Genomic DNA, 72,089 nt, shown 5'->3' on the forward strand with positions numbered 1-72,089 from the left:
CGGCTTGGGTCACTGTCTGTGCAGAGTCTGCACATCCTCCCCGTGTGTGAGTGGGTTTCCTCTGGGTGCTCCGGTTTCCTCCCACAGTCCAAAGATGTGCGGGTTAGGTGGATTAGCCATGTTAAATTGCCCTTAGTGTCCAAAATTGCCCTTAGTGTTGGGTGGGGTTACTGGGTTATGGGGATAGGGTGGAGGTGTTGACCTTGGGTAGGGTGCTCTTTCCAAGAGCCGGTGCAGACTCGATGGGCCAACTGGCCTCCTGCACTGTAAATTCTATGAAAAAACAAAAAGAGAGAATTTGCATTTATCCGGTGCCTTTCATGGCTTCAGGACATCCCACAGTTTTTTTTTACAGTCAATGAGTTACCGCTTTGAAGTTTTCTCTCTGTGGCAATCATTTGCACAAAGTCCCAGTAACAGCAAGGAGATAACTAAACAGATCATTTCGTTTTGTTGCTGTTGACTGAGGGACAATGATGGCCAGAGTACTGTGAAAATTCCTATGCTCTTTATCTAGTTTGCATTCCATGCAGTGAATAATAAAATTAAGCATTTTCTCTGCTTAGTTTTTAATATTTATTTATATCTTTTGCTCCCTTGACTCATAGAATCATAGAATCATAGAATTTACAGTGCAGAAGGAGGCTATTCGTCCCATCGAGTCTGCACTGGCTTTTGGAAAGAGCACCCTACTTAAGGCCACACCTCCACTCTATTCCTGTAACCCAGCAACCACATTCAACCTAAGGGCAATTTAGCATGGCCAATCCACCTGACCTGCACATCTTTGGACTGTGGGAAGAAACCGGAGCACCCGGAGGAAACCCACGCAGACACGGGGAGAACGTGCAGACGCCGCACAGACAGTAATCCAGTGGGAATCAAACCTGGGACCCTGGCACTATGAAGCCATAATGCTAACCACTATGCTACCGTGCTGCCCGTGACTCAGTGAGCTACAACTTTCTTCAACTGTTCACACTTGAACGGCTAACATCCTGCTTCTGTGACTAAATGCACAGAACCTTCCTAACCCTCACAGCCCACCTCCATGGCAATATTGATGTACTTGGGGGGCGGGATTCCGGCGGGACGGAGTGGCGTGAACCACTCCGGCGGCGGCCTGCCCCAAAAGGTGCAGAATCCTCCGCACCTTCAGGGGCTAGGCCGGCGCCGGAGTGGTTTGCGCCCCGCCAGCCGCCGTGGAAGGCCTTTGGCGCCACGCCAGCCGGGGCCGAAGGGACTCTGCCGGCTGCCGAGAGTCCGTGCATGCGCGGGTGCGTCAGCGGCTGCTGATGTCATCCCCGCACATGCGCAGGCCGGGAGTCACCTACGCGCGGCCATCGCGGAGGCTGACACGGCCGACGCGTAGTAAAAGATTCAATGACACTAAGCCACTTGTTTGGACCCAGGGGAGTTTCTCACCTGTTTAGCCCACGCTAAGAATTGTTTTTTGTACTGGGGAACTGAACTCAAGAGATTGGGTCTCCATTTTGAAAGGGTGCCCTGATCTCTAAGTGAGCTTGTGTGGCCCCCCACCCATGGGCAGTGTCGCCATTCCACACACACATGAGCACTGCCTCACTTACCCCAAGTGAGGATACCCCGCTATGGAATACCTGGGGGGCCTCCCCTTTAAGCTGCCCAAGCCCTCTGCAGCACCCCCTCCCTTCCAGGACTCCCACCCGTTACACTCCAACCTCCTGGAGGCTCTACGTAACTGCCCTGCACACCCCCACACTTCAAACCCCTCCTCCACCCTTCTTTCATGGGCAAGCCCCCCCAGGCCCTGACTCTTGACAGTGCCACTCTGGCACCTGGACACACTTCCACTGCCACCCTGGCACCTGGGCAGTGCTCCATCCATCTTGACAGTGCCAGGAAGGCAGTGTCAATGTGCCAGCCAGGCAGTGCCAAGGTTCCCACATTTCAGGCACTATCCCTGACTATCCAGGTGTCTCCAATAGCCTGGGAGACCTTCTGGGTGCCGTCCTACCTGGTCCACGATCTTGTGGACTAACACTTATCGGTGCCCGGCTGCTGCCTTGCTGAGGAGGCCGGAGAAGCGAGGGAGTCCGGTGTAACCCGGGTGAGTAGGTCTTATGTAGGTTTAAGATCTACTTCTGGGAGCACCATTTGGTCACGACCCTTTTGGACTGAATTCCGAATCCATCGCATGCGGGCCTTGGGTGAATCCCATGAGGTGTGGGGCTGCTGGGAAGCCTGCACGAGGACTGTCCTGGATTCTCCAGCTGCATTGTGCTCTCACCCGAGTGCAACGTGACCAGCAAATTGCACTCTATGTGTGTGATCTTCCGGAAAAATTTCCAAGTGTTGTAGCGAGCGGGAATTACTGTGAGTTTCCCGGCACTCACCCCAACGAAACCGGGAGCACAATTCAACGTTAATTGGTCCATATACGAACGACTGATCGGCTTCTCACTGGAAATGAAGGCTTGCCAGCCAATTCGCCGGGACCGTGCTCGCCAGGCCCCCACTAACAAGGTTGAGCAGCACGTAAACTGCACTTGCTCAAACAACCCCAGGCAGTTCACAATAATAACGCCGAGGAGACCAGCCCCAAGATTCGGGATGCCAACCTGGGGAGGCACCTGGATGCGGTCAAGACCAGGAGGGCTGGCCTGTTCCCACGGGGTTCCCGGTGGGTGAGCCACAAGGCAGCTAGCGCTGCCTGGGACAAGGTGGCGGCAGCCATTAGTTCCAACAGTTGACCAGGAGAACTGGCCAGCAGTGCAGGAAGGCGGTCAACAACACCAATGCCGCACCCAACTTCAATGGAGCATCCCTCCCCCAACTCTTCAAGTGACCCCCAGCCCTCCCTCCCCCTTCTCCCCCCAACCCCGTCTTCACACCTCTTCTACCACCACTCAACCCATGTGTGGCTGACGATAAGTCCTCAGGAAAAGCTCTCCCAAAATTGGCGGGAGAGTGCCCAGGCTGGTGGAGGGGTGCCGTACTTGACAACCCTCACCTACTTTGAGGAGCGGGCCTTGGAGGTGACCGCTGTGGCTGAGGACATAGCGGTCATCGATCCAGAGGCTGGCGTTTGTCGCAGTGGTGAGGAACCACCGGGCTCCACCCAGAAGACCTGTTAAATGTGAGTACTGATCGCCTTACTGACTAACTGACCCATCCCTCCCACTGACTACATGTCCATTCTCCTGCAGGTCTTCCAGCCGTCAGCACCGGCTCATCCCGGGTGGCCCCGTCTCCTGTCTCCGAGGAGAACAGCTCGGAGGAGAGCTCTGAACATGCCACTATAGTAGTCGCAGCACAGCTGTCATCCCCGCCCTCCACCAGCACAGATACACACATCTCGGTCGGACATGTTAGTGGGCAGGCTCCTGGGGCACAATCTGGCGAGCACCACACTGCTGTTGATATCCATCTGGTGGAGGCAGGAACCCCCAGGCAAGACAGCAGTCTGAGGTCTGCTGGATCCCTGGACCCAGCTGGGCCTCAGCCTGATGCTGAGCCTCTGGAACAGGGTTGCCCGGAGCTGATGGGGACGATAGGGAGCAGTAGGGACATTCAGAGGGAGACGTCAGCATCACTCCAGCAGATCCATAGCCGCATGAAGGAGTCCCAGAGACTACGGGCGCAGGAGATGGCGCCAGCAATGAGTGGCACAGAGGCCAACACTGCTAGAGTGGTGACCACAGTGGAGAGCCTAGTGCATGATGTCGGCACCATTAGTGAAGGTGTCCAATGCATTGAGCAGTCGGTGACAGTCATGGCTGAGGGTCTCGGCACAAAGTCTGACTCACTGGGGCATGTCGCCTAGTACCAGGCTGACCTTGAAGAGGTTCTGTGGGGCATGTCCCGCTCTTAGATGGGCATGGCTGAGGCGCTGTGGAACTTGCCCCAGTTACTGAGGAGCATCGATGTGGGTGTCAACACAATGGTGTGGACCATGGGGAGCCGCAAGGGCTGGCAGCGCCAGATGATGCAGGGGCAGCCGGGGCTCAAACCAGCAGCCCCTCCGTCCCAAGGTGAAACCCGGGACTCTATGGGCACCAATCTGGAGGAGGGGGTGCTGTGTGACAAGCCGGACCCATTCCATGGAGTGGCGACAGTGGACACCAACTCCCCTGAGTTCCAACCCACCGATGAGGCCGGGTCTCACAGACAGCACATGGGACAGGGCGGTATGGCTGTGCATGGTGTATGGGACGGGAATGGGGTTGGGATCCAGGGATTTGCATGTGAGCTGTGCTGTGAGCAATTTCTCCCCGGTTGCCCCTCTAGCGCCTCCTCCCCCCACCCTCCCATGGCGGCCCATCCTTGCGGAGGGTTCCCCTCCCCTGCGGACAGTCCCCCATCCCCTGCCGAGCACAGGGGCAGCAAGCCCAGCACACCCGGGCTCTTTGCCTGTGAGCAAAGATGGCTACTCACCCCCTCGAATCCCCACGGATACCCTTCTGCCAGGTTCACGTTTTTCAAAAGGATTACTAATCTGTGCCAACTTGAGACTAGGGAGGCCGATGAATGACGAGAGGCCGTTGGATCTGTGGTCCCTCTCGTTGATTGGATGGAAATGTGGCTTAGGTGGTAATTATTGGTTTCTCGCCTTGCCTATGGCGTGAATCCGATTTTGCCTACCGGAGCGGGCTGGCTGCATCACAATCTGTTTGGCACCCGGCATGGATCTCGTTTTTGGCCTCTCCTACCAACCGATCTTCCGGCCTCGTTAAACTTGCACTCAGGTGTAACGAGGACGGATGATGGTGCCCTATATCTCTGATGGTGTTAACAACACTCTCTCCCAGCTCCCTGATTCCACCAAAGAACTCTCTTGTTTACAAAGGTGTTTTTATCTTCTTGGATCTGGAAACTACATGGATACCTCAAAATTCCTTATTGACATAACTGTAGACCTCCTGTCCCGAACTAAAGCTCAAAGATGTTCAGTGTTTTCATTTTCCTCCTGCTAAAACTAACTTTAGTAAATGAACCCAGGCTACTGTGTGAATTGCACTTAACTCCGAATTGCTTGTCAATTTCTTGGATCAGGGGCAGGATTCTCTGCCCCGACCTGCCGGCGGGATTCTCCGTTATGCCGGCCGGTCAATGGGGTTTCCCATTGTGGGGTAGTCCCACGCTGTCGGGAAACTCCCGGGCGCCGGCAAAACGGAGAATCCAGCCCCAGGCGTTTCCATTTATCTTACATTCAAAACTTTAATTACTAAAATTAAAACTTATCCCTCTAAAATATATGAATCATCAAATTGTATAGCTACAGCACTTACATTTTCTGAGGGGTGGGTTTGGGGCGTTCAGTCAGTTCAGTTGGATTCATTCAGTTGGCTGGTTTGTGATTCAGTAATGCCAACAGCATGGGTTCAATTCCCACACCGGCCTTCTCAAACTTATCCCTCGCCTGAGTTGTGGTGACCCTCAGGTCAAATTACCAGCAGTCTGCTCACAGGCAGAGCAGCCTATAGTACTCTAGGGCTTTGGTGACTCATCATTTTCTGGAACTACAGAAATCCCCATGGTGAAGATACATTCGCAGTGCTGTGATGGGAAGTTACAGGATTCTTCCCTCGAGATGTGACTGCATAATCTTGAATTCATGTGCTGCCATCTAAACCACATAGTTCAGGGAATGACGGGATATGGGGAGTGGGCGGGAAATAGCACTGAAGCCCAAGATCAGCCATGATCTTACTGAATAGCAGAGGAACAGACTTGATTAGCCATATGGTCCACACGTGCTCCTGTTCCTTGTGTTCTTGTGCTACCAGGTGAGGTCAGGGGAGTAAGCCTGTGAACGGATTTGGTCTCTCGAATTCAGTACCACACATTGTCCTCAGGTCAGCGATAACTTATCCTGTGACATTTTAGGTGACATCAATCCCAAAGTACTTTGTGGTATCTCACAATTGTAACAGGTCATAAACAGATGCAAGATTATTTTTTTTAGTTGTGAATCAGACCCTCCCAATTTGCTTTCCACATACGCAGCTCGGGTAACAAACCTCTGTCAGCACCGATTTGTTTGATTGAATTATCATTGCACAAAGCCCTCCTGGTGTCACAGATCTTTCTCCAGAGAATACATATCTTTTCCCATTCTCAATTAACACTCTATTAATTAAGTTTAAAGATTATAAGGCTTTGAAACACAAAGGGGTTATTGTCCCTTTTCACTTTTAGAACAGTGAGGGGGATCTTATAGAATCATAGAAAATTATGAAGGAAATAGAGAGTATAGAAGCAGGGAGGTTGTTTCCATTGGCGGGTGAAACCAGAACCAGAGGGCATAGCCTCAAAATAAGGGGCAGCAGATTTAAGAATGAGTTGTGGAGGAACTTCTTCACCTAAAGAGTCGGGAATCTGCGGAATTCCCTGCCTGGTGAATCGGTTGAGGCTACCTCGTTGAATGTTTTTAAGGGGCAAAGATAGATAGATTTTTGAACAGTAAAGGAATTAAGGGTTATGGTGAGTGGGCGGGTAAGTGGGGCTGAGTCCACAAAAAGGTCAGCCATAACCTTTGAAGTGTTGGCTTGTGTAGGCTTGAGAGATGAACAGACACTTCCAACACTGATGAAGGTTCAACTCAATTTTATTAACTACTTCTAACTAACTAACACACGATGACTGTGGGTCTAAATAATGCTAACTTAAACTAGAGATCTAAACCTTGTCCGAACCAATTGATTCTCTCAGCACGTGTTGTGAGTTCGTACTGGGCTGAATGAGTTCCTGTTACACTCAGAGGCAGCACCCAGAATGAGCGGGAACCGTGGTGCCCTCTGCCTTTATAGTGTGTGTATTCTAACTGGTGATTGGCTGCGGTGTTTGTACATGTTGATTGGTCCCTGTGTGTGTCCATCAGTGTGTGTCTGCACCATGATATATTGGTATTTATTATGACAACCTTATTGAATGGCAGAGCAGACTCGAGAGGCCAGATGGCCTACTCCTGCTCCTAGTTCTTATGTCAACTTGATTTATATAGATGGAAATTCAGCTGGTTTCTATCATGGATGTGTCTAACCAACAATGCCAGTTGAACTTTACCCTGTGACTTCCTACAATGTGACTTTAGTAGCAGCTCTTCAATGGCAGAGATCTGACATTTTCAAATGTTAATGGAATAGACCTGAGGGAATGAGCGGAAGAACCTATTCCGACTCTTTCCCTGGGCACGTTCCCCAGCCCACATCCTGGGGTCAGGAGCATGACAATATTTTGGGCAGGCACTGGCAGCACTTTGTGATTGAAAGAATGGATTTCACTTGTTCCTTGATGTAATGTAAGGGAATAACATGCTGTGAGAATTGATCTTTTTATAAACAAGTGGCATTTCTTGAATTTTGGTTCCCATAATGCATGGCCAAAAACAATCTTTTGAAATTTCCCAAGACTTTTCATAATGTTTGATGCCTGACGTGGTGAGGTTATGACTTGAGTATGAGTAGCTAAAAAGTAATTCACATTGTCCTAATTTGTATATATTCCAGAGAATATTCCAGAAACAGGCCATTTGGCCCAACAGGGCTATGCCAGTGCTTATGCTCCATGTGTACTTCCTCCCACTACACTTCATCTAAGCTTACCAGCCCATAGACGTTCATTCATTTTTCCATCATCTCTGTTTTTGTCTCAACTATTCTCGATAGCTCGACATTTTAATCACTCTCTAGGTAAAGAAGTTTCTCCTGAATTTGATGAGCAGGAAAGGACTCCTCCACAAAAGATGTAGAATCTTTAAAAGGGGAATTTTTCTTGGGCCAAGAAGACAGGTGCCATCCCATGCTTGCCCCAAACCCCCACCCCAATCCCCACTCAGATCAGCGTCCTAGCTGCCATCCTCCAAGCTGTACTTGTCAACCAGCTCAACTTGGGAGCTGGCCAATTTCCTGCGCTCTCTTGGTGAGTAGCAGCAGAACATGTCATGCACACTCATTTTGCAGCTGCAATCCAAAAATGGTCCCCGTCTCCTGACAGCTGTTTCGGGTGGCTGCTCTGTGGCGTTTACTCCTATATTGGGAAGACATTGCTAACAACCCCACCAAAACTCTGGCTCGATCAGTCACCTGCAAATATGGTTGCAGCGATTCAGCCTGCTTGGAAAACGCAACGGAGCATTGTGAATGCTGATGCTCAATGGTTCACACCTCACCCATGGCAGGGCGCCTCACTAGCCTCTTTTGTGATTAATTACCAGATCAAGCAATCTGATTCCCTTTATCACAGAAGAATCTTACGTTGTACGTGGCTGGGGTTCTTCTGAGGAAAGACGAACCTGAACTGATGAAAATCATTCACATTGCACGATATAAAGATCAGCCTGTGAAAGAAGAAATGGTAGATTATAATGTTGTTTTGTGCAGCAAGATAAATATTAACCTCTGTCCCACATTTGTAATATGTTTATTATACAAATAACGAGCATTTTAACTTACTCTAAGAAATGTGGAAATGTTAGCAACCGCAAACAACGTGAGAACATTCTATAAATGGACAAAAAAAGTCGAGCTGTACCAGATGTGCTATGAGGTTTAACACAAGGGAATAAATTACATTTCAAACATGTTGACCATTTCACAAATAACATATGATAAAAGGGAGTATAACCATCTTCTCAGGAAATATTTGTTCAAGAATTAAATGATAACCACATTGAGGGAAAAAAATAAAATGAAATGATTAGGATACAAATGTACCCAACACTGGTAGTTGTTACCTATTCAATGCTTTATTGGCAGCCATAGAACCAAGAAATCCCACAGTGTAGAACAGTGGTTCTCAACCGGGGTCCACATAGACCCTGGGGGTCCATGTAACATTACCGGGCGTCCACACAAAAAAAATACCGAATTGGGGGTCCACGGTGATATTTTAGTGGTCCATAGAGCAATTCTAGGGCAATCAAGTAGAAGAAAAAAACTTTATATTTGACAGTGTCGTAAATTTAAAGTTACCTAGAACAAACGGAGGTGAAAATCACCCATCTTTTCTCAGGTAGCAGGCAGCGACCTTAGATGTTTGTTTTCATGATGAATATTCACCTTTCTCTCTCTCTCTCTCTCTCTCTCGCACTGACAAAGGTCAAAGAGAGATTATAATCTATCTAATTTACCTTGAGGGCTGAAGGGGCTCAGAACCAAAAAGGTGCATTTGTTGTGGCCCTAATTGTCCCACTAATCTCTAAAGTGATGAAATATTGCACGCAAAATTCAAAGATGGGAAGCATAATATATGGAAAACAAATGACACTGCTAAAAAGTACCCACTACTCTGGGATAAAGCACAGCTCTACGTTATAGCTTTTCCATAATCTTACCTTGTTGAATCAGGATTTAGTCGTATTTTTCGCTTATTATCAAAAGCTCGTAATAGACGCGACATTGTGAAAAAGGGTGATCTTCGACTATCATTGACATCGATGGAGCCGAATATAAAAAAACTCGTTGAGCAGCATCAACCACAGGGATCTCATTGAATAAATCTGCATTTTTTTCTTAATTACTCACTATGGGGGTCCACAAAAAAAAATTAAGAGGAAAAGGGGTCCATGGGTTAAAAAAGGTTGAGAACCACTGGTGTAGAAGGAGACCATTCGGGTCTGCACCGACCCCCTGAAAGAGCACCATACCTTGGCCCTCTTCCCTGCCCCATCCCTGGAACCTAACGTGTTCATCCCTGGACACTAAGGACAATAATAATAATAATAATAATAATAATCCCTTATTGTCACAAGTAGGCTTCAATGAAGTTACTGTGAAAAACCCCAGTTGCCACATTTCGGCGCCTGCTCAAGGAGGCTGGTACGAGAATTGAACCTGCGCTGCTGGCATTGCTCTGCATTACAAGCCAGCTGTAGCCAGCCCCTACATGGCCAATTCACCTAACCTGCACATCTTTAGACTGTGGGAGGAAACCGGAGCACCTGGAGGAAACCCACGCAGACAGGGGAAGAACGTACAAACTCCACACAGACATCACCGAAGGCTGGAATTGAACCTGGGTTCCTGGTGTGTGAGGCAGCAGTGCTAAAGACTTACCTGAGTGACTAGTCTAGGCTAATGTGCCACTGAAGCATGGAGGGAATGCCCTGCATAGTTGGAGGTGCCACCTTTTGGATATGTTTTAAAAAAAATTTAGAGTACCCAATTATTTTTTCCAATTAAGGGGCAATGTAGCGTGTTCAATCCACCTATCCTGCACATCTTTTGGTTTGTGGGGGCGAAATCCATGCAGACACAGGGAGAATGTGCAAACTGCACACGAACAGTGACCCAGGGCCAGGATTCGAACCCGGATCCTCAGCACGATAGGCAGCAGTGCTAACCACTGTGCCACCGTGCTGCTCCCACCTTTTGGATATGTTAAAGCGAGACTCTGCGCATTCAGATGGCTGTGTCATGTGGCATTGTTTGAAGCAGAACATGGGTATCTTTCAAATGGCCTGGGTGGTGTTTATCCCCAGGGAACAGCAAAAAGCAGGAAATACTGGAATACTCAGTGTTGGGCAGCAACTGTGGAGCAAGGAACAGAGTTAAAGTTTCAGGTCTGCAATGTGTCATCAGAACTGGGAAAAGTCAAAAATGTTATAAAAGCAGAAAGTGCCAAAAATACGCAGCAGGTCAAGCAGCATCTGTTGAGAGAAAAACAGAGTAAGCGGGCTGAATTTTCCAGGCACTTTGGGGATAGGCTGGAAGGTGGGGTGTCTGGCAAAATAGAGGGAGAAAGCATGAGGATGGGACCCCAATGTCTTCCTGTGGGCTATTGCCAGTCGTACGAAGGATAAAAGTTTGGTTGCCTGCTGATATGCCAACTGACTGAGGTACTTCGGTGGCCAATTCAGGGATATTCACCTCAGCAGGCATTTTGGATGAGGCTAGATGGGAGGAGGCTCAATTTGAGCATAAACGCCAGTATGGAGCAATTGGACTGAATGGCCTGTTTCTGTGCCTTACGTCCAATGTAATCCTCTGTAAAATATTGTTCCACAATGGATGTGTCTGTAAGTGATAGCTAGTATATTATCGCCGTGTGACATCTGGGTCCACTCTATTTAGCATGCATGCTATTAGCATTTCTGAGGGTATTAGATGCGACCAAATCCACTGATGAGGGAGAAATGTCATCTGTAGTCAGCAATCTTCTTTGGTTTGTTTTTGGATATCTGATTTCCTAAGCATCCTGTTCATCCACAGATAAGTTATGCCCTCAGCTAACACTCATAAAAAAAATCCTTTACCCGATAGATGCTATCCTTAAGACTGACAAGCAACTTTTCTTAGGTGTGAAAATGCAAAAGAGAAACTTCAAGCACAGTGATAGATATTGCAATCTAGCTCGTACTACAGTTTGTACAGAAATACAAATTTACACCAATGTCATATTTAATGGTTTAGAAACAATCATTTAGTCAACTTGATAAACCATCTCAGACTGTAGTGAATATAGCTATCTTGCTTATTCAATTTTTATTTTATCAATTCCTGTATTTTTAAAATGTTTTAAATTGTTTATCTGTGCATATTTTAAGGCAAAGATTGTTACCAGGGAGAATAATGACTTGGTGTTGTAGGGGACCTGTTCTACAAATTGTGTAAAGAGTAGGTTAGTTGAGGTGATGAGTACATTTTGTGCTGAAAACACAACAACATCATAACTTTTCCATTCTCCCTGGAAACAAAAAGTATGCTGAAGCTCCTCTTATTGAGCAATTTGCTAATTGCAGCAATTCTTTGCATCCACGTTGTACCCTCAACTAAAACAGTCCATTTTGTATAATTTGTCCTCCTACAAGTCATTTTGTAACATGGAAACAGAAAAGCAGCACTCTAAATGTCATTTTCGTTGCTGCCTCTGAACTACTGACATCATAAATTCAGCCATAATCAGATAAATTGCTTTCAGAGTGTTACATATTCTGCTTCATAAAGACAAGAACGATGTGCCTGGAATACATCTTTTAAAAACTGGTGGATAATATACGACAAACCTGATCCCTTTTAGATAATCCGTGTTTGTCTCTGTTTTTCGATATCCTTGTGGCTGTTATTGATTTTTGCTGAATCATGTGCTGTTAGTTGTGACATTTGCTCATATTTCCCTCGATCACTGTAGAGAGATTAAAATGGCACCTTTAAGGATACTTTGAAACAGATTTTGTTTTCCAAACCTTGAGTCATAGATGTTTACAGCATGGAAACAGGCCGTTGGGCCCAGCGAGTCCATGCTGCCCAGTTTCTATCACTAAGCTAGTCCCACTTGCCTGCATTTGGCCCATATCCCTCTGCACCCACCCTGCCCATGTAACTGCTTTTTAAAGGATAAAATTGCACTCACCTGGTTTAGTATAAGTTTTGCAGCAGAAAATATTTTGTTGGCACTCCTTGATAACAAAGTGAAGACGTTTAAACTATTTTGACAACTTTTTTTGCAGCTCAGCTGTTGAAGTTAAGGGAGGTGTTTGGGAAAACAGCTGTGGAAATTCATCCCCATTACCACATACACTTTCAGGATGGAATAGATTTCTCAGAACGTTATCAGGGATTATAGTCATGAAACGTAAGGAGTGAGAGCTCTCACACCAGAGCTAAGAAGATTTAAAGAGTTTTGCTAAGTTAAATACAGCAGATTATTTCTACTAATTGGTGACATACGGCAATTGTGGGGGCAAATTGCTCCACACCAACCCCCTCCTCAGGAAGAAAAGTTGCTTGAAAACCAAGCAGCTTTAACAGAAGGCTGCACTGCACCAATATCAAGCTGCAGGTGGCTTTAACAAACTTAAACAAACAGGTAGGATGGCAGCCTTTGCAGCCCCAACAGCTCTAGAAGAGAGTGGTGGATGCTGCTGGGACTGCAAGAGCTCTCACAAAAACCCCAAGTAAGTTGGGCCTCTTCGGGCAGGGCAAGATCGAGCATCCTAGAGAGGGGTGCGAGAAAGGAGGGGGTGGGGTGGGTTTTGGGGGCCTGGTGCAGAGGCACATTGTGGAAGCAACATCTGAAGGAGGATCTGCCAATATAAAACACAAGGTGAAAAGCGTTGCCAACACTATTTTCAGAAATATTCAAGAATGGTCATTGTTGATATGTTCCACGCAACATTGCACAAAGAACATACAGTGCAGAGGGAGGCCATTCGGCCCATTGAGTCTGCACTGACCCACTTAATCCCTCACTTCCACCCTATCCCCGTAACCCAATAACCCCTCCTAACCTTTTTGGTCACTAAGGGCAATTTATCATGGGCAATCCACCTAACCTGCACGTCTTTGGACTGTGGGAGGAAACCGGAGCACCCGGAGGAAACCCACGCAGACACGGGGAGAATGTGCAGTCTCCGCACAGACAGTGACCCAGCAGGGAATTGAACTTGGGACCCTGGTGCTGTGAAGCCACAGTGCTTTCCACTTGTGCTACCATGCTGCCCTCAGTGGCAAAGCTTAGATCTGTAGCAGAAGAAAGCGAAAATCTCAGATCGTCCTTGAGGAAGAGGAGGAGGGTGGTAAGGAAAATGAACTCCCAGCTGCTTGCATTGCTTGGAATGCCTTTATTAAACTTCACTTATGTTCCACCAAAAGATTAATTTGGCAAGAAAATGCAACAACCAATCTTCATAACCTCATCCCATTCACCTGCCACTGACACACAAAGCAAGGCTCCATCAACAGACCACTATCTACCCCTTGACTATCCCCCAGGGTCTCCATTGGTTCATGTCTTTCTATCCATCACCAATAAGTTAAAAGGCCACTTAGCAACAAGAAAAGACATGATGGTAAAGCGATGAAAAGGAGAAGCATTCATTTCAACATGTTTTCCCAGTCAATAGTCTGCATACTGTTTGTGCAACCACAAAGCCTTATTTCTCTTTTTCCTGCTATTCCTAGAGGTGCAGTCCCTATGAGTTCAGCTGAGGTAGAAGCAGTCTCTGACTTCTGAGATGCTCTTCACCAATGGGCTTTGAAACCCACGAGGACATTAATAAAGACTTCTACACTCATACCTGTGCCGGGGCTTACACTTGGCCATCTGGAGATGTGACAGCAAGTAGGGTACTACATAGAAACATACATAGAAAATAGAAGCAGGAGGAGACCATTCAGCCCTTTGAGTCTGCTGCACCATTCATTATTGTAATGAATAAAAGCAAATTACTGTGGATGCTGGAGTCTGAAACCAAAATTAAATGCTAGAAAATCTCAGCAGGTCTGGCAGCATCTGTAGGGAGAGAAAATAACTAATGTTTCGAGTCTAGATGACCCTTTGTCAAAGGTCCAGTCATTATTGTAATGACTTAGGCCAGGCCTTTGAGATTGGCCAATTAGAATTTAAGTTCCCTGAATAGTGGCCCAATCAGAGAACCCCTTTCTCTGTATATAACAGGGAGTGTCAGATTCTCTGCACTCCCAGTGTAGACAGCAAGCTGAAAGCACCTGGTTGTTTGGCTGTTAAGGTTATTCCAGGTTAAGCAGCGTTTCACTTGCATCTCTTCCAATTTGATCGACTGCATTCGCTGCTCCCAATGTGGTCTACTCGATATCGGAGAGACCAAACGCAGACTGGGTGATCGCTTTGCTGAGCATCTCCGGTCTGTGCACATTCAGGATCCTGACCTTCCTGTTGCTTGCCATTTTAACAAAAGACCCTGCTACCATGCCCACATATCTTATCCTTGGCCTGCTGCAATGTTTCAGTGCAGCTCAACGCAAACTGGAGGACCAATATCTCATCTTCTGGTTAGGCACGCGACAGCCTTCCGGTCTCAACATCGAATTCAACAACTTCAGATGACCCTACCTCGACCCATTTGTTTTCATCCCATTTCATTTTAACTATCTTTTACCATTTTTTTTTCTTAATATATATTAAACACCACATCCCCCACCGCCACCTTATCCACCTTTCCTTACCCTTTCTCCACTTTGCTTCCCCCTTCCCCTCCCCCCACATCGACATTTGTCAGAGTTTACCCTCTGATGTCAGTGTCTCTGCTGTTTGGCCTTTCACTTCTTTTGTTCTCTCTGGGGACTGTCATTAACACTCTTTCCCCTTGGTTTCTGTGGCCATTAGCACCCGGTTTCCCTGGGTTTCTGTGGCTATGGCTCGTATTTCATTCTCATTTCATAAATATTTCCCACAGAGTCATTGGACACGAAACGTTAGCTCTTTTCTCTCCCTACTGATGCTGCCAGACCTGCTGAGATTTTCCAGCATTTTCTTTTTGGCCTCAACTACTATCTGTGGTAGTGAATTCCACAGATTCACCACTTTCTGGGTGAAGAAATTTCTCCTCACCTCAGTCCAAAACGTTTACCCCTAATCCTTAAACTATGACCACTGGCTGGGATTCTCCCCTACTCGGCCGGGCGGGGGGTCCCAGCATATTGGAGTGGCATCAACCACTCCGGCGTCGGGCCTCCCCAAAGGTGTGGAATTCTCCGCACCATTAGGGGCCAAGCCCTCACATTGAGGGGCTAGGCCCGTGCCGGAGTGGTTGCCGCTCCGCCGACCGGCGCGAATGGCCTTTGGCGCCCTGCCAGCCAGGGCCGAAAGGCCTTCGCCGGCCGGCGGAAGTCAGCGCATGCGCTGGTGCGTCAGCGGCTGCTGATGTCATACCAGCGCACTCGCAGGGGAGGGGGTCTCTTCCACCTCCGCCATGGTGAAGCCCATGGCGGGGCGGAAGAAAAAGAGTGCCCACACGGCACAGGCCCGCCCGCCGATTGGTGGGCCCCGATCGCGGGCCAGGCCACCGTGGGGGCACCCCCCGGGGTCAGATTGCCCCACGCCCCCCCACAGGACCCCGGAGCCCACCCACGCGGCCAATACCGCTGGCACCAGAGGTGTTTTGAATCCCGCCGGCGGGAAAGGCCTGTCAACGGCGGGACTTCGGCCCATCGCGGGCTGGAGAATCGCCGCGGTGGGCCTGCCAACTGGTGCAGCGCGGTTCCCGCCCCTGCTGGGGGCGGAGAATTCGGGACACGGCTGGGGCGGGATTGACGCCGGCCCCGGCGATTCTCCGACTCCCCGGGAGGTCGGAGAATTCCGCCCCGGTTCTGGTCTCCCCACCATCGGTAACATTCTTTCTATATATATCCGGTCGAATCCTGTTAGAATTTTATCAGTTTGTATGAGATCCCACCTCACATTTCAGAACTTCGAATGAATATAATCCTAACCAATTTTTCTCTCCTCATATGATAGTCCTGCCATCTGAGGAATCAGCCTGACAAACTTTTGTTACACTCCCTCAATAGCAAAAATATCCTTCCTCAGATAAGAACACCAAAACTGCACACACTACTCGAGGTGTGGCCTCATCAATGCCCGGTACAATTGAAATAAAACATCCCTATTCCTATACTCAAATCCTCTTGCTATGTGGGCCAACATACCATTTGCCTTCTTTACTGCCTGCTGTACCTGTGCATTTACTTTTAACGACTGATGCATGAGGAAACAAAGGTCTCGCTGTGTATCCAGGTCTTTCAATTTATACTCATTCAAATAATAATCTGCCTTCCTATTTTTGCTACCAATGTGGATCACCTCACATTTATCCACATTATTCTGCATCTGCTATGTATATGACCACTCACTCAGCCTGTCCAAATTGTTGCCAATTGGCACCGGAGTAATGTTGCCAATTAATAATAATGCACTTTAGAGTCGCCAGGTATCAAATGATACCACCATAAGGTTTTACCGTATATTGATCAAAGGACCACACAACCAATTAGTCAGTTCAAGTTCAAAGATGGTTTATTTACACACAAGGATTACTTTGACATGCAACACAAAACACTACTAGTTAAACTACACCTAACAACTACAATAACCTTTACTTAACTTAAGGGCAACCGGCTCTATGCGATGGAAAAGGCCTTTGCCCGGATCTTGCGTGGCTGGGTGGAAGAAGTGGCTCTGTTTCTGCTGGGCTCATCCGTCTGGTAGTGATCGTTAGTCTTGAACTTGTCTGTCTGGTCGTTATGCTGCTCTTGGGTTGGTATAGGCCGGATCCAAGAGAGACCGAGCACATGGCTGTGCCTCTTCTTATCCCTCTGGGATTTTGCGCTCTTTGAGGCGGTCCTTAACTTGGACCCAATAATTCGACAGGCTTCGATCACTGCCTTCGATTTTGGCCAATAAAGGGGCAGGTGCCTTGATGACTGGACATGTCCTAAGCGGTCATTGACCTTGGCTGTTTGGGCTCCCTGAGTAAAGGGAATGGCGCCAATCAGTCTGTGGCTGTATCGGTTTCTTGAGTGCAGTCCTATTGTTCTGAGGAAATGGGCCAATAGAATGCAAACGAGCAGGAGTTTCGATCGCGTCTAGCTATCTGGGTTGCAAATACACACACAAGTTCTGAGTCTGTCTGAGTCCTGGGTTGGCCATAATTCCCATGGTCCTTTGCAGGTGGCCATCTGAGATGGCTACAAAATTGTGCTGAAGATCTCTGCATCCTTCTCGCATCTTCCCCTCCCACCCAACTTTGTATCATCTGCAAATTTGGAGATAATACATTTAGTTCCCTTGTACAAATCATTAATATATAATGTGAACTGTTGGGGTCCTAGCACAGATTCCTGTTTACCCCACTAATCACTGCCTGCCAATCAGAAAAAGACCCATTTATTCAAACTTTTTACTTCCTATCAGCTAATCAGCTTTCTATGCATCTCAGGACACTACCTGCAATCCCATGTTTTAACTTTACATAGTAATCTGCAATGTGAGACCTTGTCGAAAGCCTTCTGAAAGTCTAAATAAATCATATCCACCGGTTCTCCCTGGTCAACTCTACTAGTTACATCTTCAAAGAATTCCAGTAGATTTGTCAAGCATGATTTCCCTTTTGTAAATCCATGATGACTTTGTCTCATTATTCCATTGCTTTCCAAATGTCGTGCTATTAAATCCTTGATAATGGACTCTAGCAACTTCCCTACTACCGATGTTAAGCTCACTGGTCTATCGTTCCCTGTTTTCTCTCTAACTCAATAATAGAGGGAGATGGGGGGAATGTGAGAAGTGGAACCATTTTGAGTGGCGTCTCCATTTCCATGTCCCCTTTCATCATCATTTCTCTCATGGCTCAGTAGCATTTCACAAGTACCATTGTGCTAGCAAACACTTTGATGTAGATTACTTTCTGCGCATATTTGTATAGACTCAGGCACAGAGCTTTATAAACAATATTGGGTAGAAAAATCTGGCTTGTCTGCTGGATGATGTCAGGGATATACTGGGGGTAAAATTAATCTTGTGCAGGAATACAATATGATAATCGGGGGCCAGGCGGGATGCAGATTTGAAGTTACTGTCAGATCAGCCATGATCTTCAGGCTTGCGGGGTCTAATGGCCTACTCCTGCTCCTTGTTCATTTGTTCATAACAGGCGATAATGAATCAGCAGCTTATTTTACAATGGTCCATTGAAGTTGCCGCAAAATCAATTTGGACACTGAGCAAAACGTGGCACCGATTTGTTACTGCCTGTTTTTTATGAAGAATTTTTGCCCCTTTTTGGTCCTCAGCTCACATCAATTCAGTGTGCGAAAGATTTAAGTCCTGCGCAGTCTGTTGTATGAACCATTTACCCAGAATTTCCTGTTTATCTTGGAAAGGTTTTATGAATGCAACATTCTCATGCTTATTGCATATAGCAATGTCCAAAATCATTTTAATGTTTTTATTGCGATATTGCTAGAAAACTATGACAGAGAGACGGAAGAAACCTCAATCCCAATTCACTGCTTAAGCTATCAATTACTGCTCCCCTGTTTCGTCATTCTGCTAAATGAATTAACCACAAGTTTACAGCTGTACACGGATATAGAGTGAATTTGGAAAGTTTCTTAGCCCCCTACAGAGAGTCAGTGGGTGAACACTCTGAGGGATATTGTGCAATTTGAGGCTGCTATGCAATCCTGTCAAGCTGGGCCAAGTTAAATTAATCAAAATCTAGATTTCTTTTCCACACTATTGCAATAATTTTAAGTCCAGGTATTTCAGAACATTGTCATTAATGACTAGAGAATGAGGGTTAAGAAATGCTCATCGAGCAAGAGGGATAATGCTTCGAATATTGCTCTGTTTCTCAGCTTTTACTACACAGATATTGTATCACAAAACCCTCGCTTCCTTATTACAGCCCTTCTCCTTTAGATGCCATGCCCTCAGATGTTATTGCTGATTATGAACTTCCATTTGATTGGTTCATGATTATGCTTGGCCCACTGATGTACATCAGTGGTTTGTCATTGTCCCCTGCAGCATGACTGACCAGGAAATTCATATCACGCATCTTTGAAGGATTTGCAAGTTGTTATTCAGCCTATTTGGCTGCACTATGAATGCACCTTCTGTGGCTATCAAGTCCTGAAGTGGGACTTAAACCCAGAGCTTCAGGTCCAGGGGTATGGGAGCTACCACTACACCACAAGACTGTAAAGAAATGTTAAACTCTAAGCCCTGTAAAATTGTAATTGCCATATCTTTTCAGACAATGAAGGTTTTCAGTGATTTTTCTGTTATTTGAACAATTAATGTTGATACGTGTTTTTTACCCAATACTTTAGTTTCCAAAGAGATGGCTATGATAGGTTCTTAAGCTGCAACTTTGGTTTAATCCACATTTAGTGCGAGTTGCTGCTTTTATAAAGGAGTTGGCGTCAGCTCTACAAACAGCTGCCTGGAGGCTCACTAACCAGCTGACAACCATTTAAAATACCTCCTCATGCTCATTAAAGAGGCTGCATGATACTTTGGCAATTAACATGTCAATGAGCACTCTTTCCCAGTTGGGGTGTATTGAAATCTGCATCATTCGTTTTGTCCATATGTGGCTACCATACACAGATGTACCAGCAGAGTGAGTCTGCTAGAAAGAGCTAATATAGGATCCGTGTTTAACAGCTCTTGCAGTTCTAATTCTAAATGTCTCTTGGCTGAATATATGACTGTAGCACGGTAGCACAGTGGTTCGCACAGTTGCTTCACAGCTTTAGGGTCCCATGTTTGATTCCCAGCTTGGGTCACTGTCTGTGCAGAGTCTGCACTTTCTCCCCGTGGCTGCGTGGGTTTCCTCTGGGTGCTCCGGTTTCCTTCCACAGTCCAAAGATGTGCGGGTTAGGTGGATTGGCCATGCTAAATTGCCCCTAGTGTCCAAAAGGGTTAAGTAGGGTTACTGGGTTACGGGGATACGGTGGAGGTGTGTGTGCTCTTTCCAAGGGTCGGTGCGGATTTGATGGGCCGAATGGCCTCCTTCTGCACTCTAAAGTCTATGTTTCTGTCTCAAGAACTCTATGCTAATATGGCATTAATGTCAATTTCAAGTTCCACTGAAACAGGTACTCACCATTTCATGTTCATTCCTGCTGGACCTGCAAAGTGAACCTCCAAAACACATCCAGAGACTTTGAGGGACACTTTGCAAAAGTTCAGAATCACACGAGCAACACATATTCCAGTTTAACTGAGGAATTTGCCTAAAAAGATCAAATGCATTGGTACACAACTTTATTGACGCTTCATTGAAGTCAGCAGCAGAGGGGAGTGCTCAGGCATCAGCACCGTGGTAGCTTTCTGTTCCCTTTAGTTTACAGGAAGAATGGGGGAGGACATGAGGCCAAGTAAAACAGAACAAGCTATTGCACGAGAAAGGGGCATGAGTGCTTGAAGGTTGAGGAAGATCGGGTGGCGTCCTTGTCCCACCGTGGGTACAAGACATCCCTCCTCCTCTGGACTTCCTCCATCAGGACATCCAGTGCTATGTCAGAATACCTGTGTGTGAAACTTTCCCAAATTCTTTCAGTGTCAGGCTGTGACTGAAAACCAGCATACAGCTCTCCGGTTGCACAACTGAGTTTTTAGTTCAGATTTTCAAACAGCCTGAGAGAAAACAAATGAGTGGGTGAGGATTGTGCGTCAGTCTGGTAGGCGGGGTCTGATAGTGTCAGCACCAGAAAGATCGGGGTGCCGTCTTAAAACGTCGCTGAGATCAGCACATAAAATATACAGCCCCCAGCACCTTCCCCTTGGCCCCTATGGACATGGAGACTCCTGCTCACAAACATGGGGGACTACCCACCTCCCACCACCAACACCACCACCACAGTGCAACCAATGGGGCATTTCCCCCGCTCCCCCAACGGAGACATCGGGGCTCTCCACACACCTTTGCAGGCATTGGGATGCCCCCCCCCCCCCCCCACCCCCCCCCCACATCACCACTTCGATATTGGGGGAACTCTCCGGTCTGCACCTTCTCCCTGTGTCTGTGTGGGTTTCCTCTGGGTGCTCCGGTTTCCTCCCACAGTCCAAAGATGTGCAGGTTAGGTGGATTGTCCACGCTAAATTGCCCTTAGTGTCCAAAAAGGTTAGGTGGGGTTACTGGGTTACCGGATTAGGGTGGAGGTGTGGGGTTGAGTAGGATGCTCTTTCCAAGGGCCGGTGCAGACTCTATGGGCCGAATAGTCTCTTTCTGCACTGTAAATTCTATGATTCTATTATTCTACAAACAAAATGCAGTACTTCAGGCACCTTCACTTGTCTCGGAATGTGATAGTTCAATTTGTCAAATTCTTCGTGAGGCGTGGAGAGCATCCAGTGCTGGATCCGTGTTTAACAGCTCTTGCAGTTCTAATTCTAAATGTCTCTTGGCTGAATATATGACTGTAGCATGGTAGCACAGTGGTTTGAACAGTTGCTTCACAGCTCTAGGGTCCCATGTTTGATTCCCAGCTTGGGTCACTGTCTGTACAGAGTCTGCACTTTCTCCCCGTGGCTGCGTGGGTTTCCTCCGGGTGCATTGGGGTGCCCCCCCCCCCCCACATCAGCACTGCGATATTGGGGGAATTCTCCGCTCTCAAACCTAGCCCAGTAGTCTCAGAGGCAATTTCCCCCCACTCCCCAATCTCTTCTCTCTCTCCCACTGCAGTCTCAGGGGCACTCAGGATATCCTGAGTCCTGTTGAGCACATTCATTTTCATTATTAGCATGAAATGGTAGGATGTTCTAAAAATAAATGTATTTTTTTGCACAAGTAAAATCAAACTGCAGTGTATTTTGTAAACCATGTCTGGGCAGCAACTAAGAGAACAGAAGGGGAAAAAAAGAATAGGGAACAGGGTGTTCTTTGCAATTGATACAATTAGCTATCAGAGGGCCGTTGTCCATGAAGTAGGCTTGCCTCACATGAGATATAAAAGAAGCAACAGCAAGAGAGAGAGAGAGACAGCCAACCTCAGGATACCGCTCAGCTCGAGATTAGATGTTAAAGACAAAAGACATTTTGTGCAATAGATCGTTTTCTTCGCTGAACTGAAAACATTCAAAATTCTGGTCATTTAGACAAAATGGTGTGGTAGTCATTGGCTATATTTAACCAAAAGATGGATGGTTGTTGTTTGGGAATCTGAGGGACTTTAGTAGAGTTTAGGACCAAGGAAAGAGTTGGGTCCATTAGGAACCAACGTAGCAATCTTTGTGTGGAGCCAGTAGACGTAGGTGAGGTTTGAAATGAGTATTTTACATCTGTGTTCACTATGGAGAAGGCAAATGTAGATATCAAAATCTGGGAGTGGGGGCTGTGATGTACTTGAACAAATTTACATTGAGAGGGAGGAGGTATTAATGGTTATGGCGGGCTAAAAAATGGATAAATCACAAGGCTCAGTTGAGATGTATCCCAAAGTGCTGTGGGTTCAAATCTTCTCTGGCCACTGGAGAGGTAAGGACTGGGGCATAGCTAATGTGCAACCATTATTGAAGAAGTATGGTAGGAATAAACCGGTAAATTACAGAGCAGTGAGTCTAATATCAGTGGTAGGGAAACTATTGGAAAAACTCTGAGGCACAGATTAATCAAGGATAGTCAGTATGTCTTTTTCAAAAGGAGACCATCGACGGGATTCACCGTCCCGCTGCACCAGTGTTCTGGTGCGGCACACTCCCACCGTAAGCGGGATTCTCTGTCCTGCCAGCCGGCCAATGGGGTTTCCCATTGTGGGCAGCCCCACGCCACCAGAAAATCCCCAGGTGTGGGTGCACTGGTGGCACAACGGAGAATCCCGCTAGTGGAGAATCCAGCCTGATGACTTACAAATTTGATTAAGTTTCTCAAGGCGGTAACTGGATGTTTAGATGAGGGTGATGCAGTTGATGTGGTCCACATGGACTTCAGTAAGGCTTTTGATAAGGTCTTAAATGGAAGACTGGCCAAGAAGGTAAGGGTCATGGGATCAAGGGCAATTCTGTAAATTGAATTCAAAATTGAATTCGGGATAGGAGGCAGAGGGTGATGGTCGAGGGTTGTTTTTGTGACTGGAAGCCTGTGTCCAGTGGTGTTCCGCAGTGATCAATGCTGTATCCTTTGCTGTTTGTTGTGTGCATTGATGGGCTGGATGTGAATGTCGGAGGTATAATCAGTAACTTTGCAGATGACACATAAATTGATGGTGTGATAAATAGCGAGGAGGAAAGCCTTAGGACGATATAGATGGGCTGGATGGATGGGCAGAACAGTGGCAAATGGAAATTAACCCTGAAAAGTATGAAGTAATGCATTTTAGGTGAACTAACAAAGCAAGGGAACGTACAATTAATGGTGGAACCCTAGGAAGTACAGACGATCATAGGGACCTTGGTGAGCGTGTCGATAGATCCTTGCAGACCTCAAGGCAGGTAGATAAAGTAGTTAAGAAGGCATATGGGATATTTGCCTTTATTAGTGGAGGCATAGAATATAATATGATGAAGCTGTATAAAATGCTGGTTAGGCCACAGCTGGAATATTGTGTGCAGTTCTGGTTGCCACTCTATAGGAAGGAAGTGTTTGCACCAGACAGGGTGCAGAGGAGATTGCCTGGGCTGGAGCGTTTCAGCTATGAAGAAAGGCTGGTTTGGCCGGGATTGTTTTCCTTGAGGCAGAGAAGGCTGAGTGGGGGCCTGACTGAGGTGTATAACATTATGAGGGGATAGATAGGGTCGATAAGACCCTAAGAACTTTACCCCTGGCAGAGGGGTCAATAACCAGGGGACATAGATTTCAATTAAGGGGATGTGGGGAAAAACATTTTCATCCAAAGGGTGGTTAGGCGGCAGGGTAGCACAGTGGTCAGCAGTGTTGTTTCACAGCACCAGGGACCCGGGTTCAATTCCCAGCTTGCTCACTGTCTGTGCAGAGTCTGCACGTCCTCCTCCTGTATGCGTGTGTTTCATCTGGGTGTTCCGGTTTCATCCTACACGTCCTGAAAGACGTGTTGTTAGGTGATTTGGACATTCTGAATTCTCCCTCAGTGTACCCGAACAGACGCCGGAGAGTGGCGAGTAGGGGATTTTCACAGTGGCTTCACTGCAGTGTTAATGTAAGCCTACTTGTGATACTAATAAAGATTATTATTGGAATCTGGAACTCACTGCCTAAAAGTGTGGAAGAGGTGGGAATCCTCACAACATTTAAGAAATATTTAGATGAGCACTTGAAATGCCATAGCATACAAGGCTACAGGCCAAGTAGTGGAAAATGGGATGAGGGTAAGTAGGTGCTTGCTGGCCAGTGCATACACGCTGGGCCAAAGGGCCTCTTTCTGTGCTGTTAAAACTCAGTGAGTCTCTATGAATACAGGGGATATTTTTGTGTTTCCAATACTTAAGGGATGAAGTATTACTATTACTATGCCAAAGTATAATATTGTTCTTTGTAGTGTTTCAATATCCTTCTTATACATTAATAAATACTTTTATTGTTGTTTAATGAAAGAGAGGTTTGAGTTCTCACTGCTCTGGTATACGTCTGTCAATAATATGCAAAAGAAAATACACCACGCAAAACAATGTATCAGGCTGGAACATTCTCACACAAAACATCAGTGGGGTTTCGTAACATTACATCACATTAATGTTTAAAGATGAAAAACATTAATAAGTGTACTATACAGTTGGAATATTTGGCAACCAAAATTTATACTGCTGTTTGCATTTGTTACTTACCTCTTCCTTGATCTGTGTATCACACTCACGTAGGACCATGGAGGCAGTGTGGTGGCGCAGTGGTTAACACTGCTGCCTCACAGCACCGAGGACCCATTGGATGTCTGATGAATTTGTGCCTTTGGAAGTGGGGGGAGTTTCCCTGGAGGAAGTGGATGGGGAAGAAAGTCAACAGCCCATTTCAAAGAGATGGGCAGCTAATTACTCCATCAGGGTTCAATGAGGGGCCATTTTCTGATGCAGACGGGATCTACCTGTCACTGAGTGGCACCCCACTCCTCACCATGTGTGGAGGCTGACAGCTCTCTAGAAACAGTCAGCTGGAGGCAGGCCAAGAAGCCATCCGAGCCAGAAGCTCCATGCTCCAATAAAGATGCCATCGAGACAAAAGACCACTGCTGCTAAAATCTCTCCCGTGGAGGCTATCCAGCTGCACACTGAATTACTGTGTGTTTGTTCAATGCATTGCGTTGGTGCACTCCTGCACTTGCCTACTTGCCTGAGCAGTGCACGATCCCATGGTGAGGCTGGTAGCCAGACATTGCCATGTTTTATGAATGGGTTTTCTATTTCCCTGGTCTGCCATTATCCTTAATTAGACAGAGACAATTCTTACTTGCCTTGTCGCACAACGGCTACATCTAGATTCCCGATGTGAATTGAGGATTGCAGCCTGACCAAGACACTTCAACCTCTCCTTTCCACCTCCTCCACCAAGGCCAGCAGAGCAGTGTGTGAAAATCTTGCAAGCCATTCAGTTCCATACTTTGTTCAGGACAGATCAACTTCTTGCATGACTCCCAGCACCCATGCCAGCCACAATTCACCTACATTTTAACAGCTGCAGGCTGGCTCGAAGTGACGCGAGGAAACTATGATCTTGGGTTCCCTTCTAATGAACAGTTAATGAACAGTGCAGTTAGGGCTGGCTATGAGTAGAAATATTACTATTACAATGAGCAAAAAGCATGAAGTTGAGATGCCATTTGCAATTCAATCAAAGTGTGTGGGTTAATCGAGCGTCGTGATCCACGTGCCTGTTTACAGGGGTAGTCCATTTTAGCCCCTTTAGGATTTTGGAGAGATTCTTTGGCTCAGTATGGTGGATCAAGAGTAATTCTTATTCAGTTAATAGTAACAATGTAACCTTTGACATTAGACTTTCTCAGCAAATTGGCCCTTTGGTGAGTAATCATGCACCAGGGACTCTTATTACCTTTCAGGGATTAGCAGAGGCACAAAGTGCCTGAAGTAGGTCTGCCAAATATAAAAATAATGACATCCTGTAATGAGAGCAAAAGCTACTTCCCACCAGATGATTCTGCTACCATGTTTTGTATCATGTGTCTAGAATGCTGACCTTCCTCTCAACTACCCCCAGTAGATGATGAAAATATTTACTTTCTTGTTCTTTCCAGAAATCAAGTTAACGTTCAGTAACTACACTACTTTCATTTGGTGCTTCATTTTATGGCAATAAAAATGACTTCCCAAATTACACTGCCTTGGCTAGAGCTATTTGGGGCATAGCAGCATCATATTGTTCGTTAAACGGCACACACAGGTCGAGGAACTAAAAGGTTGAGTTACATGTCACTGCAATAGCATGTTGCTGGCCACGCAGTTTAAATGCACCATCATTTTACCTTGAGAAGTGCTATTTAAAAATGGCACACATTCCAGCTGCACATTGTCATGACAGCATCGACTGTGAGGGATTCTGTATTTTTGGATTCTTGCCTGTGTGTTTTTGTATGTTAATCCTTGTGGGGGTGTGGGGGATTAAATTTTAGTTGACTTTAATATTTAAAGTCTTGAATGCACCAAGGTTAATACAATGGTCCCTGTCTCAGAGCAGGAGTGAAACCCTGTTGGGAGTTATTAACAGGTCACACAGATTAGTTCAAGGGGCAGAGTGATCAGGAGCCTGCAGTGAGCTGTGGTTGCTCATGAGTGTGGAGTTGAAGGAGGCAGTGAAAGATTGATAGTTTCTTGCTGCTTGGGATTTGGGGTTATGAGAAATCCAGGGTAGATATCAGCCCAGTGCCCCCAGTCCCTCACCCTGCACCCCACCCTCCGATATAACCTCCTCCCTCCTGGCCATTGGGTCATCGGGTGGCCCACTCAAGGGCAACGGCCACTGTAGCCCCAATGGGGGTGCCGGGAGGGGGCCGCGGAGCTTACAGCTGGCAAGGACATTGTCAGCCATCGGTCCCCCTGGCAGCAGGGATGGGCACCAGGGCCGAGGCTCCCACGGTGCCAAGCAATGATGGGGCCAAAGCTGCGGGGATGGGGCTGGACATATGGGGGCAAAGTCTGCAGTGCCAATCGGGGCACTGTGTAGCCCGGTGGACTTGGTTGGAACGGGGGTAGGCACCCTGCTGCCATGTCTGCCTTTCACCCCCTGCAGTCCAAGGACATTGGAATTCAACCTGAAATGGTGGCCTTCCTCCTCATCGACACAGCCCTGGGGGATGGCATGCGGCTGTACGAGCTGGAGCTCCTCAAGGAGGAGGAGGAAGCTGCAGCAGCGGAGAGTGCCCCAGAGGAACAGGAGGCAGCTGGTGAGGATGGAGAGCCGGCCGCCCAGCAGGCCGAGGAGTTGCAAAGGAGACACCGCATGAGGCCTCGTGTGTACCGGCAGTGACTGTCATTCGAAGACCTGCCAGACCGGGCATGCCATCGAAGACTCTGGCTGAGCAGGGAGACAGTGCGACATATCTGCCATATGATGGCACACGTGGCACCGCGGGGGTATGGAGGAGGACATCCGCTCCCGGTGGCTGTCAAGGTGACGGTCACCCTGAACTTTTACGCGAGTGTCTTTCCTGGCACAGACTTCGGTGCACAGGTGCATCCGTGCCATCACGGAGGCCTTATGTGCTCAATCAGCTCAATACACCCACTTCAATGTGTACCAAGTCTACCAGGATGTCCAGGCAGTGGGGATCTCCATCGACGGGATGCCCTGGGTCCACAGAGTGATCGACGGGATGCATGCCCCCTGAAGCACCTGCAGATGACGAGCCGCTCCACACCAATCAAAAGGGGTTCCACTCTACGAACGTGCAGCTGGTCTCTGACTATCAGCTGCGCATCAGGCACTTCTGTACCCGATACCAGGCAGTGTGCACGACACCTTCATCCTGGCACACTCGATGATTCCTGACATGTTCGAGACCCCCCCCACCCCGACTGAGACGTTGGCTCCTGGGTGACAGGGGTTATCCACTGTGGTTGTGGCGACTGACGCCTTTCCAGAGGCCAAAGACCGACGTGGAGACCCCATACAATGACACCCATGCAGCAACCAGGAGCTTGATCAAGCTGTGCCTCAGGCTCCTGAAGATGTGGTTCAGGTGCCCGGGCTGCTCTGGAGGATTCCTCCAGTCTGCAATGAGGTCTGGTGCCTGCATTGTGGCGGCCTGCTGTGTCCTCCACAACATCTTGCTCCAGAGGGCAATGTGCTGGAGGGGGAGGATGAATGGCAGGCCTCGTCCAAGGAGGAGGATGTGTGTGAGGGGAAGGATAGGCAGGACATGGGCCTCGGCAGGCACAGGACATTCTGATCGCCTCCAGGTTCACCCACTGGTGGGGTGGGGCGGTGCGGGCAACTGGCCAGGGGAACAGGCACCGCATCACACCCCCAAACTCCCCTCCCCTCTCGTCAATCCCCCTCCCCACCTGCAAACCCTTCCGTGAATGCATACCTGCCGCACTACAGGGTGCAGACCCTGGGTTGGCAGTAACACAAGGTCTGGTCCATGGGAAGGAGAATGATGACAACCCACTCTTCACTGAGGTCTGGTGCTCCTCATTGGCTGACAATGTCTGACTCCTGCCCACGGTATCACTTTCCACCATCCAACTGGGTGATCCCTGCATGCGAACTGGTCATTCCATCACACGGTCCCATCGAATCCCTGGGGTGACGGTGGTGGGGACGATCGGGGGCAGGAGGGAGGGTGGGGACGTTGTGGGTTGCCTGGGCTCCCCACCCCGCCTCCCCCCCAACCCCCTCTCTGGCCAGACCAGAACAGCCCAGGGTCTGCGTGTTTACAGCCATGGACCATCTCCCTGTGGGACTGCACCACCTCCCTCTGTGTCTGCGCCATGTCGGCCAGCTGTGGCTGGGCCACACTCAGAAGCGCGCTGCAATTTCCAGGCAGCTCTTGCACATGGCTGCCTGTGAGACGACAACCCTGCCCTGGGCCTCGGCCAGAACTGCACAGAATGCCTAAGGCCTTGGAATTGCTAATCCATTGCCACACCCTATTCCCAATGCCACCGCCGTGGATGGCACTTATGCGGTGTTGCCCTGGGTGACACGCATGCTCGGTACCACCTCCTGCTCCTGCTACTGCACGTGGTTGGACTCCACTACCAACTCCTGCAGGTACTGGATGCTCGCCGAACACCCTTCATAGAGTCCCTGGCTCTGCGACGGCATCTCCACAATTGATGGGACCGTCCGTACCAGAAACCCGAAACCCGTCTGGACAGGAGCTAGTCCCTGGGGTTGGCCTGCCCTCTGACCGTCAGCTCCTTCAGGGGTTCCTACCGCCACCTGATATACTGGAGCAGCTGTGTGGTATACACCAGATCGTGTCCTAGGAGCCTCTTCACTAAACAGTCCAACCAAGATGAGTGTCTCTATGATGGTGGAGTGTGTTGGAGACAGCTGTGACAGGAAATCCGTGTCATCCTCGGTCTCGAGCTCCAGGGTGTCCCGATCCTCGGGTCAAGGGCTGCCGTCTGGGCTGCTCTCCTAATCATTGCTCGGCTCATGGGTGGGCTCTGGCTATGGCACTGGCTGGGGACAGGGGACACCGGATTGACCCACCCCATCACCCACAGATCCGGCAAGGACGGAGTATTTATACTGCACAGGTTCCCGTTGTTAAAGGGGAAGCCCCGTCCCGTTACTGGTGAAGTTTGTACTCGGTAGAGGTTCATGGGAACCGGATAGTCCACACCCCGTGACTGCTGTGGGGGTTGCAGCTGGAACAATGAACAAATATTTAAAAAAATAATGGGTTAGGTTCTCTGGTCTCCCCGTGGCGTGTTTCTCGGCAGCGGAAAGTGGGACCGGAAGGTCCTGCTGGCATGAACAGCCGGAAGATCTCACACATATCTTGTTTTCATGGATCCAGGCCCTTTGTCTGTCCACACACCCAGTCTTATGAAGGTCAGTGTGCCTCTATTTACTTGCTGCACTAACCTCTGCTGATACATTGGGTCCTCATGAAGAGTTTCCATCTCTGCCTCTACTATTTGTTTTGTAAGAACCCTTTCTGAGGAATTATGAGAGGAAGCTTGTTGAATTTTGGACTGTCTCATTATGTTGGCGTCGCTGTCACCAATATTTGCTATCTGAAGTTGAATGGGTGACATTTGGACACTCCTAAACATGCAGCCTGCAGGCAGTCTGACGGGCCAGTCAGACAGTCAACTCCCTCAAATAACATTGTTAGAGTGGATGAAAATGAGGGCATTGTGACTGCCGCCAGGGTGTTGCATATTAGTGAACATTATTTTCTTTTTGTAGACTGAACACTCTCAAGTGAAAAGAATGAAATTGCTTCAGTTCAAGTACATGAAGGGGCCCTGATGGCAGTTTGTGTGACAGCAATGATTACCTGCATTTCTTCAGAGCCTGCCAGCTGATGAAAGGGCTCTGCACTCTCCCACAAAGTTATCTCCTTTCCATAAGGAATGAGATGAAAGTGCTCACCTTGGGAAAGAAAACTTGTGTCATTTGTTTGACACATTCGTGGGCTGAAGCCTGACTGAAGCAGCAATTATCACAGGTCTTGACTTTGTCTGATTTACTCACATAAATATGTAAAGCTGCCCTAAGCCTCACATTGACAGGTTGACATAAATTTATCCTGACCATCAGCCTTAAGTAACTGGCATAAATCAATGATGCATCATTTGCATCCTTGTATTTTTCACTAGCAGGTGCATGTAAACTTGGATAGTAAACATGGAACTTAATCATGGGATATATCATGAACTCCCTGATGATTTCTTCCAAATGAGATACTAAACTTAGGCCTAATCAGGTGGCACTGGCAACAGTGGAGGAATGGCCATATATTGATCTTTTTTTTTCATTTAAGGGATGTGAGTTTTGCTGTCTCGACCAGTATTTATTGTCCATCTCTAATTGCACTTGAGAAGGTGATGGTGAGTTACCTTCTTAAACTGCTGTAGTCCCTGTGGCACAAGTACATCCCCTGTGCTGTTAGGAAGAGAGTTCCAGGATTTTGACCCAGTGACAATGAAGGAACCAAGTCAGGATGGCAGAGTGACTTGGGGGTAACCTCTAGGTGGTGGTGGTGTTCCAATGTATTTGCGGCTCTTGTCTTTCCAGGTGGTAGCGGCGTGAGTTTGGAAGGTGCTGCCTAAGGAACCTTGGTGAGTTTATGCAGTGCAACTTGTAGATGATGCACATGGTTGCCACTGTGTGTCATTGGTGGAGGGAATGAATGTTTGTGAAAGGATTAGCAACCAAGTGGGCCACTTTTTCCTGGATGTTGTCCATCTTTTTGTGTTGTTGGAGCTGTATTCATCTAGACAAGTGGGGGGTATTCCATTACACTTCACACTTGTGCCTTGTAGGTTGTGTAGAGGCTTTGTGGGTGGGGGGGGGGGGGGGGGGGGGGGTGAAAGAGGTGAGTTACTCTCTACAGGATTCCAAATCTTTGACCTGCTCTGGTAGCCACAGTATTTATATGGCTAGTCCAGTTACGTTTCTGGTCAACAGTAACCTCCAGAATATTGATATTGGGGGAATTCAGCAGTGGTAATGCAATTGAATGCAAAGGGCCGATGGTTAGATTCTCTCCTGTTGGAGATTGTCATTGCCTGATACTTGTGCGGCATGAATGTTATATGCCACTTATCAGCCCAAGCCTGGATATTGTCCAGGTCTAGCTGCACATGTACATGAACTGCTTGAATGTCTGAGGAGTTGCAAAGGGTCCAAGCGTCCCCACCTCTGACCTTAGGAAGGTTATTGATGAAACAGCTGAAGGTGGTTGAGCCTAGGACAGTACCCTGAGGCACTCATGGAGTGATGTTCTGGAGCTGAGATGATTGGATTACAGCTGCAATCACCTTCCTTTGTGCCAGGTATGACTCCAACCAGTAGAGAATTTTCCCTTTGATTCCCATCAAGAAGGGAAGTGAAGTAGTTGATTCTGATACGAGGGTCCTGAATCTTAATAATGGAAACTACAATGGCATGAGGCGCAGGTTGGCTATGACAGATTGGGAAATATTACTTGCACAGAACATAAAAATTGACTGTAAAAGTTTCTATAGGTACTGGAAGAGAAAGAGATTGGTGAAGTCAAATGTAGATCCCTTATAGTCAGAAACAAGTGAAGGTATTATAGGGGACAAAGAAATGGCTGAACAACTACATAGATACTTTGGTTCTGTCTTCACAAATGAGGACACAAATCAGATAACAGAAATGTTGGGAACGCAGGGTTTAGTGAAAGGAGGAATGGAAGGAGTTCAATGTTAGTAGAGAAATGGTGTTGGGGAAATTGATGGGAGTGAAGGCAGTATATCCACGGCCTGATAATCTACATCTCAGGGTACTGAAGGAGATTGCTCTAGAAATAGTGGAAGCATCGGTGATCATCTTCCGCGATTCTACAGACTCTGGAACTGTCCCTGCAGATTGGAGGATAGCTAATGTCACTCCAATATTTAAAAGGGAGGTAGAGAGAAAACAGGGAATTATAGACCAGTAAGCCTGCCGTCAGTAGTAGGGAAAATTTTAGAAACCATTATCAAAGATTTTATAGCAGAACACTTGGAAAATAGTGGCAAGATCGGACAGAGTCAGCATGGATTTAAAAAGGGAAAATCATGCTTGACAAATCTACTGGAATTCTTTGAAGGTGTAACTAGTAGAGTTGTGGAGGGGGAGCCAGTGGATGTGGTTTATTTGAACTTTCAAAAGGCTTTTGCAAAGTCCCGCATAAGAGATTAGCTTGTAAAATTATAGAGCATGGGATTCGGGGTAGTGAATTGAGATGGATATAAAACTGTTGGCAGACAGGAAACAAAGAGTAGGAATTAACGGGTATTTTTCAAATTGGCATGCAGTGACTAATGGGATACCTCAGGGATCGGTGTAAGAACACCAGCTATTCACAATATATATCAATGATTTAGATGAGGGAACAAAATGTAATATCTCCAAATTTGCACATTACACCAAATTGTGTGGGAGGGTGAGCTGTGAGGAGAAGTGTGATTTGGACAAGTTGAGTGAGTGGGCAAATGAATGGCAGATAATTTGGAGAAATGCGAGGTTATCCCTTTGGTAGCAAAAGCAAGAGTGGACATAAATTAGGAGAGGGGAATGTGCAACGAGACTTGGGTGTCCTCGTACACCAGTCACTGAAGGTAAGCATGCAGGTACAGCAGGCGGTAAAGAAGACAAATAGTATGTTTTCCTTCATAGCGAGAGGATTAGAGTACAGGAGCAGCGATATCTTGCTGGAATTATACAGGGCCCTGGTGAGGCCATACCTGGAATATTGTGTACTGTTTTAGTCTCCTTATCTGAGGAAGAAGGTTCTTGCTCTAGAGGGGGTGCAGCAAAGGTTTACCAGACTGATTCCTGGGATGGCGGGACTGATGTATGAGGAGAAATTGAAGCGGTTAGGATTGTATTCGCTGGAGTTCAGAAGAATGAGGAGGGGATCTCTTAGAAACCTATAAAATTCTAACAGGACTGGACAGGATAGATACAGGAAGGAATTTCCAGATGGTGCATGTGTCCAGAACCAGGGGTCACAGTCTGAGGATATGGGGTAGACCATTTAGGACAGAAATTAGGAAAAAATCCTTCACCCAGAGAGTGGTCGGCCTATGGAATTTGTTTCCACAGGAAGTAGTTGAGGCATGTTTTCAAGAAGCAGTTAGAGATAGCATTTAGGGTGAAGGGGTTAAAGGATATGCGGGGAAAGCGGAATTAGGCTACTGAGGTGGATGATCGGCCAATGAAAGGTGGAGCTGGCTTGAAGGGCCGAATGGCCTCCACCTGCTCCTATTTTCTTTGTTTCTATGCACTGAAACTGATCATCATTAAGAAGATTATCGCCGAGTAAGTGCCAGTTGGCAGTACCTTTAGGGCACCATCCATCACTTATCTTAGCAAAGTGGTCAGTGATGAGGGGGCATACATTTAACTAATTGGTGGAAGGATTAGGGTGGAGGTGAGGCACAATTTGCCATCCACGTGTGGTGGGAACTCAATGCCTGAAAGGGTGGCAGAGGCAGAAAGCCCCAAGTTGGATTCTCCGTTCCCCCAGCTGCGTATTTCTTGGTGGCGTGCTGATCGCTGGCGGCAGGATTCCATCTTCCCCACACTTGTCAATGGAATTTCCCATTTAAACCATCCCATAGCAACAGGAAACCCGTGGGCGGAGGTATGCTGCCAGCGGGAAAAGAGAATCCCAACGACTGGACAGTTTTGGCCCTCATCTCATTTAAATGGCATGTGGATATGAACCTGCAATGCTGTAATCTGCAGGGCTATGTGTCGAATGCTGGAAAGTGGGATTAGACTTATTTTATCAGCTGGCGCAGTCAGGATGGACCGAGAAGCCTCTTTCTGTTCTATAAACCTTACACGATTCTAACTGAGGTTGATGATCTGAACCAAGACTTATTTATTATTTGTGACAATTGGAAGATTTTAAGACATTGGATTATAAATGTAGTGGATAATTTAATGGTTGGTGTGGTTTGATTGGGGGAAGTCCCAACAGAGTTCATGATTTTCACCTTCCTGCAGAGATAGATTGAATAGGTGAGGTCAGTGCTGGGTGGAGCTCAGAGAGACAAAGGGCCATTTTGTGAGAAGCTATGGACAGAGGCAGTTTGAAGAAAACTGTTAGAGAGACAGGGTTTTGGAGAAAGGCTTTTGGAAGTGAAGTCTGATCTCTGACCTGGCTTGTTTATCTTGAGAACACAAGTAAAGGCAGAGAGGCAGCAAGTTTGGGGAAGCTTTGAGAAAGAGAGAAAAGCTGTGTTTCCGTCTACCTGACTCTAAGTTCCCAATTCTTTTCCAAGTAAGATAGTTTACAAAGTGATAATATTTTAAAGACAGAGCAGCCTTGTTTGGAGACAAGGAAAAGTCTGAAACAAATCAAGTGAAGCAACCATTTGAACACCTGCAGATAGAATAAGAAAAGGTTCTTATAAGAGTCAGAACCTTCTTTGTAATGCGCATATCACTTTTAGGTCTTGCGTGTTTAAGATGGATTGAGAGCTGTGTGTGTATTTTCTTGGTCTTTAATGGAATATTGAATAGTAGCTTTAAGGTATATGTCGGGTTTGAAGTTAAAACGTTTAATATTGTAGTTATAATAAAGTTTTGTTTTAAAATAACCAAGCCCTGTTTCTTCATGCCATCATTCCTGGAGCGAATCATTCTTTCCACACAGTCTTAAAAAATTAATTAAAATAAAATATTTGGGTTTTCAGTCCAGTATCCGAGCCACTGTTTGGGTCTGGTCGGGGATATTAATACAATGCTTTCAGCTGCCATCAAATATTGAATTTTATTGTTGCCTAAACACAGGAGTTTCTAGGGCTCTGGGGAAGTTTGAAGCAGGGTGGGGGACAGGATGGGTGGAGAATGCAGAAGGAGGTACTTACTCATGATGAGTTTATCATGAGTGTGGAGTACATCCGATGAACAGACTGGTTGTTTCCTGCCCATCAATCTAGTAAGGATCTATGTTACGAATGACTACTTGTCTTTTCTCTACTTTTAGCTCATTGTGATGCTGCTGTTTCATGTTCACGTCCCAGATCATCTAGCTCAGATCAGCTTCACCTCTCCTTCCTTCTTGGATATTTCCATCTGAAGGTCATTTTGCAGAAGAAAATTGTTGGGCGGGGGGATTGGGGATCCGTGCATAGAAGACTGCTACAATTAATAATACATTTCGACGACCCTATTTCAGTGAGTTATCAATTACATACTTCATTGAAGCACTCCTCTAATGCATTAGTAATCTGGTGCAGTGCTTTCAAGTGGTAAAAGATACACTTGCCACAAGTAGCCATCCTGCGATTTGCTCCTGATTTTGAAAGGGAGAAGAAAGACTGAGTTGATGTAGAATAATGCAATTCCCTGAATACTTTGCACTAATATGAAGGAAACAGTTGAAGCATTTGCACACCAGTTTAAATCGTAAAGTCCATTTCAGTTGATAAAATGTGGAGACTGATGGTTGAGGCTGTATTTCATGTAAATAGTTACTAGTCCCAGGTACTCTTAGAAAACTTGCAATATTATTTAAGTTTGTCACTTGCTTTCCCATTTGACTGGCAGCATTATCCAGTGAGAGGATGTGTACTGCCTGACATATCAGTTTCCTGCACCTTGTAAAATGCACTGCAAATTGATTAACCTGTTAGAAGTCACTCATAGCTGTCTGTATTGAGGAATTTAGTGTGGCCAATCCACCTATCTTGCACATCTTCTGGGTTATGGGGGTGAGACCTACACAGCAGACACAGGGAGAATGTGCAAACTCCACATGGACAGCGACCCAGGGCCGGGATCGAACCCAGGTCCTCGGCTCAATGAGGTAGCAGTGCTTACCTCTGCATTACTGTGCCGCCCATAGTACTGAGCATTAATATAACAAAATAACATTGCTGTAGCTTTTCCTCTACTATGAGTGCTGTCCTTGCTCTTAATATTGTCTAAAGGTTGTTGTTGCTGGCGTAGCTTCACACCCAAAATATACTCACCTCTATTTTGAGGACAGTAAGAAGTCTTACAACACCAGGTTAAAGTCCAACATGTTTGTTTCAAACACTAGCTTTCGGAGCACTGCTCCTTCCTCAGTTGAATGAAGAGGTTTGTTCCAGAAACATATATATAGACAAATTCAAATATGCCAGACAATGCTTAGAATGCGAGCATTTGCAGGTAATTGAATCTTTACAGACCCAGAGATAGGGGTAACCCCAGGTTAAAGAGGTGTGAATTGTCTCAATCCAGGACAGTAGGTAGGATTTTGCAAGCCCAGGCCAGATGGTGGGGGATGAATGTAATGCAACGTGAATCCCAGGTCCCGGTTGAGGCCGTACCCATGTGTGCGGAACCTGGCTATAAGTTTCTGATCAGCGATTATGGGTTGTCGCGCGTCCTGAAGGCCGCCTTGGAGAACGCTTACCCGGAGATCAGAGGCTGAATGCCCTTGACTGCTGAAGTGTTCCCCGACTGGAAGGGAACATTCCTGCCTGGTGATTGTCGCACGATGCCCGTTCATTTGTTATCGCAGCGCCTGCATGGTCTCGCCAATGTACCATGCTTCGGGACTTCCTTTCCTGCAGCGTATGAGGTAGACAACATTGGCTGAGTCACACGAGTATGTACTGCATGCCTGGTGGGTGGTGTTCTCACATCTAATGGTGGTATCTGTGTCAATGATCTGGCATGTCTTGCAGAGATTGTCATGGCAGGGTTGTGTGGTGTTGTGGTCGCTGTTCTGAAGGCTGGGTAGTTTGCTGCAAACAATGGTTTGTTTGAGGTTGCGCGGTTGTTTGAAGGCAAGTAGTGGGGGTGTGGGGATGACCTTGGCAAGATGTTCATCTTCATCGATGACGTGTTGGAGGCTGTGAAGAAGATGTCGTAGTTTCTCCGCTCTGGGAAAGTACTTGACGACGAAGGGTACTCTGTTGGTTGTGCCCTGTGTTTGTCTTCTGAGGAGGTCGGTGTGGTTTTTTTGCTGTGGCGCGTTGGAACTGTCGATCGATGAGTGGAGTGCCATATCCCGTTCGTATGAGGGCATCTTTCAGCATCTGTAGATGTCTGTTACGCTCCTTGTCTGAACAGATCCTGTGTATACGGAGGGCTTGTCCATAGGGGACGGCTTCTTTAATGTGTTTAGGGTGGAAGCTGGAGAAGTGGAGCATCGTGAGGTTACCCATGGGCTTGCGGTAAAGCAAAGTGCTGAGGTGACCGTCCTTGATGGAGACGAGTGTGTCCAAGAATGCAACTGATTTTGGAGAGTAGTCCATGGTAAGTCTGATGGTGGGATGGAACTTAGTGATGTCATCGTGTAGCTGTTTCAGTGATTCTTCGTCGTGGGTCCAAAGGAAAAAAATGTCATCGATGTATCTGGTGTATAATGTCGGTTGAAGGTCCTGTGCGGTGAGGAGGTCTTGTTCAAACTTGTGCATGAAGATGTTGGCGTATTGAGGTGAGAATTTGGTTCTCCTGGCTGTTCCGTGCATCTGGATGAAGAACTTGTTGTCGAAGGTGAAGACGCTGTGATCCAGAATGAAGCGGATGAGTTGCAGAATTGTGTCTGGAGATTGGCAGTTGTCGGTGTTGAGTACTGAGGCTGTTGCAGCAATGCCGTCGTCATGGGGGATGCTGGTGTAGAGTGCCGAGACATCCATTGTGACGAGGAATGTTCCTGGTTCAACTGGTCCATGGGTGCTGAGTTTCTGTAGGAAGTCCGTTGTGTCGCTACAGAAGCTGGGCGTACCTTGTACGATGGGTTTTAAGATGCCCTTGATGTAGCCAGTGAGGTTCTCACACAGGGTCCCATTGCCTGAAATGATAGGACAGCCTGGTGTGTTGGCCTTGTGTATTTTCGGGATTTTGAGGATTTGTGGGGAAGTGGTGGAAGGATTCCTCAGCTGATTATCAGCCCAATGAACTATGTTGAATACTCCTTCTGTGGCCAACAAGTTCTGACATTGGACTTGATCCCGCAGCTTCTTGTCCAGTGGTAGGGGTGCAACCACTGCGCCACAATTCCTTCCATTGTCTTAAGGTGGGAGAATGCAATGCTCTTGCAGAGTTCCAAATATGAAGCAATAAGGAAATAAAATTAAATAAAAATCGCTTATTGTCACAAGTAGGCTTCAAATGAAATTACTGTGAAAAGCCCCTAGTCACCACATTCCAGCGCTTGTTTGGGAGGCTGGTACGGGAATTGAACCATGCTGCTGGCCTGCCTTGGTCAGCTTTAAAAGCCAGCTCTTTAGCCCTGTTTTTGAAAAGGATTCTTCAGGCAAGGTATCTAATAATAATCTTTATTGGTGTCACAAATAGGCTTACATTAACACTGCCATGAAGTTATTGTGAAAATCCCCTAGTTGCCACATTACAGCGCCTGTTCGGGTACACTGAGGGAGAATTCAGAATGTCCAATTCCCCGAACAAGCACGTCTTTCAGGACTTTTGTGGAAGGAAACCAGAGCACCCGGAGGAAACCCACACAGGCAGAGGGAAAATGTGCAGACTCCGCGCAGACAGTGACCCAAGCCGGAAATCGAACCCGGATCCATGGTGCTGTGAAGCAACAGTGCTAACCACTATGGTGCTGTGCCACTATTGTAGGAGGATCTGATTCTGCTGTCTGATTTGCCTGACATCTTTGACAGTTTCTTTATCCTCTTACTGTTTCACGCAATGGTATTGCAGGTTTTAATTACCTTTTAAGTGGAATTGTCTAGTGGAAATGGAATATTTTAAATTAAAGTTGCAAGCTTCAGAAGGAGATCTGCAAATAACACAGCAAAGTGAAATCAAGCACCGATAGGTTTTGTATGACTTTAGCCTCTGCAACTCCCGTTTAAGAAATTACTTCCAAATGCATTATCAACTGTCTATTATGCAATGAAATTCACCATAGTCTAGAAGGCCATAGGTTGCTCTCCCCTTTTGAGAGAGAGCTGACTGGTGGTGATTTAGCCTGGACATCACCATACCTCAGGCAAGGGGAAAGGTTGAGAAGGTGAGGCCTTTATTGATAACTTCTGCCAGCACGGGAATTGAGTCAGCACTGTTGGGGGCCCTCGACATCATGAACAAGCTGTCCAGCTAACTGAGCTAACCGACCCTCCATTATATAGAGATGTTCATTATGTTGGCAGATGCTCAGGCAGAAACAATGGAACAAAAAGATGAGCAATGTTATCAGTGCTAGATTCGTTATGTGTGTAGCTGCACTGGTTAGAAAGTAGATACTTTTACCTTCCGCCCTCGCATTCAATGGAATTTTTACCATTGAGTAAATGGGACGGATCTCAGACTGAAAGGGGAAAGAACTCAAATAGACAGAGTAATGAGAGCCAAAGAGAGATAAAAAGGAAAGAACAAAAAACAGTGCAAACAAATTTACGCAAAACTTGATGTACATGTCAAAACCACATCAGGAGATTAAGCGAGTCAAAAGCCAAAAGCATGGGGGTAAAATTTCTAGTCGCTCCTGCCGCTGGAATGGTTTCAGGTGTGGCGGACAATTCAATGGACCATGTAAAGACACATTGACCTTGGGTGGGAATTTCCAGGTTGGGGCTGGCAAGATCTCAGAGTAACATAGTCATATGTTCTAGGGAGGAGATGCTCTGGTTGATTTCGTAATCCAGCTCTTGGTCTGTAACATTGTAGGTAGCAAATGATGAACATATCAGCCATGATAGAATGGCGGAGCAGACTCGATGGGCTGAATGGCCAAATTCTGCTCCTATATCTTGTGAACTTTGGAATTGTTTTGATTTGTTCGAGATATCTGAGTGATGCTAGCAAGACTACTTTTATGTGCATTCCTCATTGCCCTGAAAAGGCTACCCACGGCGAAGGTGAACTTCTAGTCCACATTATTTATACCACTGAATAGTTGGGTGGGCTATTTCAGAGGGCATTAAGAGTGAACCGTGTATGTTGGGACTGGAGTCGCATGGACATCAGACCAGGTGGAAGTGGAAGACTCCTTTTCCTGAGTGATATTAGAGACTGGTCAAGTTTTTATATGAATGCCAAGGCAGAGGTGTTTTGGTCATTTTTCAGATCCTACGATGGTATTTGAACCCTTAATTTTAGGATTGCTCGCCCAGTGTCATTAATTCACTTTAGTACTCTGATACTGGGAAGAAAGACTTAGAAGTGCATTGGTTGGAGAAAAGAAATAAGTCCTGAGTCTACATTTAGCTGTCCCAGTGCTTTACTATTTCGAAGTTGTCCATTGGAGTTCTGATCATTTTCTTTCTGAAATGAAAGCTGGAAATTCTGAGCCATCACCTTCACTGCTCAGGCAGAAGCAATGGAACTAACAGATGAGTTATGTTATCTGTGTTAGATAACATCGCTCACAGGAAGTACTGATATTGGTCCCACCACGAGGGTTATGATGAAGATGGAAATATGTTTCTTGGGAAATGGTAGCTCGGACTGCTTTGCTCCTAACACATAACATAAGACCTTTGTTTAGTATTCTGTTGAGCTGTAAAGGTTGTGTCCCTTAGAAAGATTTAGATGAGCTACCAACTTATACGAGGTGATTTATATTCCAGATGTGAATGATAATGCTCCAAAAGTGAGTGATTTGTTGCAGATGGATGGCAAGGTTTTGTGGGAGGTTTATACAATGGACATTGTATACAATGGGCAGCACGGTAGCACAGTGGTTAGCACTGTTTCTTCACAGCTCCATGGTCCCAGGTTCGATTCTGGCTTGGGTCACTGTCTGTGCGGAGTCTGCACATTCTTCCCGTGTCTGTGTGGGTTTCCTCCGGGTGCTCCGGTTTCCTCCCACAAGTCCCGAAAGACGTGCTGTTAGGTAATCTGGACATTCTGGATTCTCCCTCTTCCAAACAGGCGCCGGAATGTGGTGATGAGGGGCTTTTCACAGTAACTTCTTTGCAGTGTTAATGTAAGCCTACAATAAAGAGTATTATTGTACAGTACAGATTATTCACTATTCTTGCACTCACTCTCTCTTTACTATCTCAACACTGCCAGCTGGTTTCTTTATTTGAAATGAAAAAATGAAATGAATGAAAATCGCTTATTGTCACGAGTAGGCTTCAATGAAGTTGCTGTGAAAAGCCCCTAGTCGCCACATTCCGGCGCCTGTCCGGGGAGGCTGGTACGGGAATCAAACCGTGCTGCTGGCCTGCTTGGTCTGCTTTATAAGCCAGCGGTTTAGCCGAGTGAGCTAAACCAGCCCCTATTTAGAACCGTAGAAAGGTTACAGTGCTGAAAGAGGCCATTTAGCCCATCTTGTCTATGCAAACCAATAAAAAAGGAAATGAGCCACTCATTTTACTCCCACTTTCCAGCACCTGGTCCGTAGCCTTGCAGTTTACAGCAATTCAGGTGCAGATCCAAGTATTTTTATATGAGTTGAGCCTCAAGCACCAACTTAGGCAGTGAATTCTGACATCCAACACTCTGTGGGTGAAAAAGGTTTTCCTCATTCCTCTCTCGTCCTTCGACCAATCACCACAAATCTATGCCCCCGGGTAATTGGCCCAAGCTGGGGGGAACAGGCCTTTTCTGTCTATCCTGTTAAGGTCCTTAATTATTTCGTACACCTAAATCAGGTAACCCCTCAGTCTCCTCTATACTAAGGAAAATAATGCTAGCCTACTCAAATTTTCCTCATATTTACAATTTCCGAGCCCTGGCAACATTCTTGTAAACATTTTCTCTCCAGAGCTGTCCTTCCTATAAAGTGGTGACAAGAACTACACACAAAATTCCAGCTGCGGACTACCCATGTTTTGTACAGCTCCAGCAATACATCACTGTTTTTGTATTGAATACCTCAACCACCTTGTCCACCTGTCAATTACATTTAATTGCATTCAATTACACTTTGTGAGGATGCTAGTTCTACTTACCTGTCAACAAAGATTTAAATCCATGTTCCAGTCGGTGTTGCATAAGAAAGTCACTGGGGGCATTCCAAATTGACAATTCAATGCTTAACACAGATGCAAGTTTCCTCATACTGTCTGAATAGCCCGTTACAAATTCTTTTTGATCTCCATCAATACAATATGCAGCAGCAATGTCATTAGCTTTACAAATACGTTCCCCTTGCTTTGTACTCAATACTTAATAGTGACATGGGCTGTGGCTCCTGCAGTGGACCGAGTCCTTTAATTTCATTGCTCACAATGTAATGTAAGAGATTTAGCACATTCCCCAAATACGAGTGAAGAAAATAAAAGTTTTTTCATTTGAAAACTTCTGTTTTCTACCTAGTCGTTTTTGTTTTGAAGGAAGAAGTGTTGCAATGCTATCTTGCAGGTAAATATTTCAGCAGCGAGGGTGCCTGTTTTAGTCCTTTACAGCTTTAAATATCTCTGACCCAGGTACACTGATAACATAGTTGGTTGAGACAGTGAATGGCTGGGACATGTTAATGAGAAACGTCCTGGGTTTATTGAATGCTGAATGAACTGCTTCCAGCAAGTAGGTTGGTAAGGATGCTATGATTGATCCCTGAGTCCCTTGGATGTGAAAACACTTGCTACATATGGATGTTTGTACATGTGGACTTTGGGTGACAACCAGTTTCAATTATAAACTCAAATAGCCTGCTGACATTCTCTGTCATGACAACAGACAGCCATTTGGATGTTTCTGACACCCATGGAAAACATCCTCTGAAACTTAATTCAGTGGTCAACACCTTCAGGACAGGAGGAAAAGGAAGGAGAAGGGGAACGTGGCAGAGAAAAGAAATACAAAAAGTTTAACCATTCATTATTATTCAAAAATGTTCTGGACACAAAGAGAAAATAAATAAATAACATGATGCACTGCATCTTTATTGAACAGGAAGTAATGATATTGACTCTTCTGGAAAAAAAATGCCTTGTATCGGCTTCAATTAAGTGCTTTTGGAAAGCAACTGTGGTTGCTTCTGGGATTTGGAAGTACTGGCAAAGGTTCTGAATAATTTAAAGCTTTGTTGACATCTGACTGCCATTAGTGTCCATCATTCCACATGGTACAACGGAACCAAACCTTACCCAGGGGACTAGTTTGAAATAACTAGAGTGTGCACCTGAGGTCTAGTAGCTAAACACATAAAAAAAACTTCATACAGTCCCATTTACAGCATCACTTCAATCCATGGTGTCTATTTTAAAGCCTCATGGGTACTGATTACAATGTAGGTGTTGTTGATTTATCAACTACTCCATTATTCACCAGTCTTTTTTTAAATTAAATTTATGAATGTGTGATAAGGAATAAAAGATTGTCAACTTAAATTGCACTGTCTGGAGTTTTGGTGAGTGAAGAGGGAACCTCTTACAGAACAAATGGAATAGGAGGCAAAAGTGATTTCGAGGTGGTCTCCTGTGTATAGATGTAATGAAGTGATGGCACTTTCAGAGCAAGTGTCCTTCCTCTTCTCAAGGCAGCAGAGGGTGCCATAGTCAAGCAGACTGAAGATGAGCATAGATGTAAACCTGGTCGCAGTTCAGCGAGGCAGTGCATCCCTAACAGTTTCTTCCTTTTCCCCCCTCCAACTCCCTACTCCAAATGTCAGAATTTAGTATTTATTAGGCACATATGCATAGCAAGTCAAAGGTTTAGAAATTGATATTTGTCTCGCCTATCATTTGGCTGCTTTATAAACACAAATCATTCTTGTTTAGCTGTGGATGGCCCGTGCCCAATCTACCCAGGAATTGGTCCCTTAGCTAGATTCTGCATGGAAACTAAAGCAAGCATTAAGGCCCTAACACAGGTAAATTCGGAATTTAACAGCTGGTGAAAAACTCCATTGATAAGTTGGCTGTTGATGAATGGGCAGGCACCAGGCCTGCAACTACTCAGATTTTATCAACTTTCTCCAACAGGCATTAGGTAAGTTTGAAGAAAACCTTTCATTGAAAAATCTACTCTGCAGAGCCAGAAGGAGCAGGACTATTTCCCTGATTCCAGAGTCCTAATTGCCATCTCCTAGACTACTCCCCCACCTTCCAGGATCTACCTGAGGGCGGCTGTTGGTGAGTCAGGTGTCCTGACATTGTTGTTTTCATTGAGGTAAGCTGCCTGTGGAGATGCCTCTAGAAATGGCCGCATCTGCCAAGTATGCTGGTGAGGTTGGAGGACCAATGCCCACTGGGAGTTCAGTTCGGGCCTCATTTTGCATCCATTAGTGAGGTATGGAAGCCAAACAGACATCCGCTGCAACATGTGCGAGGGTGGAAAATTGTCTTCAATGCTGATCCAGCTGGGGAATTGAGCTGGAAGGCTGGAGATGCAATTCAGGACAGGGTCTGGGGCCTTTGGAGAGACCACTAGTGGTCCAGAGTATTTTTTTGTTCCACACAAAGCAGAAAGAAAACTTTCCTGCTCCATTTTTTTGCAATATCGTTTTGCGAGGTTTAATGGTTGAGTCACTCACTTCCTTGTAAAAGTGGGTGCTGTGCGCACTATTCCAATTTGTACTTTAAAAAATTCAAATGTCCTTACAATCCATGTTGTTACGAATTTACATTTTTAAGCAGCCTCCTGTTTGCTTGAAGCAGGCATGCTAATTTTCCATTTGTTGATACACCTAAAAATTGCATCAGGTTGATGTTGGGCATAAATGCCCATGGCTGAGGTACACCCTGCCAATCATCACCCTGCCACCGCCTCCAATGTTCCACAATTGTACCCACATTAACCCCATGTCTGCAAGAGAGGGTCAGAGGCTGGGTATCCTGTGATGAGTACCTCACCTCATGACTCCACAAAGCTTGTCTACCATTACAAGGCACAAGTCAGGAAAGTAATCCACTTGCCTGAATGAGTGCAGCATTAACACTCAAGAAGCTTGACAACATCCAGAAGAAAACATTTTTATAATTTAGAGAACCCATTTTCTTTTTCCATTTAAGGGTCAATTTAGTCTGGCCAATCCACCTACCCTGCACATCTTTGTGGGAGCAAGACCCATGTAGACATGGGAAGAATGTGCAAACTCCACAAGGATAGCGACCCAGGTCATTGGCGTCATGAGGCAGCAGTGCTAACCACTGCACCATTGTGCTGCCCCATCCAGGAGAAAACTTGATTGGACACAATCCAGCACCTTAAATATTCGGTCCCTGCGCCAACAATGCACAGTTGCTGATCTAAGTTCAAATGCTCTGGGGACCTGGATTCAAATCCCACCATGGCAACTAGTGGAATGTAAAATAAAATCAGTGACCATGAAACCACCATTGACTGTAGTAAATACCCATGAGGTTCACTAATGTTCTTTGGGGAAAGAAATCTGCTGTCCACATTTGGTCTGGCCTAAATCTGACTTCAGATCCAAGTCAGGATAGTGAGTGACTTGCAGGAGAACCTGTAGGTGATGGTATTCCCATGTCTCTGTTGCTCTTGTCCTTCTAGACAATAACAGTCATGGGTTTGAAAGTGCTGTCTAGGGTGGCTTGGTGAGTTCCTGTAGCGCATCTTGCAAATGATATAAACTGTTGCTACTGTGCGTCAGTAGTGGAGAGATTGGATGTTTATAGTTGGCCATTAGCTGCCCTCTGAAATGACCCAGCAAGCCACTTAGAGGCAATTAGAGATGGGCAGCAAATGCCAATGTTGCCCACATCACACCAAAGAATAGTGAAAAAGCATTCATAACCAAGGCTTCTTAAATGGCATCTCCCAAAACTGACCACAAGGAAGGACAAATACATGGGAATCTGAACCACCTGGAAGTTCCCCTCAGCCACAAGCCGCCCTGAATTGGAACTCTATCACTGTTCCTTCACTGTCTATCAGTCAAAGTTTTGGAACTCCATACCTAACAGCACTGGGAGAGTATCTAAACCACATGGACGGCAGTTCAAGAAGGTGGCTCACCATTACCTTCTCAAGGACAAGTAGGGATGGCCAATAGAAACTGATCTCATCCGCAATGTCCACACCCGAGGAAGAAAAAAAAACTGTCGACTTTCTTTTTTCTGGTGAGAAACAGGCAACTGGAAGGTGCAATCATACCTGGTTTCTTCATTGCAGCTTCAGAGAACTTCATTCATCAACTGAAGATGATCATTGGAAGGGCGAGGAAATTTAAAAATGTTTGTGTGATCAACAAACATCCCAGAAGAGTATGAATGGTACTGGTGTGTCAATAGTCATCAGAAAGGATGTATTAAAGTCTCTGTGAGTTCATGGCTGAACATTCACAGTTGTTTGTTCTGAAAGATGCTGTAAAAATGGGTTATAAATTACATTTTAGCATTGACATAATTGCCAACGGCAAGACAGAATTGAGGCTTTGATGGCTAATATAATCAAGTTTGATGAGCTAAACACAGATGTCTGCCATATTGCTAATGAGAAAAGTCTGAGACTTTAGGGTGACAGATGCAGAAACGAGGAGGTTATGAGAACATATGCCCATATATTCAGAGGTTAGTGTCTTTAGGATTAAATTACAGAGAGGTAGGCAGGAAGCTGTACTTGCTGGTTGGTTGCTTGGCATAATTTACTGTAGATCAACTAAATATGGATTATTCTTCATTAGATTCTCAACATACCACGTGGTCTGTTCCTTGTCTCATTGGTACTGGGAGGTCAGATGCTCAAAAGTAAAATCAAATGAATTCAAGGGATGTGGGCATTGTTGGCCAGTCCATCATCTATTGGCCATCTCTAATTGCCCTTGCGGAGGTGGTAGTGAGCTGCCTTCTTGAACCACAGAGTTAATGTGTTGCAGGTACACCCAGAGTGCTGTTAGAGAGGGATTTTCAGGATTTTGACAGATCAACAGTGAAGGCAATATATTTCCAAGTCAGGATGGTGCAGTGGATTGAAGCGGAACCTCCAGAGGTGGTATTCCCACATATCTATTGCCCATGTCCCAGATGCTAGCGGTCGTGGGTTTTAAAGGCACTGTCTGAGGAGGTTTGGTGAGTTCCTGCAGCCCATCTTGTAGTTGGTACACACAGCTGTCACTGTGCACTGGTGGTGGAGAGAGTGAATGTTTGTGGAGGGATTGCCAATCAAGTGGACTGCTTTCTCCTGGATGTGTCAAGCTTGAGTATTGTTGAAGCTGCACTCATCCAGACAAGTGGAGAGTGTGGAGAGTATTCCCTCACACTCCCAGTTTTGGCGCAAGACACCAAATGTTCCTGAGGAGGGTTTTCCAGGTATGATAGGCTGAGTTTGTTGCTTCTGGTGCCTAGGTTGATTCTGTGTTGTCCATCCGGTTTCATTCTATATTAACTTGTTTTTAGCCGTTCGAAACAACTGAGTGACTTAGCTAGGCCATTTCAGAGGGCATTTAAGATGTGACTCTGAAGTCACGTGTAGGCTAAACCTGGTAATGGCAGCAATTTTTCCCCAAAAGGGCATCTGCAGTGAAAAAAAGAATAAATCTTATCGCTATGTGAGAAGAGAAGAGAGAAAGAAAATATCAATGTATCAACAAAAAATAAATTTAAAATGTTGATCAGGGAAGAGAGAAAATGCTTCAATAGCATTTTGCTATTCCTTGTTGTCCATGTGCACAAATACAGCGCTTGGATTTTATAGTTTTGGTGTAAATAGGTGCCTCAGGGTTGTGACTGAAAATATCATTCCTAGAATTCTTCTAATGTTGCTAGTATAATATATATTCTTTGAAAATAATTTAGGAACTGACTGATTATTTCATTAGCAGATTGAAAATTGGTACAATTGACAGAAATTCTATCAGAACCAGCTTCATGTCACAACTTGAGAACATTTGGAAAGGATAGTCCACAAATGCTGCCACAAATTCATTTTCCAGCCACTCTTTCCATCCTTGGCAGTTGCCTGAGGCTGAACTGGACTCTTTGTCACCATTTAATTCTCAGGTGAGCTTCCACCACCCGTGTTGGTGGTTCAGCTCAGTGGGCTAGACAGCTGGTTTGTGATGCAGAACAAGGCCAGCAGCGCACGTTCAATTCCCGTGCCAGCTCAGAATTCTGAATTCTCCCTCAGTGTACCCAAACAGGTGCCGGAATGTGCTGACTAGGGGCTTTTCACAGTAACTTTATTGCAGTGTTAATGTAAGCCTACTTGTGACAATAAAGATTATTTATGGGCTGGTTTAGCTTAGTGGGATAGACAGCTGATTTGTAATATAGAACAAGGCCAGCAGCACGGGGTCAATTCCTGTACCAGCTTACCCGAACAGGCGCTGGAATGTGGCGACTAGGGGCTTTTCACAGTAATTTCATACTTGTAACAATAAAAGATTATTATTATTACTCGACCAACAAGTCTACCTACTTATACCTCTGTAACAATGCCCATGTCTGTTTTAAGATGTTGTTTACTGTTACAACCCCTATGGAGGTCACGGGGTGTGGACCATCCGGTTCCCCGTGATCTTTACTGAGTACGATCTTCCGTAACAGAGTAACAGGGCTTGTTTCCCCTTTAACGAGGGGAACCTGTGCAGTTTAAAAACCCCGACCTGGGTGAAAGTCAGGGCGGCAGAACCTTTTGGGGAGTGGAGTAGTTTAATGTACATGATAATAAACCTTTATCTTACCCTGCATTCCTTGTGATCACTCTGTGCGGATTCTACAGTTACAGTTCTGTAGGTCTGAAGATGTATTCATAAGTCACACGTAGGTTAACAGTAAATTTGTATTGACTCTTAGGAGTATTTTCAAATATACATAAAGGGTTAAAGCTAAGACCTGTCTCCATACTTGCTGGTAAACATGCAGCTGTCCAACACTCGACTGACCTTGAGCCATGTACTCTCTGACATTACTGTGTGGACAATACTGTATTCAGTCGCCAATTAACCCTAGATATGCCAAACCCTTATACTACATCACACCCACCCCAACAAGCCTTTATCCAATGTATTTTAGGTGATCATGGTTTACCTTCTGTCTTACCTTATGATTACCAACATACATTTAGATCATCATGGTCACTACCCCATCTCCCCCTTCAAATCCTTGAATTCAAAGACTCAGATGGTTGGGATGCCTGATAACCCTTACATACCTTATTTGCATTACTGTCGCATTACTGTCGAAGGAGTAATAGGTAGGGGCTTGTTCTTTCTGATCAGACCTAGTCACCTTTTGGTATCCTCGAACATAGGAGCTTGTTTCTGCCTATAGGATTGCTCTCTGGCTTGGAGGTCCTGTGACCAACCTTGGTATGAATTTTCCCAGCAGGAGTAAAAGTTATGCATGAAATTTTGACAGGTTGCATTATAAAGGGATGAACCTGTATGTGTGCAATTTTGTGGGCAACCCTTTAATCTTTTTCGGAGGTTGTTTTTACTGTACAGACCCCTCTCTCGGTCTCCCCATTCGACTGTGGGTATCTCAGGGAGATGGTATGATAGTGGAAGCCGGATGTGGTAGCAAAGTGCGCAAAGTACTAATTTTAAAATTGTGGGTCGTTATCGCCACAATCTTGTCTGGGATGCTGTGGCTCACAAATATCATTTTCAGTGCCTTAATTACTGTCTCTGTGGTAGTTTCTTCACTCAACCCATCTGGCGAAATAGTCCACCATGATAAGGAATGATTTGTTGTTGAAGGTGAACTGGTCAATTCCCAGCCTCTCCCATGGCCTGGTAGGGAACTGTATGGGGATGAGGGGCTCTCTTTGGTTTTGCCTGTGCAATGCACACATCTGGAAATTTGTAATGATGTCTTCACTCGCCTTGGGAATGCCTGGCCACCAGACAGTGGACTTGGCCTTTGCTCTGCACTTGCTGATGCCCAGGTGGCCTAGCTGGATTTTTTGAATGGTGTCTATCAACGGAGAGACAGGAAAGACCAGCTGCTCATTGCAGACCTGTGTGGCCATCTATAATTGTAAAGTGTTCTTCAATCCAGGTTTTCATGGTCGCTCTGTTTCGTCTCTGCTGAAGCTATTCTTGTTGGAAGTATATGCAGGTGACTGATCATTATTGGCTGTGCCTTTATCTGCAGGACTTAAACAGCTTTGCCTCTCTATTCCTCCCTTTTCCTTTATGATTCTGTTTAAAATCTATCTCTTTGGCCAACTTTGATGATTTTTTCTATGGGCTCAAATTTTGTGGTTCTAATGACAGTGAAGCAGTCAGCAGTTGCCATCATTGCAACTGTGAACCTAGCAGCAACTTCTGGTATCTACTACACATCTGCAGTAAATCCCTGCTTCTTCACAGCAGGCATTGTTGAAGTCCCTGCAGTCAGAAATCTTCTTTAAAATCACTGAAATGATGAGAACTTTCCCTTGTACACTGTAACATCACTGTTAACTCCCTTCAAAATAGTGAGGCCTTGTGTAATGTCAAACCATATAGCTAAACAATCTTTAAGGCTCTGGAAAGCTGATTTTATATTTGTGTAATGTCATTTTTTTATACTCGGATAAATATTTCAGTAATTTTAATGTTGTAAGATTTTTTTATTTGTCTATGATATTTCAGTTTCCAATATTATGCCCCAGTCGTTAGTTTTCTCTCTGTAAAATGTATTAACAGTGACGGATAGTCAATGCATCTTAGTGTCTGATTTGCTGTTCTTGGTAATTCTTCAGTACGATTGGCTGCTTACTCTGCTTGGTGCCTGTCCACCACCTTGACTTGGTGCTAGATTCAAACTGATATTGGGAAAGGTGGAATCTCCTGCACAGAATTGTTTGATCTTTGTGGGCAGCTTTTTTCGAGGACCATCATGAGTGGTGTGGCTATGAAATCTGGGCCAAAGCCTCCCTATGGTGCTCAGCATCAAATTTGTTTTGAGAATACCGCTGTGAATTGCCTTGAGCTGTTTCACTACTTCCAAAGTGTTATATACGTGCAAGCGGTTGCTGTTTTTCTGCTTAGAATTAAATCTAGTTGTGGGGCAGAGATTCCACCATTATGAATGAGGAACTGGAGATGATTCATTCTGAAAGCATATTGAAGGGGGAAACACCATGGGAAATTGGAACACTTTCAACGATAATCTGAAGAGTCACAAATGAAATGTGCACTGCCAAAAATGTAGACCAGAACATAGACACAATGGTTGCACAGGGAACTAAAAACAAATACTGCATAATGGGAAAACAGATGTTTAGTAGGGTCGGCAGAAAGAACCAGATTGAATGATATATGAAGCTAGAAACACAATTGCCATGGAGAAAAGAAGGAAAAATGCACATGCAAATTGCAGTATGCATCAAGAACAGTAATGAGATGATTTATGATAAATAGAACATTATTGGGATGGGATTAGAATAACAACAGAGCAGTACATTGAAGGGTTTAAAATACATTTTGTCAGTATTCATAACATAACTGCAGCATCATTTTTGTAACTAAATGTCAGGGGATGCAATAGATTGAATATCAAAAAAAGAATTTAGTAGAAAGATGACTAAGTTATCGGGGTATAGTATCACAGAAAATGACTGAAAACAAGAATAACATTTAAAAGAATGCATCAGGGCCACAACTGATTGAATTGCACACAGTTCTTTGGAAGGAGTAATACCAGATGATTGAAAAATAGTTAGTGTAACTGCATTAACTAAGAAAGGACAAAGAAACAACCTTGAAATTATAGATCCATTAACTGGGTGCCAATAATGAGAAAGCTACAGGAATGCGTTACAAAGGAAGCAACTCAGAATCATCAGTCACGAATGAAGGTAATAAAAGGCAGCTGGAGAGGTTTATAAAATGTGCCCCTGGACAGGACTTTCGACCTTGCACTCTATTCACTGCTTAAGCATAATTATAATAGTGACAAGCTATTTTAAATATTTGCCAGCAATTTACCTTTAACAACGTGCCACAGCAATGGATAACACGAAGAAATCTTTATTACAATTCAATTTATATGAATCTCTTTTTACAACTGTTAGTAAAGTGTCAAGCATTAATGTGTCTTTTTAGACAGAAAACCTTTAAACAATTGTTTGCAGCCGCACTAAAACTTATGACGAGTCACTAAGCCTAGCAAAAATTCATTCACGGTTCCTCACATCTTGCCAATTTGCAGCGCATGCCATTTTGTTTCTGAATGTCATGCCTTACATGAATAAAAAGACCAATGCTAACTAAAAGGTTGGGACCATATATTGTTTCCTATTGTAATAGAATACACTGCACGTGAGTAAATGTGGTTTGAAGCCATTCGGCTGCAATTTGACTTCTTCAAGAAGATAACACAGGTGGAAATGAATAAACAGCCCAGGCGCGATTCTCCGCTCCCACGCCGGGTGGAAGAATTGCGGGAGGGCTCTGGCACCCCCCGCGATTCTCCCACCCCCCCCCCAAAATGGAGTGTCGCGTTTTGCGACACCCCGCTCGGAGAATTGCCGCTCGCCGTTTTTCACGGCAACCCACGATTCTCCGACCCGGATGGGGCGAGCAGCCTGCCGTTCCCGACCGGTTCACGCCAGCGGCAACCACACCTGGTCGCTGCCGGCGTGAACATGGCGCAAAAGGTGACTATGGGGCCTGTGGGGGGCGCAGAGGGGCGTGAACACCACGACCGTGCTCGGGAGGGGACTGGCCCGCAATCAGTGCCCACCGATCATCGGGCCGACGTCTCAAAGGGACGCACTCTTTCCCCTCCGACGTCCTGCAAGATCAAGCTGCCACGTCTTGCGGGGCAGCGGAGGGGAAGACGGCAACCGCGCATGCGCAGGTTGGAGCCGGCCAACCTGCGCATGCGCGGCTGACGTCATTAGGTGCGCTGGCCGCATCATTCTCGGCGGCCGAGATTTACGGCACAGCCCTCCTAGACCCCGGGGGGAGGAGAATACGGGGCGAGGAGCGGCCTCCGACGCCGTCGTGAAACCCGGAGAGGTCGGGCCTTGCGGATAATTCCGCCCCCCATTTTACAGCCTGGTCAATTTTCTTCTCCAGGGTGTAAAACAGACGGTCAATTCACCATTGCTGGTCCTAAGCTTCTGCCAAAGTCAAATTCGTCCCCCACTGCAACTTTATTTTCCAGCAGTTTAATCAGTTTATTTCTTTAGAATAAAATAATGTTTATACTAGACAAAAATAATTAATTGTATGCATTGCATATAAAATGCCTGAAACGTGTATATGTTTATAAGTGGAATGATCTGTGCGGCAGATGTTCCACTGCTGAATTTGTGGGACCCATTCATATGTCATCACAACTCTGTGTAGTGTTCTTTCAATTACATTGTGTTGGTTTAAGACTCTTGCTCTGAACTTATTTTAAAAAAAATTTAGAGCACCCAATTCATTTTTTTCCAATTAAGGGGCAATTTAGCGTGGCCAATCCACCTACCCTGCACATCTTTTGGGTTGTGGGGGCAAAGCACACGCAAACACGGGGAGAATGTGCAAACTCCACGCGGACAGTGACCCAGGGCCAGGATCAAACCTAGGACCTCGGCGTCATGAGGCAGCAATGCTAACCACTGCGCCACCGCGCTGCCCTTCTTGCTCTGAATTTATGATGCAGGTATGCAGCAGTGCAAATTGCCCACTGAAGAACAATGGATTGCACAGAATATTATATGGGGAACTTACTGAACAGCGCAGAACATTACCAACTGCTAAAACTCTTACATATGTTACTAAGGAAGCCGGTGCCTGTTTTGTGACCTTTTCCTAAGTTGGGCTGCCTGAATGCAGCAGCACCATCCCAGGTAACCAGGCTTCCCTGCAGCAGAAGTCCCAATGGTCAGTGTTGCCCCATGCTCGGCCCTCTCACGATTATTGTTCCACAAGTCCCAGGAATTGCCTGATGATTGCTGTGAGCATCATAGTTGGGTCAAAACGGACGGTGGTTTTTTTCCCGGTAAGCTGCCTGGAGATGCACAGCAAACTGCTGCAGCTTGCTGGCCTAATTTAAGTGAGTCCCTAGACTCTATTTTGATTGGAACTACCTGTTCCACCACAGGAATCGATGCCTGTGTTTACTTTGCTCGACCAGATCAGCACTCTTCAATCCCTGCTCCATTGAGTCTACTACGTGTAGTGTTCTTTCAATTACATTGTATTGGTTCAAAACCTTTGCTCTGAATTATGATTCAGCTATGCAGCAGTGCAAATATACATTCAATTGCCCACTGGAGGGCAATGGATTGCACAAAATATTGTATGGGGAACTTATTGAACGCAGCAGACCATTACACATGAAAACATGTTGGCACAAATGGAGCATTACATGGATGGGCTAAATAAATCATGACAAATCATTTGATGAACTGCATAAGGTGGTAGTCAGGGGAGTTCTGTGGAATAAATGTATTCAACAAGGAGGCTTTGTGGATTGCACACAGTATTACTCAGGAAAATACATTAACAGAGGGAGCTGTGTGGACTGAGCACCAGAGTTAGATGACAAATAACAAATGAAATTCATGTTGACAAGGGAATGTTTTTGAGTCAAATCCAATAAATTATGGAAGGAAATCAGAATTACTTCTCACACTGTCAAACCAATTTCTGGGATAGAGATTGTTCTGCCTTAAACTATATCTTCCCATGCCATCATGTTAGAATTCAGTTGCATCTTTAAATTTTTCACAGTGCAACATTTTGTTGAATTTTAAAAAAAATCAGTGAAGCTATCTAAAATGTTAACTATTGGAAGTCCCCATTCTCTAGGTGATCAAAATGCTTAACTAAGGTGTGGTTGTGTGGCCCCCCCTTTAAGGGGGTAGGCTCATCGGACCACTTGACTGGATCAGGGCCAATCGTGCAGGAGCGCGCAATTCGTGTGGGGCCCTGAGTGCAGGACCCTGGGCAGTGTGGACCTCGGAGCCAAAGTGATCAGACCTGTTATATTGAGTTCTGTGCCTGTTACTTATCTGCTTTTGCCTTTCATAAATAAACCCCTTATTAATAACTGGAAGCCTCCAGTGCATGAGCCAATATATAACATTTAAAAAAGCAGTGTTCTTGTCAGTTTTATGATTGCCATGAGGACCAACAAATTAAAAGAGCCAAATTTACTAAAGGACCCCAAAGAAAAAACAGAAGACAAAATTTCATTTTTTACATTAACAATCAAACAAAAATCAACATAAACTAAACATGAATGAACAGATAACTTGCAGTCAATATAAAATATAAATTTCACATTAAACTGCAGATACAACAAAGATAGATCTCACAGGTTTATAAGACAGTATACTCAGCATATATACCACAAATTTGTCTGCAGAATTATGAGGGGAATGGACAGAGCAGATAGTCAGAAGCTATTTCCCAGGGTAGAAGAGTCAATTACTAGGGGACCTAGGCTTAAGGTGTGAGGGGCAAAGTTTAGAAGAGATGTGAGAGGGAGGTTTTTTTTACAGAGGATAGTGGGAGCCTGGAACTTCTGCTGGAGCAGGTGGAGGGAACAGGTACGATAGTGAAGTTTAAGGGGCGTTTTGCCAAATACACAAATAGGTTGGGAATAGAGGGATACAGATGCCGGAAGTGTAGAAGATTTTAGTTTAGACGGGCAGCATGGTCGGCGCAGGCTTGGAGGGCTGAAGAGTCTGTTCCTGTGCTGTACCTTTCTTTGTTCTTTGCGAAATTTCAGCTACAACGTCCTTCAAGATTCTGACTTTCCTCAGTTTGAGTTACTTTTCTTCAAAGATGTAGCCACCAATTCTCATCTAACAGCAACTTCCAGTTAATTTGTGCTCCACAGGCATGGTCTTGACCAAAATGGAACACTTGTTCAGAACCGCCTCAGCTCTACCCATAACAATAATGACAATCCTGATTGAATGGAACCACCTGTATTACCTTCATCTGACCTGCAGTGTGTGGCCAGTTCTGGTCAGTCAATTGCTTTAAGTAACAGAAAAAGCTGCAGTTTAAAAAAAATAAATTTAAGAGTACCCAATTCATTTTTTCGAATTAAGGGGCAATTTAGCGTGGCCAATCCACCTAACCTGCACATCTTTGAGTTGTGGGGGAAAAACCCATGCAAAGACAGGGAGAATGTATAAAATCCACACGCACAGTGACCCAGAACTGGGATCGAACCTGGGACCTCGGCGGCGTGAGACAGCAGTGCTAACCGCTGTGCCACCGTGCTACCAAAAGGAGCAGCTTTTACTTGCCTATTGCCAGCTCTTGGATTCAATCTTCATTTTATTTAGCCTGCCAGCCTGCCCCAGAAGCCCATAAACCCTTTGAAATCTGCCTTCCCAAAGGCGGAATTCCCCCTTGATTCCATCACATACCTGTAGGATGCTGCAGAGGAGCTTCCACCACTTTGCTCGTTGGCCTCTTCCTCCCACTCCACTAGACTACATTCATTCTGGCCTCTCTGAATTTCTGAACCTAAGTGCTCAGAATCCTGCCACATCTTCGTGGATATGTTGCCTGCAGGAATTTCATGTGTAGAATTGAAACTTTGGCAGGTAATGTTGTAGTAATACATGGGCATGAAAACAGTGGGTGGCTAGGTACATTTTGTCATATTTCAATAAGTTAAAAAAAGTAATTTAAAAAAGAACGATAACTTGTGTGAGTTGATCTTGTCTATCTTCACGCTACTCCCAGTAATGACACGGCACAAAAGTTTCCATTAAGGAGGTCAAACTAGGTTTCCACACTCCTGACAAGAGCTCATCTCCAAAATCCCTGAAATAATATTACGCTAAGTGCATATCATTACCTCTCCAGCGACTTCGTGAATGGCTTTTCTGCCATTCTTAGTGAATGGCATTGTACTTATATTAGAATAGAAGCTATTTATTGTGCTGACAAAAGATAACCAACACTGCATCAGAACTGAATTGATAATAGAATTTACTGTAAATTAATTATAAACTCAACTTTGTGACTTCTGATCTCAACGCTTTGGCACGTTGATGCTCCCAGTTTAATTGGAAATGGATACTGCGTCCTTTTCCCACCTTCAGTAAATAATATAAATTACAATCTCCACAGAGCACAAACTTTATGGGGCATAGTGAATGCGCTTTAGAATACAAGCTGAAATGAAACACTTCAAGTAGCCCCTTTAGCAGGGGGACTTCACCTTTCTGGCTGATAGGCATGGGCCCGAATCTTCTGATACCCTGAGCAGCAAAATAATTAATTTAATCTTTTTAAATAATCTTTACTGTCACAAGTAGACTTACATTAACACGGCAATGAACTTACTGTGAAAAGTCCCTAGTCGCCACATTCCGGCACCAGTTCGGGTACACAGAGAGAGAACTCAGAATGTCCAAATTACCTAACAAGCCTTTCAGGACTTGTGGGAGGAAACCGGAGCACCCGGAGGAAACCCACGCAGACACGGGGAGAACGTGCAGCTCCGCACAGATAGTGAACCACGCCGGGAATCGAACCTGAGACCCTGGAGCTGTGAAGCAACGGTGCTAACCACTGTGCTACCATGCATGCCGGTTACCTGCAGAATTCCTCGTGCATGCACATGCGCGGGAAGTTTAAACTTCCATTGTACTGATTTGTATCTCCCTGGACGACTCCAAATATTCTTACATTGATCCTAGTGTCAGAGACTTGGGCCAGATGTGCACTAATTAGCCTGGAAATGTTATGCTGGTTAATAATTAGCATAACGCAGTGATCAGTCATGCAACTGAACTCAAAACCAAAACCGCCTCCCAGCAATCAATCCCCCTGACTCAACTCTCTCTCCCACTAAACCCTGACCCAATCCAGCTATCCCTTGACCTGACTGTGCTAAACTATCCTCCAGAACTTAACTGTGCCCCCAGACACATCTATCCCAGACCCTATTACCCCAAGACCCAACCTGATTTGAATCTCTCCCCCGGCAAGCCTCACTCATTCAATTACCCCCCTGACGCTAATAACTCTTCCTCCCCCCCCCCCCCCCCCCATATAACTACCTCTCCAAACCCAACCTGACCTACCTGGCCCAACTCTCTCACCAGCCCCACCCAACCCAATCTCTCCTCCCTCAACCTGACTCAACTATCCTCCCCTGACTCACTGACTCACTACTCACTCAGTGACTCACTAACTCACTGACAGACTGACTGATTCACTCACTCACTCACTCACCTGTCCATTCACTTATTGAAAGACTTAAAAGCTTTAAAAGCTTACCTGAATATGGCAGTTAATGTCATAAAAAGGGGCATATCCTCTCTTCAACCTCTCTTCCTGTACTTGCTGGTTATCCAGACAGAGGGCTACACCCATTGCTGCTGCAGCTGAAATCAGAAATCCCATTGCAAAAGCGTAAAATAGCTGCGATACAGGGGCTGTGGCAATGCTCCAGGCATTACCGCTAACTGGAAGGTCTGGGTCCTTGTCTCATTCAAAATATTTGAGGCATAAAAATTTTCCATGGCCAATTTTATGATTAATTAATAATAATATTATTAATTAATAATAATTGTTTATTGTCACAAGTAGGCTTCAATGAAGTTACTGTGAAAAGCCCCTAGTCGCCACATTCCAGTGCCTGTTCGGGAATTGAACCCGCGCTGCTGGCCTTGTTCTGCATTACAAGCCAGCTGTTTAGCCCACTGTGCTAAACCAGCCCCTAATTAGCAACATATTATGCAGTAAATAAAATATTTCTGCTCCTTTCACTCTCTCCTTTACTCTGCCTTTTTCTATATTACATTATTTTCCATCCCCATGCCTTGATCACACGCTGTTTTATATAAGTTTTTGTACTTTCCTTTGCAATGCTTAATTTAAGCAAGTTATTTAATGCAAATGCACGGAAAAATATTTTATTGGGGAAAAAAAACACTGGATTATCGTATGTTCTAGAATGTGAATGGTACTGTACATCATGAAAAAATACATGAAAGAAATATCCTCCAAGTATTTACTCGGAAAGGAAACTAAATTGTTGTGGAAAAGTTAATGGGGCAGATCAGATGAAATCAGAGCAGGTAACTATGGCAATGAGCTTAACCCTATTGGTTCAGCTTGACCTAACACAAAATGCAGCTAAAATTTCAAATAATAATGTCTACTGGGCTGTTATTTGAATACTGTTTGTGATTGCAGCTTCCATTATAGAGAAGTGCAGGATATTACTCACAAGGGGCAGTGGTTGTAATGGTGCACATTCAAAACTGATGTGTGCTTTTAAAGCTTGAGCTTTTACTCACTACTCATCATTGTCATCATCGATTCGAAGATGTCTACTCAGATTTTCGGGTCTCAGTCACAGGTCTTCATGTGACTGAACAGATGGATTCCTGACCTGCAGATCTTTAGGAACATGGGGCAGGGTGCGTGCGATGAGGTAATAGAATCCATAGAGCAGGATTTGCTCCCTTTTCTTTCAGCCTCTGCCATTGCTCTGCATCACTCAAAACATGATGCAACTTGATAGACATGTTTTTGCCATTTTGAACAATTGGTAGCAAGCTCCTCCCAGTCATTCATGTCAACGTTGCTTCATGGCATACTTCAAGTTAAACTTCAGAATGCCTTTGAAACATTTCCTTTGTTCCTCCTGGAATGTTGACCATTTGAATGTTGAGATAACAGGACCTTGTCGGAGAGACGCTTTTCAGCCATCTGGACTCGGTATCCTGTTCATTGAAATTGATTTTGTAGGAGTTTTGCCTGAATGTTTGTGGAGCTGGTTTGAAGAAGGACATCAGTGTTTGAATAACAGTCCTTCCACAGTCCTTCCATTGAATTGGAGGATGTGATTGAAGCATTACTCTTGGAATTTCTCTAGCACTCTTATGTGCCGCTGATACATAGTCCAAGGCCCATTGCAGTACAGGAACATGGTAGCAACAACTGCTCTGTACACTAAGACTGTTTTTTACTTGTGGAAGTCTTTGTTGCCAAACTCTTGCTGTCATAGTTTGTGGAAGGCTGAGCTGGCACAGCTGATCTGATGTTGGATCTCCTCATCAACTGTGACCTTTGAGAGAAGTGGTCGTCAATATTTGGGAAGTGCTCAATATATTCCAGAATCTCTCCTTCAACATGTATGGGGATGATATATTTGGCCGATCAGGTGTTAGTTGCGATAAGAGTTTTGATTTGACATAATTTAAAGGCAAGCTGAGTTTCTTGTATGCAGATTTGAAGAGATTGAGAATGGCTTTCAAACCTGGTGCAAAGTAGGCAACAATACAACAGTCATCTGCAAACAGAAAATCATGTATGTCTGTGGTGGCTACTTTAGTTTTTGCACAGAGGCAACTGAGGTTAAAGAGCTTTCCATCTGCACAGCATTTAATATCACATCTTTGGGCAGTTTATCTTTGATGGCAGCCACTGCTGGGTACATTGTAAATAATAAGGGGCTGTCGCAAGTTTTGTTAAATTGATTCCGATCTGAATTTTGAAAATGCCTGTTTCAGATCTCCGACTCGGTAAAGTTGCAGTCATATCATCATGAAGCTTTTGCTGGATCATGATGAATTTTCTTGGGCATCCAAATCCTTGGAGGAGAACGTACCGAGTCTCACAATCTGCTGAGTTGAATGCTTTTGGTCAGGTTGGTAAATGTCATGAAGAATTCCTGGTATTGTTTTCAACACTTTTCTTGGACATTTCTGGCAACAAAGATCCTGTGAGAGGTTCCTCAGGGAGGGCTAAAGCCACACTGTCTCTGGAATAGTTTCCTCAGCCATAGGAAGTAGGGAATTCAGGAGAACGTATGTGATGATTTTCTCTACTATGAAGAAGAGGGAAATACCTTAGCAGTTTCCGTAGCATAATTTATTGCACTCTTTGAAGATAATTTCAATTAATACTATTAATAATAATAATAATAATAATCTTTATTAGTATCACAAGTAGGCTTATATTAACACTGCAATGAAGTTACTATGAAAATCAATTGTCGCATTCCTGAAGTGGACAGGGATTAGGGATATTGGCCGTGATTCTCCCTTTTGGGGACGAAATCCCCACGCCTGCCGGAAAATGGGCGAGAATCACTCCGGACTTTTTCCTCAAAGGTCCGGGGTGATTCTCCGTTTTCCAGGGGGCTAGCAGGGCCCTGACATGTGTCCTGAAGCTCTGGCTGCCAGCGGGGCCCTGCTGTCCAGGCCACGTGGCCGCGCATGCATGCGACGACGGTCGCAAGCAGGTCCGTGCATTTGCGCGGCAGCCCATTTCGGCGTGGGCGCTGCCAACATAGCCACACTGCGGGTCCGCATGGAGTAAGGTAGGTCCCCCCCAGGTCGCGATGGCCCGCCGATCGGTGGCCCCCGGTCGCGGGCCTGGCCACCGATGAGGGCCCCCTGGAGTCAGATTCCCTCTGCCCTCCCACCAGGACCGCCACCGCGGCTGCGGGTCCATGCTCCCGCCGGGTGGCACCAGATGTAAACCACACCGGCGGTAGTTTGGCTGGTTGCCCGCGGTGAATCAGCGGTGAATCAGCGGCCCGGTGCCGGAGCGGCATGGTGGGAATTTCCCACGCATCCGGCGATTCTCCTTCCAAGCTCATGGATGTGCATGGTGTCTTGATGTGAACAAAACCCACTTGGCTTGGATGACCTCAGCTAGAATTCCATCGGACCCACGGGATTTGTTGTTTTTTATTTGTTTTATTGCTTGTTGCAGTTCTCCGATCGATGTTGGTTCACCACAGGATAGTGGGGGAAAGTCTGGAGAATATCAGCTGCCAGTATGGACTCATGGCTGAGGATTTGTTGCAAATGTTTGTTCCTGCTTTGATGGATGGTATTTTCATCTGCAGCAAAAACACCATCCTGTGAGTGAAATGGATTTTGTCTGTTTGACCTTGGTCTGGGAGGACCATAGTGGCTTCAAAGTGACTTTGCATGTCATACAGCTCAACATATTACATAGAATTTACAGTGCGGAAGGAGGCCATTCGGCCCATCGAGTCTGCACCGGCTCTTGGAAAGAGCATCCTACCCAAGGTCAACACCTCCACCCTATCCCCATAACCCAGTAGCCCCACCCAACACCAAGGGCAATTTTGGACACTAAGGGCAATTGATCATGGCCAATCCACCTAACCTGCACATCTTTGGACTGTGGGAGGAAACCGGAGTACCCGGAGGAAACCCACGCACACAAGGGGAGGATGTGCAGACTCCGCACAGACAGTGACCCAAGCCGGAATCGAACGTGGGACCCTGGAGCTGTGAAGCGATTGTACTATCCACAATGCTACCATGCTGCAGGCTATCAGGCTTTCCCTCCTGCAACTTGTCCTTTATCCTCTGGATTTGTCTTTGGACATCAGCTTTGAGCTGTTAGAATGTTGTTCTTTTGACTTTCAATCTTGTGTTATTCTGCCAGGCAATGAAGGCTGATCGTTTATGTCCAGGGAGTCACTTATCATTTCTGTCAAAGCCATACTGATGACGACAATGCTCGGTCCCAATGGTCTGGGTACAGGAATATATTCGAGCTGACTTTATTTGATACCATTGCTATGGAATCAAGATGGATGTGTAATGATGATTGGTCATGAGCTCCCCTTGGAATTCCTCTCTTCGATTCAGCTACTTTAGGGCTGAGATATGGGTCTTCTTCCTCTTGGACCTGTGAGCCTTGTGATGTCTTCATTGATTGAATTTGTCAATTATTTGTCCAGCAGGAATTAATCCACCAAATTGGTCGAAAGAAACAGACAGTTTTCGATCTTTCATCCAAGCAATGACCTAACCAAAGAGGTGCCAATGCTTTTATCTAGGATACCTCCATGTGGTTTAACTTGCTGGCTCTATCAGGCCCCACCCCACCAGACTGACGGTGTAAACCATGCCCCGAGATTTTCTTTTGTCAGAGTGACTGAAAACCCGGCTGTGCATCTGGAGAGGTATTCATCCGGAGCCTGACACTGACAAATTATGGGAAAGTTCCGCCCGTTAACTGTGTTTCTCTCCACAGATAATGCCAAACCTGCTGAGTCTATCCTGCATTTTCTGTTTTTATTTTGGATTTCCAGCATCCACATTATTTTAATTTTATTTGAGTGTTTGGTTCACTGCTAGTTCTCTTCCAAGAAAGAAGTATTGCTCTTCTCTCCGATGGGATTTCCCTTTTTCTCTTTTACCATGGGTTCTGTGGGAGGATCATTTAGACCCAAAACGTTGGGTGGAATTCTCCGCAAGGCCCGACGCCGTCATGAAACCTGGAGAGGTTCACGATGGCGTCGGAAGCCTCTCCCGGCCCCATATTCTCCCCTACCCAGGGGGATAGGTGGGCCGTACCGGGAAACTCGGCGGCCGGGCCTTGTCCCTGGCTTCAAGGCCCGGCGCGCCAAGAATGACGCCGCGGAGGTGCCTAATGACGTCAGCCACGCATGCGCGGGTTGGACAGCTCAAACCCGCGCATGCGCGGCTGCCGTCTTTCCCCTCAGCCGCCCCGCAAGACATGGCGGCTTGATCTTGCGGGGCGGTGGAGGGGAAAGAGTGCGTCCCCTTGAGACGCCGGCCCGACGATCGGTGGGCACCGATCGCGGGCCAGTCCCCTCCCGAGCATGGTCGTGGTGCTCGATCCCCGATCCGCCCCCCACAGGCCCCACACTTACCTGGCGCGCCATGTTCACGACGGCAGCGACCAGGTGTGGTTGCCGCCGTCATGAACAGGTCGGGAACGGCAGGCCACTCGGCCCATCTGGGTCGGAGAATTTCTCCGAGCGGCGTGTCGGAAAACCGGACACTCCATTTTGTGGGGGGTGGGAGAGTAGCGGGAGGTGCGGGAGCGGACCTCCCACTATTCTCCAACCCATCGTGGTTGCGGAAAATCGTGGCCGTTAACTTTGTTTCTCACCACAGGTGCTGCCAAACCTGCTGAGTTTATCCAACATTTTCTGTTTTTATTATATTAGATATGACAGATAGTCTGCTGGGTTCAGCTTACCCGGCTGATACTCAACATGGAACCTAGTGTGCTCTTGTATTTTGAATATCCTGTCCTCTATTTGAGTGGGTGGTTTTGCTATGTGGATTGTTGAACTCACTTCCATTCAAGTCGAACTGAAAGTGTAAGATACCCCATGTGATTGAGAGCACTTCCCTCTTTCTGTTCACAAATAACTTTGCTCTATAGGTGTCAGCAATTAGCTTGCCATTAGGACAATTGCTGGATTACCTGTTGTTTTTCTGCATGAGAACTGCACCTAAGCCAACAAGGCTTGGCTTCCATGACTAGCTGAGTGGTTTCTCAGCGCTAAACAGGAACCCCGAACAGGCGCCGGAATGTGGCGACTAGGGGCTTTTCACAGTAACTTCAGTTGAAGCCTACTTGTGACAATAAGCGATTTTCATTTTCATTTGATTTCATAAAATAGGCATTTTGTGCAACTTGCTGACAACCGTCGTTTGATCTAGTGTACAGCTTGTTTGTGGGATTTATTCCCTTTCTTTTTTGTCAGCTCGTAGTAGGGGCGTAATTAACAACGTGAATTAAGTACTGATGAGCCCTGGCAGACACCAGACTTGCTGCACATTTATAGGTTATACAGTGTTTACTCTAGCCTCAATTTTCCTTGGATCAGGTGATACTCCTTCAACGCTAAACACATGACCGAGTATTCAATGTTGCTTTCATTGAACAAGTTGATGGTGAGGTTACATTCTGTAAGGTGTTGCAGGCATGCATGGAGGTGTACTTCGAGTATGCTTTCAGTGATTTGGATTGGAGGTGAGAATGTTATCACTGATATTCAAGATGTCTACACTTCCTTGAAGTGCAGATTGAATCATTGGCTGAAATATCTCAGTTGCTGAATTGACTCCAAAGTTGAGTGTCTTGTGTTGAAAAGGTCCGATGTGAGTGGAAAGAAATGTAAGACATCTCGTTTCTTCTGCGGGCTCGATTGATAGTGGCCTGCATTGAGGTCAAGTTTAATTAAGTGTTTCGCACTCTTCATTTTCTCGAACATATCATCGATTGTCAGTCTCAAGTAGCTTTCTCAATGTATGGCTTTGTTTGGTGACTCCAAATTATAGTAGATTCTAACCTGGTTCTCGCTCTTGGGTTTCCCGATGACGTGTATGGGTGAGATTCAAGGGGTAGGCTCATCCCCTACAGTATGGGCAGCATGGTAGCCTGGTGGTTAGCATAAATGCTTCACAGCTCCAGGGTCCCAGGTTGGGTTACGGGTATAGGGTGGATATGTGGGTTTGAATAGGGTGATCATTGCTCGGCACAACATCGAGGGCCGAAGGGCCTGTTCTGTGCTGTACTATTCTATGTTCTAGTAGCAGGATATTCTGTACAGTGCGTGTAGGCTCTGCCATGGTGGAAATATTCTTTGGACAAGTCGCAACTATTGTTACTTTGCAGGTAATGTCAAGGTCAAGTAGGTGCTGAAGTTCCTTCTCAGTCTGCTTCCTGATGTGAAATGGTACTTGTCTATGTTGATACGCGTCTCAGAGCACAACAAGGTTTACATGCAGCTGGCATGTAATACCTTTCAGTTTGCCAATACCAGAAGAGCGAACAATTTGAGAATGTTGTTGGTATAGCAGTCGTAACTGTAACTAAAATGTAACTGCAGTCATGTGCCTATCTGTTGCTGTGTGAAAATTGACAACTGTGTCACATTCTTCAGATATGACCTGGAATATAGCATTTGTTCTATTGCCTTTGAATGACACTGGTGTTTCAAATGTGCCAAGAACCTTCAGTGGTTTGTCACTGTAAAGGAACATTTTTGTGTTCCTTGGTTTGCATGAAATGGGGCAGTTCTGTATTTTCCTGAAAATGTCTCCCATGACACTGACAGATGTTTCTGTATCTATGACAGCTTCTACTCTGAGCAGCTAATGGTGCCTGTTACCAATGGCTGGTTTGTGTATCTCAAAGAGAGCACAAAAGTATATTCAGAGTCATCCACCTCTACTTTGTCTACATTCTTTCACCCTCTTGTTTTAGATGCATACATGACATCCTTCTGGTGATATTGGCCTGAACAGTTGATGTTGCAGCTGAGTGACAGCCATGAGTGAAGTGGTGGAATATTCCACAAGCTTTATACTGTTTGCCAGTAGCAGGATATTCTGCCCAGTGTGGGTAGGCTCTGCCATGGTGGAAATATTCTCTGGACAAGTCGCAAATGTGTTTGTGAGATAACTATTGTTACTTTGCAGGTGATTTCCTGGCAGTGACTGGAGAATAATGTTTACAAGAGTTGAACTTGGGAGTGTGGTAGTTACTGTTGGCAGCCTCAAGTTTATCGGCTCTGGGCTCTGAAAGTGTAGTGAGCTTGCTGACTCCAGCAGCTCTGACAGTTTTTTAATCTTTCCCGAGGACTTTGCAGCATAGTTGATTACAGAGACAGCCTTTGATTATTTGTGTTTTGATTTCCAATTTGACATGTTCATCTTTGGGTTGCGGGAGCGAGACCCAAGCAGACATAGGGAGAATGCCCATTTGACATGTTCAACATCGCTGAAGTTCAATTTTTCTGCTAGTTCCCTGAATCATCATATTGATCAATTACCTTGTTTTCATCTTGCTTTGTGTGTCAGAATATAAATGTTACATATATTATACTTTTCTGGAAATAAGTTGCTTTTTTGTATTTTTTGGCTGTAGTTATAATCATTTTCATCATGTGCCAGGTATACATGTCTCAAAAATATCTTCCGATTCTTCACCTCCAGAATCTGTGATTGCAAAAACTACCATCGCACCTTCAAAACATTGCAACCCCCTTTGCAGATGTGGGAATGCAGATGATGGATCTGAATGCACATCAATCATAGAATTTACAGTGCAGAAGGAGGCCATTCAGCCCATCGAGTCTGCACTAGCTCTTTGAAAGAGCACCCTACCCAAGCCCACCTCCACCCTATCCCCATAACCCAGTAACCCCACCCAACACTAAGGGCAATTTTGAACACTAAGGGCAATTTAGCACGGCCAATCCACCTAACCTGCACATCTTTGGACTGTGGGAGGAAACCGGAGCACCCGGAGGAAACCCATGCACACACGGGGAGAACATGCAGACTCCGCACAGACAGTGACCCAAGCCGGGAATCGAACCTGGGTCCCTCGAACTGTGACACAATTGTGCTAACCACTATGCTACTGTGCAATCGTGGTAGATTTGGCAAGACAATGCTATCTGGATTAGCCATGAAGGTATACTGCATGATCAAGGATCCTGGATTGTATTCTTTTCAAAGAAAAACCTCTCCATTATTTTTGAAATAAAAGAGACATGCTGTCAAAGCTTTTTGTCTTGCACTCATCAAGACAGTTTGCAAGAATACCAATAGTGAAGCAAACAACAATTTATACTGCATGAGATGAGTGTGTTGATTAGTTGGCAAGTAGACTCTGTTTGGCAGAAGCTTTGAAAATGGAACAATTAACTGCCAAGCTTTTGTTCAAATTCAAACCAGGCAGATCGATTCTGATTGGTCAAGGCATTGCCTTGAGGAATGAACCAGGGAATAGCTGACCCCAAGCCTTTACTAAGTTGAACAAGGTGCAATGCATGACATACCCCTGTCTGCAAAGGATAGGGTCCTGTGTGTAAATATGTGTGGCTTCTGGCATGCCACACTGCAAGCCTGACAATCTTAATTTTAAGTGTAATTCTTAGCACAATCAATCATGATTGATGAAAAAATGTTGGCCAATCATGGAATCACAGGTAATCTTGGTTTGGTAAGGATACGGGAAGACTATACCGAGTAAGATTAAAGAACTTTGGTTTATTTGCAGTTGTTATATACAACTCCCGGTAGATCCCTACCGGGTCTCTCCTTGGTTAGTAACTTGCTAGTCGACCTTTTATCCATAGCTGAATGGAGTTCCCCAGCCCCTCAGTGGGGGAGCTTGTACTCCACGAGAGCCATGGAATGATAATTATTCCCAAACCAGAAGTTCCGTGTGGGATATGACTGTTGAACACTATGTTTTGAGTTTTGCAAGAATGGGTGGTTGAATCCGATCAACTCGGATCCTGTTGCAAGTAGCTGAAACAATTTGTCAATGGGATCTTTACCACTACAGTAAGCCTACCTTCACTGGTGAATATACACATTGGGATTCCAACAGTTCCACATGCTTGAAGATTGGCCTTATTGACAACATCATAAATATTGCCTGAGCCTGTCGCTCACTGTGCAAGATTGATGCTAAAATAGGGAGCATCAAAGCTATACTGCGGGGTAATAGCTATATTGATCAGTTTGAACACTTTGTTCTCTATATAGCACAAACCCATGACTTGGCACTTAAGCTCCTGAAAAGTGCCCAATCTACCTTATATTACCCTGTAAGGGTGAGGTTACTGAAAAGATTTGAGCACCAGTTGAAGATAGCCATTTCAACTGTTACTTTGCAGTTGCAACACAAGTGGCATTCTCCACAGGAGACATTTTGCCTATCACGCTATTGAGTAATGTGGTATATGAATTTTTATTGCTGGTGTGATGCCAGTATTTCCCAATGATTGGTGGACATATTAAACAGCACATCCTTCAGCTGTTCACAACAGGCAATTACAGACCCTACCCAACCAACCAACCCATGCTTTCAAAACCCATGTCTAACATTTAATGTGATTCTTCAATTGGACAATACTTGCTAAATAATTCCTTTTGCTCTAATTCATATGTTTGTATGTCCATAAACAACATATATTTACATACAAGACCATGTCATTTGTAAACAGAAGAGGTATTTCCATGCATTGCACCTTTTCCAATTTTACAAACGTTGGTTAATTCTCTATGGCAATGCCTTGGTCAATCAGAGTCGACCTGCCTGGTTTGAAATTGAATGAAAGCTTGACAGCTAACTGTTCCCTGGTGCAACCTCCATGGCAACGCTACCAATTAGAGTACATTTGTCAACCAATCAGCACTCTCTTCTCATGTGATATAAATTGCTGTTTGGATTACTCTTGGTATTTTTGTGAACTATCTTGATGAGTGCATGACTCTTTTTGTAGCAATTCCCAAGTTCTGGACTGCCAAATGACTATTTGAAAACCTCTCCAATCTTTGTGACCCAAGATTGTTATTTTTGACTTTGGCTGTTTATTTTGGCAAGATCATTGCATGTGTATGTGTACACAGTCTACAGGCCTCCCAGTTGCTAATCCTAAACTGGAGTGCCTCTTGTGTGTTGAACAACAGGCTGCAACCTCATTGTGATCTCTCCTAAATCTCCAATTTAAAATGCTGTCTGCAGACAGCAGACAAAGACCTTCCAAAGGTTTCTACCTGAAAATGTTCCCTATTTCTCATCCTCTTCACCATCATTGTGATGTTCTGGGGAATAAACAGTAAAATTCAGCGCGATAGATTCAGTTTCAGAACTGCACAAGTTGTTTAAACATAGAATCCTTTACTCTCTTTCCCTCTGCTTGCATAGGTGAGTTCTTTCTTGTTTATTGGCAACTAATCCTACTACTGTGTTGGGTACGGGTGTGTCAACATGCTACTCCATTCGATCGCTTATTGTGTAAAAAATTTTTCTAGTTATTGTGATTCAAGAAAGTGTAAACTGTAAGCAGTTAATGCTGTATCACTTTAAAATGGGATTTAAAACTCGAACTTGGCTGCTTTCAGTGCGACATATAGACATAATTTTCTGTCTCAGTTAAGCACTCTAACGTACTACGTAATCAGGTATAAATAAAGTTTACAGTACTACTGAATAATGTTTGCCCAATACAGTTGGTATTAATCGGAAAATTATCTAGAACCTGCAGCATGGCAATGGATGTTTGACCCAATGTGTACCTTGTAGGTATTTGTCCTTCGCACAAACAGGCGAGCTAATCCTTCAATTGCACTTTCCTTCAATGACTTAAGTAACCTTTTCTTAAAAATCAACATTGTCTTTGATGCACTATCAATTACGCAAAGACGAGAGTAGAATGTAATCGAGGCTTTATTACACTGAGATGTGTGGCCTCCTACAGCAGCTGATGAAAGGTACGGGGAGCACACATATTTATACTCTGCCTACTGGGCGGAGCAAGCAGGCAGGGATCTACTCCCGTACCTGTAGTACAGGGGCCTTACCGTAAAGCACCTATATCAACATCCTATATATACAATATATACATCAGTGGTGACGACCACATTCACCCCCTGTTAAAAATGAGTCTGACGAGGCTGGTGAAGAACTGGAAACAGAAAATTGTGTTTTAAAAGTACAGATAATATTACACATTCAGGCGGTCCGGTGCCTTGATCTGTCGTCGAGAGCGGTGTAGTGCTGGTGGCAACTCCGGCGGCGGCTTGGTCTGCGGTGACTCCGGGAAAATCCTCTTCTTCCCCGGGTGTTGGCAGGGGGAGGATGGATTGTCCCGGAGCGGGGGCTGTGGTGGGGTGCGCCGGGGGAAGGGAGGGTGGCGCCGGGTTGGGGGGGGAGGGGTGGTGGTGTGTGGGGAACCAGCTGGTGCCAAGTCCCTGAGGGAGACTGTGTCTTGGTGGCCGTCGGGCTACGCTACCTAAGTGTACTGTGGGTTGGCATGAAGAAGCTGTACTATCTCAACCAACGGACGCCTTGTGGAGTTGAATGTGTCTATGGAGGAGAATGGGTCCTGGAGCTGCCAGCCATGTCAGGAGCGAAACCCCAGAGGTGGACTTTCTAGAGAAGGCAAGGAGACGTTCATGGGGGGTTTCATTAGGCGTGGTGCACAGGAACGACCAAATGGAGTGAAGTGCGTCGGGGAGGACCTCCTGTCAGCGGGAGGTAGGGAGATTTCTGGACCGTAGGGCCAGTTGGTCGGCCCTCCAGACCGTCCCATTCTCCCTCTCCACCTGCCCGTTTCCCCTGGGGTTGTAGCTGGTTGTCCTGCTTGAGGCAATGCCCCTGTTGAACAAGCGCACAAGTGGCGCAGCTCATCGCTCATGAATGAGGATCCCTGGTCGCTGTGGACGTAGGCGGGGAAGCTGAACAGAGTGAAGGTGGTGTTGAGGGCTTTGATGACGGTGGCAGACGTCATGTCGGGGCATGGGACGGCAAAGGGCAATCGGGCGTATTCAACGACCACACAGGAAATACGTGTTGCAGTCACTGGAGGGGAGGGGCCCTTTGAAGTCCATGCTGAGGCCTTCACCAGGCACGCATGGTCCGGCTGGTAGAAGTGCGGTTTACACTCCGCGCAGACCTGGCAGTCTCTGGTGATCGCCCTGACTTCCTCAATAGAGTAGGGCAGGTTGCGGGCCTTGATGAAATGGTAAAACCGTGTGACCCCTGGGTGACAGAGGTTGTCGTGCAGGGTCCGGAGTCGGTCCACTTGTGCGCTGGCACATGTACCTCGGGATAGGGCATCGGGGGGCTTGTTGAGCTTACTGGGGCGATACAAAATCTTGTAGCTGTAGGTGGAGATTTCGATCCTCCACCTCAAGATTTTATCATTTTTGATCTTGCCCCGTGTTATTAAACATGAAGGCAACCGACCATTGGTCAGTGGGG

Source organism: Scyliorhinus canicula, chromosome 3, assembly GCF_902713615.1.
Source record: "Scyliorhinus canicula chromosome 3, sScyCan1.1, whole genome shotgun sequence".
NCBI classification, from domain to species: domain Eukaryota; kingdom Metazoa; phylum Chordata; class Chondrichthyes; order Carcharhiniformes; family Scyliorhinidae; genus Scyliorhinus; species Scyliorhinus canicula.